The sequence below is a fragment of the Euleptes europaea genome, chromosome 2 (genome assembly GCF_029931775.1).
Source record: "Euleptes europaea isolate rEulEur1 chromosome 2, rEulEur1.hap1, whole genome shotgun sequence".
Lineage (NCBI taxonomy): Eukaryota > Metazoa > Chordata > Lepidosauria > Squamata > Sphaerodactylidae > Euleptes > Euleptes europaea.
The window spans coordinates 62,290,103-62,362,191 of NC_079313.1; the positions used below are offsets into that span (position 1 = coordinate 62,290,103).

Below are 72,089 nucleotides of genomic sequence, written 5' to 3' on the forward strand. Positions count from 1 at the left end.
GGAAGGCACTGGCTAACCACCCCCAAAACATAGTCTGCCTAGTAAAAGTTGGGATGTGAAGTCACCCCATGGGTCAGGAATGACCAGGTGCTTGCACAGGGGACTACCTTTACCTTTTTACTGTCTGGGTAACACCCTATACAGTTTGACCCCTTAGTTAATCACTCACATTAGTTCAAAGCAGAAACCCTACTCTGGTTTTTGTCTCCATCTGCCCAGTGATTCTTAAAAAATTGAAGGTCTATGCATACACACTTGGGAGCAATCACTAATGAACTTGAAACATACTCAGGACTAGGCTGCACTATGAAGAGAGGCAGGGCACTGTCTGTGCAAATGGGGGCTTGCTACTGATGGCTAAGTCCTACTATCAAGGGAGGTTTCTTGATAGCCTTCCTCTTGATAAGCGACTATTCCAAAAGCCAGTCAAATGCCACTGCATGACAAAGTAAAAAGCCAAATTATCGAAGGCATTAGAAACATCTATGGAAAATAAAATGTTGTCCTCAAGAGAGCTGAGGGGCAGAACAGTCATCACTGGGTAGCTATAGTGAACAAAAAAAAAAGCTGACGATGTTCTACCAAAAATGGTAAACACGCTGTTTCTGATTTGTTTTCCAATTCTCTCTTTTCTGCATTGCCAAATGTTTGTAAATCAAGTTAAACAAGAAACCAAAAATCCAAAAGCAAAGAACTGTACTGTTCTGGGATTACAAACCCTGGAGCTAATTGTTTAGCCTTGGCCTTTCTTCCGTATCTGCAAAACGGGAATATAACTAAACTGTTTTATGCAGCTGTATTAATGGATATTGCTCTTTTCACACTGGACGATAACCCTTCAGCATTTGATCTCATCTTTGGGTTTGTTCAGAGTTTGGAAATGTCACTATAGCGTATCTTAAATTGACGCACCTGACAATTTGAATTTATGACGATTTCATAATTTAGGGTGGTCCAGATAAATAGTTGCTGGACACAGTCTGATTGGAACTGTTTGTGCAAGTAATTTTGGGTGACGCTCCTAAATTTGTAGACAGATGTTGCTGAAACGATTTGCTAATCGTAAGTATAGTAATATAGCAAAAAACAAACGACACCCCCACTTTCTCTTGGTTTTAAAATAAAAGTGATCTTGTGGTCACTTGAAGGGTAACAGACGTATTGTAGCAGATACTTTTTTAATTATAATTTTATAGACTGGGATACGGGGTGGGGGGAAGGAAAAAAGAAAATACTTTTGTGGGCCTCTTTCTCCAGCGTTGTGTTTGAGCTAGCTTCTCACTCAGCCACACGACAGTCCCCATCAGCTAGAAGGGAAATAATTATCTTGGGAGATTGCAGCCGGAGAGGAAAAGGCTGCTTTTCTGAACACCCTCATTTTAATTGCAACTTTGTTAATCAGATCTGCCCGGCCGCCTTCCATTTCCTCCCCTAATCTGGCGAACCTTCGAGCCGTCGGTCCCGGGAACCCGCGACGCTCTCCTCGGCGTCGGGCTGGCGGGGCGGGGGGGGGGTCGTCCTCCCCCCTCGGAGCGCCGAGGCGCCTCTCAATTAAAGCAAGCGACCTTCTCCCGGCTTCCCCCCGCGGCTGCGTGAGACTGACACCAATTGCCGCTGAATGGCTGGGGGAGCGCGAGGGGAGGGGAGGGGAGGGGAGGGGAGGGGAGGCGGGCGGGGGTCACGTGACTCGCCTCCCCTGCTCCCGCGAGGCGGCCGCATGCAGCCGAGCGCCGGCCACAATCACAGCTCCCAGCAGAGGGGGAGCCAGACCGGGGCTCGCCTGGGCAATCAGTGCTGCCTCCCTCCTCCTCCTCCTCCCGCGTCGCTGTGAAGTTTTGCAGCCGCCGTTGGAAGCGCAAGAAACGCTCGGGGGAAATGGCCGGGGCAATAATCGAGAACATGAGCACCAAAAAGCTCTGCATCGTCGGAGGGATCTTGCTGGTTTTCCAAGTCGTCGCCTTTCTAGTGGGAGGTCTGATCGGTAAGTGCCGGGGAGGGGAGGGGAGGGGAGGGGATGGGGGGCAAACTTTCTCCTTCTCCCTTCCCTGTTTGGCTTCTTGTGACTGACCTTGGCTTCCTCAGACGACCCGATTCGGCCGGTCGCCGCAGTTAAGGAAAACCCCTCGCCGCGGGCCCCTTGGTGCCCACCGCAACTCTGGCGGCGGGGCAGGGGGAAAGTTTCTTTGGCCTGGGCTCAGGCTCGACTTGGCCGGCGGCCGGCAGGCTGAGCCTCGAACGGGCATGGCGACGCGTTCCGCGAAAGGCGGTTGGGGAGGAAGGGGGGGGGGCTGCAAAGTTGGTCGCTCTCCCGCGGTCTCTCTTCTTCCTCCCCAACCGCGGGAGGAAACCGAATCTCTTTCCGTTGAGACAGCAACGAACCCCCGTTTACCACATCACCGTTAAAAAACCACCACCCCCACCCCCCCATGCCCCGCTGGGAGTCGCTTCCCGCCGAGGGGAGGCCCCGTCTTGTGCGTTGCGCCTCCCTGGCGGTGTTTGGTTTTGCCTGGGCGTTGCGTGGCGAGCCGTGAGGGCGGCGGAGGAGGGGGGGGGGAGAAAGGAGGCGGGCTTTTCTTCCTCGCGGAGGGAAAGAGGGACGAAGAGTTTTGCTGCTGTGGGTCTTCGCCTTTGTTCCGCGCTTCTCCCTCCCGAAGTCTCGAGCTGCGAAAAAAGCCTGGCCTCGGTTACCTGAGGGGGGCCTGGCCTCCCTCCGCGTGTCTGGCGGGCAGGCCGCTTCTCCTGCTCGGGGCTTTGTCCAGCCTGCCTGCCTGCCTTCCCGCCGAGAGTGTGAACGCTCACCGGCAGCCCCCGACACCTGTCTCGCCAACAGTCCTTCCTCAGGTGTGGGAAGACTGCCTCCAGGGACCCCCTTTGAAATGGGTGCAGCTTGTACGCTTGCTGGGTTGCGGGGGCACAGTTTCTCTTCTAAATTCCTTGTTGGGGGGGGGTGCCAAGATGGGAGTGGATACTTAGGCTGTTACCGCACTAGGTGTTCCCACCGATGTATTAAGAGTTTGAAAATAGGTTCGTCAACACGGACCTAGGGGGTTACCGCACTTTGTATTCCCAGCGATGTATTAAGAGTTTGAAAATGTTGTAAAAAAACATCGCTTTAAAAGGGTTTTGGGATACCACGGCTTATAAATGGTTGGAAGACGTCTTCACAGCTAAAGGGGCCAAACAAAGTGCGAACAGTATTTTTTTCATAACGTTTTCAAACTCTTAATACATCGGTGGGAATACGTAGAAAGTGCAAACAGTATTTTTTTATAACATTTTCAAACTCTTAATACATCGCTGGGAATACAAGTGCGGTAACCCCTATGTTCCCAAAGCTTTTGGCAAAGGGACTTATCCACATTGTGTTTGCCTTTTCTCTCCAAATCCCTGACTTGGGTATTCAGGGTCTAGGTCAGCCAGTTTATTCTGTATTCTTTCCAGAGTGGATACCTGGTTGACTGTGGCCCACTTGTAGTACTTCACGGTCGGTCGCCCATCCTTTCAGAATCTTTGCTGTAAGATTTGTGACTTTCATTTTGATACTTCCTTGTCCGTTGTATACAAGGTTTTAGCAATCAAATGGAATAACCAGTGGTCTAGCTGAGGGAAAGTCCTTCCTTAATGTGGCAAAGAGCTTTGGTTGGATCGGAAGATGTTTAAATCACCACTTACCTGTGCAATCGTTACTATATCAGTTCAATAAATTCACACATGGGGAAAAAATCCTTTCCAAGGAAAATCTCCTTGGGTCTTAAAGTAAATGACTATAGCATGATATTAGCAGAGCACGTACCTAAAAGGAAGAAGTAACAGAAAACTCTCTGAAAATCTAGCCCTCTTGAAGTGTGATGAGTTCTTTGAAAAATATGGCTTCTGTGTGTACTCATACGTCAGGAAAGCAGGACTTTCCAATCATTCTGATTCCCAGAAACACTTTAGATATCTTGATGACCTGTAACTGACCCATTAAAAAAAAAGCTTTGTGGCATAACCTTTACAGCTGTATCTCTTTAGACACCCAGGTCCCGTTCCAGATGTTTTGAATTGTTCTCCTTTTGAAGGTAATTCTTATAGCTGTTAAGGCTTTGCCAGGCTCTTCTTCCAGTAATGGGAAATCACCACTTTTTCTGGCACATCTAAGATGCAAGTTACTTCAAACTTGCACAGGTTATTCAAAGATACCAGTCTGTTTGTGTTCTACCTTACCATATCTAGCCACACGTTGGGGGGGGGGGGGCTTCTGCTAGATTTAGGTTTTTGAAAGTAGATTTATTGTATCCTCATGCCCAGATTTGGTTTGCTAAAATCGTTTCCACCTGCATGTTTGAAAGCTCATCAAATATTTAAAGTGCCTTGCTGGATCATTTAGACCAGAGTGAAATGTAGCAGCTAAGTGTTTTATTTGGTATGAGTATAAACTGGGTTCCTGATTCAGCATGTCTGAGCTATGAATATATTCATCAGAAGTATGTCTTCTAGCTGAATCAGAAGTTATTGGTTGGTTTAGGTGCTGAATTTTTCCAGCTGGAATGAACGTGTTTATAACATTTGCATCCCACCTTCCTTCCATCACAAAACATGAGGTGGCTTTACTTAGGATTTCCATCCAAATACCAACAAGGGCCAAACCTGCTTTGCTTAGCATGATTGCTTCATTTTGTACCTTAAACCAAATCCTGAGATCATAAGTATTCCATGGGCTAGTACGTTGTGAGCTACTTGGAGTGCCCTTCAGTCTGGATGAGTGAATTAAGAGAGCCGGATCGAATGACTTGTACTCACGTACGTAGGTATATTCTTCTGTGTTGAGTACTTTTGCAAGAATTTTCAGCAGAATTGTCTGTATTCCTTAGTTTTAAAAAAGTGCAGGAACACATGCTTTTAGTGTAGAAGGCTGCATGTGAAAAGTCTTGAGTAGCACCTGTGCTGTTTTCTAATTTATTCCTTACAAGTTTGTACTAGCAATATAGAGTTACACTCTGGACAAGAAACCACCACCTCTTCAGTAGATAGAAATACCAGAGAAGTTGTTGAGGGGACTCTCCCTGTTAAGCATACTCATGTTTAGTTTCTTTCTCTCTAAGCAAGAAGAAAATCTTATTGCTATTAAGCCTTTTAAATACATTTAAGTACGCTCTTTGCTGCCTATGACTAAACTGGTTTTTGAGACAGCTTTCAAAAATCCAGGTAGCACAAATAAAGGCGAACAATGCTAATAAAACTCATACAACCAACAATGAAAGTACAGCAGTTGGCAGATGATAAATTAAAAACCCTTTTGACTAAACTGAGGCTATCACACTTTGATCATATTATGAGAAGACAAGAGTCACTGGAAAAGACAATAATGCTAGGAAAAGTAGAAGGCATCAGGAAAAGAGGAAGACCCAACATGAGATGGATTGACAAAATAAAGGAAGCTGTGGCCCTCAGTCTGCAAGACCTGAGCAAGGCTACAATAGGATATTCTGGAGAACATTAATTCATAGGGTCGCCATAAGTCGGAAGTGACTTGGCAGTATTCAACACACAAAGAGGTACCACTGTGCCCAGGTCCAATTGAAACAGAAATGGGGACAGCTGATGAGCCAGCATATATAGAAAAAGTCCAACCCCACCACTGAAGACACCAGTTTCTCCGCCATTCAAAGAGGCATCCAGCCAAACCCCCAGGCTCTTCATGGTCTCCACCAATAATAGCTGGACTCCATCAAGAGCCAGGAGCTGCAGCCCCCCTAATGACCAGCCCTTCCCAGCCACTTACCTTCTGTTTTCACTGGATTTAACTTCAGCCAGCTCTGTCTCAACCATCTAACCACAGCATCCAGGCACTGGGATAGGGTTGAGAGATCCATTGGGCTGTTTATCCAGCTGGGTGTCATCAGCATATTAGTGGCACCCAACTGCAAACCTGATGAGCTCCACAAGAGGATACATATCAATATCACCGTATTGTAGGTGTGGAGCTGAGACACAGTGGCTTGCCTGCGAGACCACCCTGTGAGTTCTTGGCTAAGGTGGGATTTGAAGTTCATTCTGTCTAGTGCTCTGCCGTACCAGCTCAACAAGAACAAAATCTGGATATCCCTGGACCTTAACAAAGATCATGTCTTGGTGCAACATTGTACGTTCACCTGACAGAGTGCTGTTGCCAGTTTCTGCTGTTTTCACCACTGACTTTAACTAGAGAAGTTATTGCTAATACTATTGTGAGTTAAGTATTTGTTTTGTTCTGTTACACAAGGTTTTAAAATCTGGATTCCCTGACTGCTGTAGCCAGACTGTTTTGCTGAATAGGTGCATACTGTGTTCTGGGCTTGAATACTGATGGGTGTTCCTCTGTTTTGAAAGATTCCTTCAACTTGCAGTCTTGGCGTACATTCTTGAGCTGGGGGGAAATAGGCAAGTAAGGTCATGCCTGTGTATGTCAGGTCTTCTCAGTTCTTCTGTAAAGAACTGCAAGAGACTGTATCAGAAAAATGACATTTCTTATTTTATTTTATTAACCAGATTTTTAACCCACCTTTCTGCCCTCATAGGGCCACCAAGGCAGCACAATTTGTGTGGCTAGGATTTGAAGAATAGGCCATAAGGTCTAGGGCTTTCTGTGTAATTCTTTGTATCCCACTGATACTGCATCACCCCCAAACTTTACTGTTTTCAGTAAGTGGCTTTCAGTGCAGCCCTATGCAAAGTTACTCACGCCTAGTTAATTGTACGTATAGGTTTGTACTGTTTATTGTATAGTTTTATAGCATAAAACAATGATTTGTGCAGTCATTTTACGAAACTTTTTAAGACTGCTAAAACTATTTCTGAACTGGAAATCAGCCAGCACAAGGCTAGGCAATCCTGGCATGCATGCCAAAAAGTGGCACACAAGCCAGTTACAAGTCTTGTGTGATGAAGAAGTTAGTGCATTTTGCTGGGGTGTTGTGGGTTTGGACATGTGGGACCTGGATTAAAAGCTTTCAGCACCCATGAGGTGGCATTTGATATTACTTTTTAGACATAACTCGACTCCTAGAGATGGTTGTGAAGATAAAGCACTACATTTGTAAAGTGTACGCTAGCAAGTGTGTTGGTAACTGTAGCCAAGGTAAAAAGCTAATAAGGCTGTCCAGAATACTTTGTTTTAAAGTTTTTGCCTGTCTTAAGTATCTTGGAAAGTTTGGAACAAGAAATGGATCTTCCCCTGCTAAAGAAAACCGTCTTTCTTGAAATAAAATTGTAACTCTTCTGCAAGCCAGGAATGCTTCCCTTGAGGTAAAGAGGTGACGTGCACATTCCACGGTTGCTTTAGCACTTGTTCTGGCATGTATGTGATGGGTGCATAAAAGGAAATGTTTGCTGTCTAAATATACTTTTTATGAGGTACTGATAGTTGCCTGCTGATCAGATCTTGTAAAATTGAAAACTTGCAACTTGAAAGAGAGAGGTGTTTTTTCCCCCCCTAGCTCTGCTCCTCTGTGAATAACATTGGATCCTCTCTGCTATTGAGACCTGCATTATGAGGGATTTAATAGCCTGGCTGGAGTAGCAGGAAGTGTGTTTTATCTCGAGTGAAAATCAACAAAAGAGAGGCTTGGACAAGGCCCAGATGTGTTTTGCTGCCATTAGCAAATGTTCTCCCATTTTTTGAACTGAAACCCAAATATAGCAAAAGTGGGTATGATAATTCAGAACAATTTTTTCTTTTGTTAGTTGCAAATGGTAAACAATAGTGCCTATACCTGGTTTGGTATTGAGTGGCAACCCCTCACTAAATAATTCTTTATGTCCTCCTTCCTCCCAGGTCCTTTAGGCAGCAGACATAGTTCTCTCTTTCCCTGTTTCTGCTTACAATAACCTTGTTAGAGAGAGGCTAGGCAAACCCTAGCTGTCCTAGCCCAGCACTCTGTTGTGCTACATTAGATGTACAGTGGGAGTACTTTTTGTCAAAAATAGATGTAAAAATGAGCTGAGACTCATTTCCTGATTTATCCGTGACCTGTTACCATAGTGTTAAAAAGTGAGCAGAAGTCTAAAACTGTTATTTTTTAGTGGCAATGTGATGTTGCAACTGAGGCGCTGGGATCAAATACCTGGGTTCTGTTGCCAGCTCTAGTACAAATGGCCATTGTAGCCTTTGGCAAGTCTTTTTATCTACCTGTGAAACTCCACAAAATGAAGAGAGCCTTTTGTTTCTTTTGAAGGTAGGTAAGCCTTCAGTGTGATTCCCCAAAGACCCCCTTCATGTCAGTATATGCCTGGTTAAATGGAAATTGAGTAGATTTGCATATCAGGTCATCTTTCTGTAGTTTCTTGGCTACCCAGTAGGCTTAATTCCTATCTAGTATCTATCTCAGCACACTTTTAAGCCTGAAAACTCAGTTTTGTAAAGAGCATTCTGCATAAAGGATAACCAATTGCATTTCTCCTCTTAAGATTCTTGGTTACATCTTTGTTTCTTTTCATAGGGCAGGTTATCTCAAAGTCTTGAAAGTGTCCACCCCACAAATTAAAACTCCATAAGAGATTTCCTACTTGTTTATATTTATTAAGATAGGCTGGGCCTTTCTGAAAGTTAACCAGAGAAATTGTTTCTTTTCTGGGCAGCTTTATGGCCACAATGAGGGTGGTAGTGATCATTCTAAAGCAGGTAATAGGGAGGATTGTATGATGATTGCTATGAACCTTTTCATTTGTGTAAATAATCAACTGTTTATACTGTTGGCTCTGCTCAGTAGAAATATCTCTGTTGGCATTGACAGACTTTTGTCTGCATTGCCTCCAAGAATGAAATGCTAGGCTTCTTCTGACAAAAATGTGTCAGTACAATATGTTAATTTGATGGCACCCTAATTTTAGATTCTACTTCTAAAAACATTTATAGACCACTTTTCCATAAGGGCAATATCCTATTAAATAAAAACAAGGTGTGATAAAAATAAAACGATGAGATAAAAACCACTGGAAAAACATTTGACTTCCAACTCGCTAGCTCAGCATTTCGCCATGGCAGCATTTCCCCAAAAAACAAGAGTCAGGGAGAGAAGCTTGAGATCTGGGCTAGTGATGAGGCTGATAAATTGGCTTGTTTATTCCTACCCTGCTGTTGGTTAGGTTAATGAAGCAGAAGTCCATTGTATGTGCTCATTTGGTAGTGCTAGCTCTGCACAGAAGGGGGTAATTGGACAGAAAAGCAGAATGATCTTGGAGCCTGGGAGCAGTTAACCTTGTGGGGTGTCACTAGGCTTCAGGTTTTAATCAGGGTAGACAAAGTGCAATTCAGTTTCTCTTCAGGGCCCATTGGTGTGAGAAACAAGGGTCAGTAATTAATCTGAAATACCATAAGGGCTGTGAAAAGTGAGGGACAGGATGCCTCGAGGCAACTTTTAATCCCAGTATGATGTATATATGCAGCTGGCTGAACACATAAACACCAGTGTTTCATATAGCCACTTGGCTTGTGTGTAAAAATACTGGTACTGATGACATAAAAAAAGGCTGAATGGGAAGGGTTAGTGCCTACCTGCACAAGCTAGCTTCCATCCAGGCACAGCAGACCTCTGGGTTACGGGGTTCAGCAGGATGAAAGGAATACTTAATTGCTTCAGGACCACCCTTAGGACTATATCTAGGGTGGAGCAGGGGGCTGAGTCAGCCGTGGCTACTCATGCAAGCTGTCTGCAGGATACTCTTGGCAACTGGGCATGGAATGTCTAGTTTTTTTTCCATTTTTTTTCCATTTTCCATTTCTAATTTTTCTTCCATTGGAGACATCTACAAACAGACACTGTAAATGAGTTTGGGAAGCAGCTATTCCAGGAAGTGCTTTCTCAGGGAAAACCTCCTCCTTCAAGAACCATTGCCTAGGGCAGTGGTGGCAAACCTATGGCACTCGTGCCAGAGGGAGCACTCAGAGCCCTCTCTGTGGGCATGCGAGCCGTCGCCCCAGCACAAGTTCGCTTGAGTTCATTACTCGAAAGCCAGAGGGATGCTGGGCGGGGCTGCTCCCCTCCCCCTCTCCACGTGCGCCTGAGGGCATTTCTCACATCACCCGCCCCTCTGCCCAGCAGCCCAATGGGAGCACTTCCTCCCTCCCCTGTCACATACAGCAGGGCGGCTCACATGCCGGGTGGCTCACATGCGGATATGAGGGTGCGGCGCGGACAGCAGCCTGTTCAGTCTGTGGCGAAGGTGATTCCCATGGCGGGGTTAGAGAGGAGCTAGGTTGGAGGGGAGCATAGCTCACAGCGTGGCATAGCTGGAGGGGAGCAGAGTGCTCGGGCCACAGTGCGGGCTTTGCAGCACCTCCCACCTTTCTGTGAAATCTGCTACTAAAAGAGGAACACCCACTTACCCAGCATGTAATTAACCTGTGGAACTCCTTGCCACGTTGTTAAAGAAACAAAATATCAGTTCATTCAGTTCCATTGTATTATACATCAAGAAGCTCTTTGGGCCAGGAAAAGCAGCAAAAAAATTGACGATGTCACAAAAATGATGAATTACATCATGGCTCATGCTCTGAATTTTCGACAGTTTCAAGCACTTCTTGAGGAGGTTCAGGCACAGTATAATTGTTTACTTATGTACAATAATGTTTGGTGGCTGAGCAGAGGACGAGTCCTGGAGAGATTTGTAGCCTGCTTGGATGAAATTAGGCTGTTTATGAATGAAAAAGGGCAGGAATATCCACAGCTCACTGATATGGCCTGGCTTACCAGCCTCATGTTTTTTTACAGATTTTACACTACACTTCATTGTACTGAACAAACAACTACAAAGTGTAGGGAAAACAGCAGAAAGGATGTTTTGTGATATCAAAACATTTGAGAGAAAACTGCAGGTTTTTGAAAGAGACCTTGAAAGTAGGCAACTGAAATATTTTCCAAATCTAAAAATGCATTTAGAAAATTCTACAACATTTGCAGACAATCCTACAAGCCATCAGGAAATCTACAGGGAATTTTCTAGCATTGTAGCAGCTGCAAAGGTGAATTTTAGTAACAGATTTCTCTGCCAAATAATTTTAAGTCAATGAAAGCACTTGGGATTGCTTTCCTTACTTTGTTTGGATCATCTTATGCTTGTGAACAGCTGTTTTCAACTTTGAATTATTTCAAATCTGACACCAGAAACAGACTAACAGATGACCTGAGTGCTGCATGTGTTGCTCTCAAACTTACAAAGTGTGAGCCAAGGTTAGACAAATTATCAGCATGCATACAACAGCAAAGATCACATTAATTGTTCAAAAGTATGCCAAATGCAAACTTTTACCTTTTAATAAAAAGTTGTTTGTATCATTGAAAGCTCTGTTGTTGTGTTTTTCTTTTAAGACAAAAGATATTAATGTATGAGTTGTTTTTTCTAAACTAAAACTTCAGTATTCAGGTTAAATTGCCGTGTTGACACTTTGCGATAAATAAGTGGGTTTTGGGCACTTGGTCTCTAAAAGGTTCACCATCACTGGCCAAGGGGCTATGAATCACGAAGAAGAAGAAAATGCTTTCTCTTTCCATGGGTGATTTTGGAGGAGCTGCCTGAAATATCCTAGATACGTGGCTACAGGGAAACTTGTTCTTTATGGTCACAGTCCATGGTGACTCTGTTTGGAAAGCATGGTCAAGACTGTTACTGCAACACAGGAATTCTGTTTCCCATGTTTATGAGTGACACTGATAGCCATTGTGAGTATTCCCACAATTGGGCAAGTAAAACGAGTCTTGAATGTTATTCTTGGGGCAGATCTTAAGAGTAGACAGACTCTGCGAAAGATGATGCTGGAGACTTTTAACATTGTGTGAGTGGAGATTTGAATCTGGGTTTCCCAGGTCCCAGTCTGACACTTAACCACTGCACAGCACTGGCTCTCCACAACCCTTTACATCTACTTTAAAAAACAGCCTCAACCTCCCACCTCGATAATCCAAATAGGCCTCCATGTACCCCACCCAGCCCTAGAGCTTTGCAAGTAATTTGGGCAGTTGAGCTGGGTAACCACACTTCTTCCAGGTAACAAACTCCTGTGAACATTTAAATTGAAAATACCAATGGGGGAAAGCAACTTGGCCTAGACTGAATACCCAAACAGTCTAGGAGGGCCTGGTCAGGGAAAAGGGATCACGAGGTACTAGGCGTGTGTTGCGAGCCAGGTCAATCAGAGGAACTGGAAAATCCCTATCAGGGCTGTCCACAAAGTTGATGCTTTTAGTATCGCAACCGTCTGTGTCTAACAAGGTTAGTGAATTCGATATGGGGAAAATGATCAATATTTGATCAAATATTGTCAAATAATAGTAATGTTTTAAAGCATTATTTAGAGCAACAAAACTACTAAATTTGTTTTTGTAATTTAAATAACTGTTGTGAAACATTGCAATTAATTTAATGATATGAAATTGTAATTTTTAACAATATTAACATTTCTGTATGAACAGTTGACTGTACCGCTCTTGATTTTTATCTTGGAATACTACAGTTGGCTTAAAGTTCTGAAACTTAAACAAACCATTAAAAAGAAAAATAATAGCAACTTACAAAAACAAGAGATGTCTCCAGTTACAGTAGATAGAAGCTTTACTATGCAACTAAGTTTGCCCCAGTGGTTATGAGGCTAGAGGCCAAGTAGCCCTTGCCAGCAAATAACTTTTTTGAGTTTCATCAGTGTGTCAAATTACCACGACAGTCTACATTGCCTTCATGGAATATCTGGTTGAATAGCCTCCTATTGATTGATTGCCGGGGATCGCCTGTTACTGGCCTGCTCTTCCATAAGTTTAGCTAAGCAGAAGGTAGTTCATTCCCTCTAACCCTCCTCTTTCTTCCCGTTATGCTGCTAGTCAGATTTTTACTATGCTCAAGAAACCTCAGGCCTTAATTACCAGCTATGCTATGTAACATCTTCAAGTATTTAGCTAGTCAGTTTTCTTGTTTTCTTGTTGCTTTGCCACAGAACTGTAACTTGTGTTTTTAAACTGTTTAACTTAAATTTTTATATTCAATGAAGCTTTCTTTGCTTATATTGGTGAGTTACTGGTCCAAACCCAGAACCGCTTGGTTGCATTACAGGGGAGAAGCAGGGTCTCTGTGGGGTAGAATAAAAATGGGGGGGGGGTGAGTATTCAGTATCAAAGACCCCCATGCAGAGGAGACAAAGTCAAAGAAAGAATAGTATATGGCAAAGGATGGGGTGTATTGGTTTTATATGCCAATGCTAGAAGCTGCCAAGCCACAATAAGGGACCAGGAGTGCGTAGTGCTAAAAGAAGGCATTGATGTAGTAGGGAAAAGTGTGTTCAAATGACAACAAAAAAAAGGATATTTCTAGATATGCTCAATGTTTATACCCTGGTCATGGATCTGATTAGAGTGGGTGTGACCTTGAATTGATCCTAAGTGGTTGCTCTGATCTGGAGCAGAAAGCGAAAGTGATTGAATCACTCATAACAGTGATTTACAGGGCCATGAATTCAGCACACACATGAACAGTAAGTTGCTGGAAAGTCAACACAGCCTCATTTAACTTCAAAAGAGGCAACTTGTCAAATATGAGGGGATTAATTAAATGGGAATTGAAAGAGAGGGCCAAATCTCTTCAGGATGCTTGGAGGTTATTTAAAATGCCTTCACTTTGGCCAGAGTCCATGTAATTTTGAATGTGTTGTCATAATTGAAAACTGTGATTAGCTTGTGTCCCATGGTATCATTCCAGGTAAAGTTCCAGCTGTGAAGAACGCATGAGTATATATGGTATTACTCATCTGGGATGGCACACTGGACAAGCATCACCACTTGGCTGACTTGGTTGGCTTTGATCCCGTTCAATAGGGAAGAATGCTGAACCATCTGTGTGTGTGTGTTGGGGGGTGAGAGTTCTGTAAAACGGCAAGCCAAGTCACCTCACAGAATTGCAAATTCTATGTAAAAGCAAGCCAGAAGGAGTGCTGTGTTGAACTGATTCCAAGCAGGACATAACTGCTTCTTTGCACATCATTTTTGCATTGTTATTGCTGTATAGGGTTGAACATGTAATGAGAAAAGCATGAACAACCCATCCCTTGTGTATTTGGGTCGTAAGTAATTGCTCTGTAATAAAATGGCTGATTTCTTACAGGTGGGAGGCTGAGAACTGGAATCTGATTTTGTTTACATTTTCTAGTTCTTATTTTATTCTTAAACAATTACTGGAAAGTCCCTCAAACCCTAATGTTCTTTGGACCTGGCAAATGTGGCTAGACAATTCAGCTGTGGAATTTTTGTGGCAAGTACAGGTTGGGGGAAATAATTTTTAATGTCTTCCATTCTTGCATATTGGAAAATTTAGCATAGAGGTGCTGGCATGTCCATGCACACTCAGTCAGGAATGGGAGAACTTTGTGAGAATACTCCGATGTTGAAGTTGACTTGTCTGTGACATGGTCTGTAGTCCTCAATGTGTGATTTATTTATTTTTTTGGGTGGGAGTGGGCATCCCAACAGCTTGTAAACTTCATATCCCTCCTGAACTAATTCAAGATTCCATAGTATTGTTTTAGATTTCGCTTCTCCCCTCCCGACTCATAATTCATTCACCTTTTGAACAAAGAAATAATATTCCAGTACCATTTTTTTTTTGGCCATCACGTCACAGTTGACTAATAGTGACTTCATAGGGCAAGAGATGTTCAGAGGAGGTTTGCCATTACCTGCAACTGCGTACCAACCCTAGACTTCTTTTGTGGTCTCCCATCCAAGCACTAAGCAGGGCTGACCTTGCGTAACTTCTGAGATATGACAAGATGGGGCTATGCAGGTCAGGAAAGGTACCGTATATAGGCCTCAGTAACTGGCTGCCAAGAATGGTGGGCATTGCCTTTCAGCAGATACCCCTCCCAAGTTTTCATTTGAGGAGAGGAGGACATCCTGATGTTTGGGTACTCCTTCCCCAGCATCCCTGGAGGCAGGCTACTAGATCATTTTCTTTATGACCTTCAGTTCTTTTCATACTCACTTTGCACATGCAGGACTCTGATGAGCTCTGATTCCCTTTTGGCCTTCTTTCTGCTGCGGAGTTCCTTTTAAGGTCATAATTTCTTTCCCTCGTGTGCCTTACTCAGTGTTTCCTTTAAGGTTGTCTTCCTTGGAGGGGAGAGGAGGAAAAAAAAACCTTGTTCTTCCTTCCCACCTCCAACTCTGCTCTGCTCAAGTGACTAGTTGCCACAAAACCCCATGGCTATGTCATTTGCATTTCAGTTACCTGAAGTTAACACTGCTGGCACATTAGAAGAAGATCCTCATGTTGGACATCAGAGAGCTGCAGAAGCAAAAGTGGAGGTGTAAATTAGCCACTTGCGCCAAAGCAGCATCAAGCTGAAACTGAAAGCAATTCAGCTGACTGCAAGGAGCTCCTCGGTGCCGCCACCCCACGTTGTCTTACAGCAGTTGTCAGCAGCCTGTGTCTGCTGCCACTTCCCCTGCAGCACAAATGGAAAGTGATCAAGAGGTGGTAAGTGTGCAGACCAATCCTGCACTCCTCAAGAGGAAATGGAGATGCCGTGGTTGTTTTCAGGAGCGGCAGACCAACTTTTAAAATAATGAGATTGTGAGAAGTGAGCAGTCTCAGGGCAGAAAGAGACATGGCTCTTCAGGTGACCCCCCCCCACCTCATCCGCTTACATTCCACCTAAAAGGCAGGCTATCCAGGGTGCCAGGGACTATGCTCAGATCACCAAAAAATCCTCTTGGCCTCCTAATGCAGCACAAAAAGCCTATGCCCCCCAATCCTCCCAGGCTTCATCTCCAAGGTCTCCCCATCTGGGGGAGGACATTTACAACCCTGATTCTGAGCACTCAGAGTCTGACTCAGTCAAGAGGAGGGTCAGATGAAGGCCCTCCTCAGTCTCACAGATTGTTTTCTCATGATGAGCTGCCACCATTATTCTACATGGTCCAAAGGTTTCTGCTGCTCCTCCCCCCCCCCGGGAGATCCAGAGTCTGATGAGGATGGTGCCACGGAGGTGTTCTGGACACGCCAAAATTTTATATTCCTTCCCAGCAAAGGTCTCTTAGCGCCTCAAAATTTCGATCGTAGACTCTCCACTGGCCAGTCTGTCTCCAGGAGTGGCCTTGCTTAAAGAAGGGGAAAGTTCCTTAAAGGATTCCACAGATTTAAAAGCAGCCTTATGCAGAGCTCATGAAGAAGTGGCCTGTGCCATTAGAGCTTCAGCTGCCACCTCCTTCGTGGCTAGAGCTTCTATCATGTGGCTTCGCAGACTCCTGAGGGAAACTCGTGATTTATCAAGGAAGCTCAAAGGATACCTCTCTAGACTAGAGAGAGCTTCAGCCTTCATGGCTGATGCCAGTTTCGATTTCATGAGATTTTCCTCAAAGGCTATGGCCTCCACTATAATGGCAAGGAGGAATGTATGGCTGAAGATTTGGACTGTGGACGCTACTTCCAAGTCTAATGTAACTTCATGGCCTTTCCTAGGGGTGATACTATTTGGTGATACCCTGAACAATATCCTTATAGAGACCAAGGATAAAAGAAAGCTATTCCCTTTTCCTCAAATGGAAGAAGATAGCAAGTCATTTGTCATTTCACAGCTATAGGACTATTCACAGATTCTGTCCAGACTCTAGAAGACTGACCTGGTCCAAACCAAAGTCTTCCTTCTGTTCCAGCTCTCAGTCCACCCAGGGCCAAAACTCGGGCAACAGAGGCAACAGACCTTGCCCGCAGCGCTCCTGACGCCAGGCCTCCAACAGTGGGGGGCAGACTTCAACTTCTGCTAGAACTTCTGCTAGAACAGCCCACATTTTTCTGTTGTGAATCAAAAAATTGCTATGCACCAGCAGTCCCCAGGCTCAAGTCAAGAAGCATTTGAGTCCCTGCCTCTTGAAACGCTGCTTTGTAATTGGCTGTAGTGCTTACTGTGAGAAAAATGTCCAGTTCCCCTCCTCCTCCACCTCAAATAGAAGGAACCTTCACAGTAAGTCCAAAGTTCCTTTCTCCACATATTACAGTTTTCTTGAGAGAAGTCTCTCATGTTGTTCTGAGCCTTGGTTTCGTGCCTCTTCTGTCCAGCTCATAGCTTGGCACAACATGGGGCACACTGCCTCTGACACATACACACCATAGCTGACTGAGTCTTTGGGGAGTTGATGGAAGCCACAAAACAATGCCTGGTTACTGAGCCAAGTTATGCAAACCCTTAATTGTGTAGATCTTTGTGTTTATCATAAATCAGTGACATGTTCCAAATGGGTTGTTTCAGATGCTTCCTGTATGAAATGTACAGGATCTGGTAGTAATGTGGGAATAAATGTGCTTGGGCTGGAGACACAACAACATTCTTTGGTTCATCAGAGCAGGACATTGCTTGATGTTCAGGATCAGGCAACTCATGAATAGCTAAGTGATTAGGATTGATACAAAACAAAAAGCAAGATGTGCAAAGCCTATCACTGCCTTTGACTTTCAGCATCTACACCACTGCTTTGTGTACTCAACTATAGTAGAATCTTTTTCTTCCTTTAATCCTGTTCTAATCATACTCTTTTTGTGTGTGTGTGTGTGTGCTAACTCAAGTCACAGCTAACTCATTGTGACCCCTTAGGGTTTTCAAGCAAGAGACCTTTGGAGGTGGTTTGCCTGCCTCTGCGTCGCAGCCCTGGTATTCCTTGGAGGTCTGCCATCCAAGTACTAGCCAGGGTCAGGGCTGAGAGTGTGTGACTGGCCCAGGGTCACCCAGCAAGCTTCCATGGCAGGAGTGGGAATTTGAACCGGGGTTTCCCAGGTCCTAGCCCGACACCTTAACCACTACACCACACTGGCTGACACAAATTCAGCACGGTAAACTTCCTGGATTCAGGGTTTCTGAGAACATCTTTCCATATATGAATTCCCTCAAGCATGTATTTGTTTCATTTATTATTTATTTGCTTCATTTATGCCCCACTTTTTTCCCCAGTGTGGACTTAGTGTGGACTTTCTGTTGCCTTTACCTTCTTCAGTTTTTCTTAGAACCATTTACTGGTTGGTGGCTGGTATTTTGGGTACTTCTTCATAGCTGTTGTTATGCTCTTGTGCTGCTTCGCTGTTTTAAGATAAAATTGTAATGTTAGAATCCTTTTTTACAAAAGAGTAAATAATTTAACAATAAGATGGAGGGAGAGGGAGGGGAAGTAATAATATTTTATCTTAAGTTAATAAGATATTTTCAGCAGTTTAAAATGAATTATGTTGGTTGACAATTTATCAAATGTTGAAACTTTGGATGATGATTTTGAAAAATAATAAAACTATTAAAAAAAGATAAAATTGTAATGTGTTGGTTTGTGTTTCCTGTTACATTACTAGAACATGGTGGGTTATGAATCCTAAACTAGGGATGTCACTCGAACTTTAGTTTCTTAATCATATGGGTTAGCTGATGTAATAAAATCTCTCCCCTCTGCCCCCCCTCTCCAAACCAGTTAATAACCTATTCATACTGCATTATATGCTTACCCCACTTTTGACCTTTTATTGTTTGTTCAGGGAACTCAGGGCAATGTATACGAACACTTCCCTCTTGTTTTACCTTGACAAATAGCCCTGGCAGGTTAGGCTAAGAGTGGCTGTCCCAAGGTAACACTTCTTTCGCTTCTGCCAAAATAAAAAGGCCACTGAATTTATAGCCAAGCGTCAATGGTGCTGTGATCAGGGCCCCAGGAATAGAACACACACCTCCCCCCCCCACACACACACACTCTCAGCATCCCTGGACAGATCAGCTTTTATGTGCAGGTTTTGTAACCTGATTGTATGCCTGCATGACTTCTTGTCAGTAAGTGCCAATAACCATGTATGTTGGTGTTCTTGTTCTCAGCTCCGAGTCCCACCACGGCCGTGTCCTATCTGGCAAACAAATGTGTAGATGGGAGAAAGAACCATCCGAAGTCCAAATGGTATTTGCCCTGGGGGTCCAATTCGTGTAACAAAATCAGAGACTTTGATGAAGCAGTGAGCAAGCAGATCGAAGCCAACGACATTGTGTTTTCTGTTCATGCTCCTCATCCTCCCAATGAGATGAGCCCTTGGTTCCAGTTCATGCTCTACGTTTTGCAAGTGGACATTGCCTTCAAGATGGACAACCAAATTAGTAAGTAACTTGGTCATTTTTTCATGTAGTGTATTAAGTGTAAGAAAACAAGAGTGTAAATGAAAACCAAAATTTCTCAGGTTATGTCTGCCATTCTGTTGCAGCAATCCGTATGCCATATCATAAAACCTGGTGCCATAAATCTTCAGCCTGATCTGTTGATTTTTAAGCTTTGTGAAGATGTGGGAAGTTGCTAGAAACACACCCTCTAATCCAGTTATTCAGCCACATATTTCTTCTAGTCAGAAGTCTCATTCCATTCAACAAATGAAGGATCGACCACAGTGGGGTTGAAAGTCTTGCTTCTGGTGTTTGCAGGAAATATATGGAGGATGGGGAGATGAGTCTTTGCACTCACTGGCTTTTAAAAAAAACTGATTGCTAATACACACACATACACACACACACATATAGATTATTCACGTTTTTCTGACTTAACAAATCACAAACAGCTCTTTCTTTTTTGTCTTGAGAACAAAAAGAATGTGAATGGGTTTTTTTCCTGTGTAGGAGACATGTGAAGGGGAAAGTCATTTTGAGATTATTCCTGGCTTGATTATCCTTTCTTTGCCATTTCTGGGCAGCCAATGAGAGTATAAACTGGCCCGACTCCAGACCAGAATTAGTTCTGGCAGATGTCCCAATTTCTGTAGGCTTTGTTAAACATCCTACTACTTTTTATTTTCTTTTATCTATAGCCATTAATTAAATTTATAGTAGCATTAGGTAATGGTTGGCAGTCATCTTACTTCAGTTGCATTCATATTCATTTAGAGTTGTTCTTCATAGCCATTGAAACGTGCAACGATTAGCATCCAACAATGGCCAAGATTTTATTGGTAGATCTTAAAATATTTATACCTCACCTTTCCTCATAGTTCAAGGTGGCTTACAATTCATAATGAAAAACATTTAAGTGACAGCAAAGCCCCATTCTCCCCCACCTAAGCTTTCAGTTTACACTTCATTAAAAGCTCTAGTGAATAAAATAGCCTTACAGAGCCTCCAGTTTTGTTCAGCACTTGATCAACTAATAGTTTTTATATTTTCAATGGGGGGAGGCCACTCTGCTGCCTTTTTGCACAGGATGCAAATAGGCCTAAAAATAAGAACCTGCACCCCCCCCCCCCAATTTTAGCATCTAATTTGATGAAGTGTTTTTGAGAACTCAAAAACTTGCACACTTTTTTATTACGACCAATCAGAAAACCACAAAAAGTTCTGCATGGCTTTTGTTTTAGGTAACACCTGTCTTTTGGCCTCTCAAAAATTGTGTGAGGTAGTGTTCTCAATGACTCTAGTCAGCCATGATTCAGATATAGTCGTGAACTTAAGAAAACCTAGGCGTCTAGTTAGCTTTCCTATATCAGATCATTTAATTCCTGGCTGGAGGTACACCTCAAGAACATGTCAGGTTTGTAAAGGGTATAGTACATAAGTAATACTGTTAAAGAATCTCTGCTTCCACTTTAAGCTTTTATTAAAATATAGCTATTCAGCATTATTAACATTGGCTCAATCAACAGTAAATTACACCATCCACAATTGTTACATAGATAATTCAAGGAGAGCAATTACATGAGTCCATAAACGTTTCTTATCCCCCAAATATGCAGGTCATAGGCAAGGAGCCCCTTCTGAGAAGAAGCTCTTAATCAATTCAACTTCCCACATTGATGAGATTTTAACATCATCTCCTAACAATAGTTAACTGTCCCGTTTGATAAGGGCACACATTCTTGGCTCACTGATTGTCTTCTAACGTCAAACACCTTACAAGGTTATCAATACTTGTAATGTTAACTTAGAATATATAAAAACTGTTAATTCTTGCCATCTCAACACATATCTGTTGATAATGAGTTAGTTGGCTTCTAATCTACACAAGGCTATATAATTGTTGTGTTACTACTTCGTTTCTTCTCCCTCTCCAAGGCTATTCTATTCTGAGTCTTGAAAATCCATTTTTAGCATGTCCACCTGAGAAGCCAGGCTAGCTCTGTTTCTGTGCACATCCTCTATGATCTTTTTGGACAAGACCAGAAACCGTTCCCATATATTTCTGGCCATATCTATCACAGTAGGTGAAACTGAGAGATAGTGGATCCTACCCCTGTCCTACCACTCCACTGAGCAAAGTTTGAACACTTCCTCCAGCCTAGGAGCCTTCCTGCAACTTAAGCAGCTTGTCCATTGGAGGAAGAGCAACTGTTCTGCCCTCAGGCTTCGGGTAGTCTCCCCAAGAGTCAGGACTTACCCTGCAGGGTCTGGGCTTCAGGAACATAGCCAAGGCAGTTCTTGAAATGAGTGTTAACATAAGTAAACACATTGTGATTAATTATAGTGTCCACTGTTGTCCCTCCTCCTTTTAAATCCCCTCCCTTGTATTCCCCCCCCCCCAATAATGTTTAAATGCTGGTCCTTGTTTGGGTGGAAAGTCACCTATGCTTGAGATTTTTACAGGTGGCATGCTAAAAGTGTCAGCTATGGGCTTGGACCCCAGGGAAGAGCTCCATAGATATAAGGGGGATTTTTGCCAGCTCCTCCCAAGCTGTTCCCAGGTGTTCCATGTTCCCCAGGAGCAGCATTTTGCAGGTATTTGGGGAGTGACAGAAGGAAATCCTCTGCTGGATGCAACCCCTTGTCTGGAAGTATGCCATCTCTCCCTGCTACCCTCATTCAGATATCAGATAGTTGGGTGGCTTGAAGCAAGCCATTGTTTCTCACTGTCTCCTCATTTGTAGTATGGGAATAAGCTGTCCCACCTGCTATGTATAGGAGTGCCATATAAAATCAGTAGCTTGTAGAATAGCAGTGTAGGGGAGAGGGTCGATGATGGTTAAAATGTTTTTAATACTGCGTTGTGTGCAGGTGTCCTCAATCATAAAAGCGTCTGGTTACACAAGGCCTAAAGTGTCAGGCCTTCAGCAAATAATCACTCTTGTGACTTTGAGCATGTACCAGGGCTTGTGTACATTACATGCCTTTGCTGTATCAATGTGTGGCCCTTTGTTCTCCTTCTGAGGCTAAAGTGTCTTGATTTGTGGGTTATTTCCTTCCCTCATCAGGGTAGGCAGGACCAATTTCTCTGACTTCCGGTCTCCCTTTGGCAGGAAATAGCCTGCAAAACCTCAGTTCCGTCCTGCCTCGGAAGGGAAAGCAGGTCGTAAGCACAGCTCCGTGCTTGTTCGTTTGTGATTTAGCCGTTATCGCAGATTAGTTTAGCTGTTTGTGATCTTTGTCAGTAAGTGTGACCTTTTCCTTTGTATTTGTTCCCACCCACCCTCCCAATCGTCCTTGTCTGTGTTTTTCTCCAGAGTTACTCCCCGAAGGTTCCAAAATGGCGGACTCCATTTTAGATAGAGAGGACGACCTCCTTTAAGTCACAGACTATCAGTTAGGGCTGGTCCAGTCCGCCCCAAAGGAGTCTGATCCTCCCAATGCCCGTGATTGCGGTGCCTTAGGGAGCAAAAATCAGGAGGGCTCCTTACAGAGTGCAGACCAGGCGCCGAAAGGAAAAAAGGTGCGAAAAGCCGCGTCGTCTCTTCGAAAAGCCATGTCTACCCTACAGGGCATTAAAAAGAAGAAACACTGCTACAGAGTTCCGACTAGCGGGGATGAGAGCCGGGAAAAGAACTCCCGCCTTCTCAACGTGAGCGGACAAAGCGACCCACGCAGCCAGCACTGTTTTTCCCCTGGCGGCTGATTTTTCTCTCCAGTTGGGAGCTGGTAACTTTCCCTCTCAGGAAAGATGATAAATTCTCATGTTCACAGGTCACAGGAGATTAACCTACCATCCTTTTGTCCAAGACCCTCTTGCCCCAAGGAGCATTCTTGGCATACGCTGGATCTACGTAGAGCCATACGCATATTCATAGACAGAACGGCTGACATTCGACAGTCAGACTACATGTTTTTAGGGATCAACGATCTCAATAAGGGAAAGAGAATGTCAGTCGCAGCCATTAGCCGCACCCTCAAACTCTGCATTCTAGAAGCATATAAGGCCTCGGGTGTTGCTGCCCCTGAGGGTATCACCGCTCATTCCTTGCGCAGCACAGCCACCATAGCGGCCTTTGATAGACAGGCCCCGGTTGAGGAAATTTGCCGGGCTGCTACCTGGGCATCGGTTTCAACTTTTATAAAACACTACAGGGTGAATACGTGGGCATCGGCTCAAGCGGCCTTCGGTCGAAGAGTCCTACAGCAGGTTGTGGAATAAGGTGGTAACCCACCCACATGGGAGCTCTTGTAGGTAACACAAATCAGGACGCCTGAGCCTCAGAAGGAGAATGGAGCCTTGATTACTTACCGTGAAGGCTCCTCTCCTGAGGCGAAAGAGTCTTGCTCGCCCGACACACAGCGTAGATCGAACCTTTAGTCTAAATTAAGACACCTTGTTCGCCCAGGGCTACAAATACGCAAGCCCCAAGGGAAGTTTTATTAGATCCTTTGGTTATACATTTTTCCATTGTTGATGTTGTCAATGTGTTATTACATGTTTTCTTATCAAGTGAGCTTCATTCCTATTGTAGTAGCTAGGCAAGACTGTAACTGAGGTTTGGCAGGCTATTTCCCGCCAAAGGGAGACAGGAAGTCAGAAAAATTGGTCCTGCCTATCCTGATGATGGAAGGAAATAACCCTTTCTGAAACTGTCATGATGTCTGTAATGATTTGCAGACTTCACTTGCTTTGTGGCGTCTCCTATATTTCCCTGGTTTGGCATTTTGAGATCTGTCGTTTGAAACATTCATGTCTTTTTTCCTCTCAGGAAAGATGTGGTAAGCCCAGTACACAATCAGAAAGGTAGAGTCCCACTGTCTGCAGCAATTCTTCATTCCAGTTTTTCCTAGTGGGCAAAGTTATTTTGGTGTTTGACATTAGGAATCAGAGAAGGTGTGTGCAGGTGTGTATATATAGAATGCCCGGGTTGGGGAGCTCCAATAGAATAAAAATGGCCCAGTGACTCACTTGTGTGACTCAGGGCAGCCTCTGCCTTTGACCAGTAGCCATGAAGGTGATGTGAGGCTTAAGTCACCCTTTTACCACAATTTAATTACTGTTTCTCTCACAGTGCAGAAACTCAGGAGCTAGGAAACAATATTTTTGGTCCTGTACATTCATTATTTAATTAACAAAAGGGTTTCTGGTGGCGGAGTAAAAAAGCCTGGTCTTGCCAGAATGCCTCTGATAGATCTGTGTTGTGGGTTGTTGGGTTTTTTTACTCCAAGGTCATGCAGATTGATTATGATGCTCTAAAATGCATCTTGGAGAGGCTGCTGTTAGTGACCTTGAAGGGAGCTGTGCCGTTCTGTCTGAAGGATGTGTCTGTTAAGCATGCTTATGGAAATCAGGGCTTTCCACTGATTAAATTTCGCGTAGTCGATCAACTATTACAGTGACCTGTTCCATGTTGTCATACTTAAAGGTGTGAATAAATTATCTGGGTGCAAGTGACAGCCTGACTCGAGGAAAGAAATCTGATTTTTTTTTTGCCTTAACGCTAAATAAAGCCACCATAAAAAGAAAGGCGCTTCTTTTGTGATAACTTAACAATGGGGAAAAATATCAAAACTATGTGGTTTCCTAAATCAGAATGGAATAATGATGTGCCTGTTGTGTTAAGACCTACTGAAATTAAGTTCCCATGAATTGTATCCCTGTGGGTCAGAATCAGCTGCAAACAGCTTCTGCTGGCCTTGGCCACACAAATGTGATTGTGTGAAAGATGTAACTAGAATCTGTGAGATCCAGATTCAAATCCCCACTGTGCCATAAATTTCACTAGGCAACCTTGGGCCTGCCTCTCTCCCCTTCCCCCCCTCTCCCTAAACTACCTCACAAGGTTGTTGTGAGGATATAATGGAGGAGGGGAGAATGATATACACTGTCCTGCGGTCCTTGGATAGATGGATGGATGGGATAGAAATAAATAACTTGCAGGAGACTCTCCTGGGTCTCTGGAGTACATCCAAGGGCACCCAGTTGCGCATTACATCTGGGGACGGAGTGAGGCTGTGCCAAAACCATTTTGACCATGAGAACTAGCTCCAAAGTTTGTAGTTGTTCGTTTGTAGTTGGGTGGTAAACCGGATTAACAATCCACCTGATCAGAATAGAAAGATGTTGCCTTTCAAGTAGTAACTAATTTTAGTGCTTTTCTACCAGAAAACGTGCAGGTAATTCTGCACTAAAGAAAATTCAAAATCCTAATAAGCCATATTCTTTTGTAGTGAGTCCTGAAAACTGAACAGAGGTGTCTGTTCTCAGGACATACTGCACAGGAATAGGGCTTATTGGGAAATGCATCTGTAATAACCCTGTAATTACAAACAAACAATTCTGTGGCGTCCCTTTGAAGTGTCTAGCGATTCATCTGCTTTTAACTAGTGGGCTCTGTCAAATATTTTCTGCAGCAAATTACTTTTTGTCTCCAAACCAATCTCAAGTCTTGTCCTGATGTAGCAAGTCTTGTACCACATAAGCCTCATGAAACAAATGCTTTACGCAGATAACATTGACGGCCTTCCAGCAATAACACAGCTGTTGAAAGAGTGTGGTCACCCAGGCAATGGATGCAGTTCTGAAAGGGAATGTTTGTGTGCAGCAACCTGACATTTGGCTAGATGGGACCCTGAAGCAGAATTGAAGGGGGCAGAGCATAGAAAGAGTAAGTGTCAGCCAGAAGAGAGCTTTTATTTGGGGCTAGTACAAAAGGCTTACTCTGAAATCAGAAAGGGCACTCCAGCGTTTTGTAAGTAAGCTTATTCCTCTCAATGAGTCAGAATTCTCAAACAACTTCTTCCTCTCTCCACTTCCCATTCAGTGTTTCGTTCCTCACTTCCTTAGGCGTACTCTGGTTATTTCCTGAATAGCTTTTCCTGCAGTAAGTGCCTCAGGAATTTACCACTTGGTCCTGGTAACCGCATACCACTTCATTTAGCAGGAGGTCGGTTAGCATGGTGATAGTGCTATTCCTGTGTGGCTCGAGGGTGCTGGACACACTGAATCTGTATGACTGATATACCTTTGGACACCTGTTTTTGGAAGCATCCTTGATCTACTTTCCTAGGGTTTTTGTTTTTGCATGTGTGTGTGGGGGGGTGTCCTTCTAAATGTTTCAGTTCTCAAAAATGTAGTGAAGGCATAATCTGGTTTTCAACTAGTAGTGTGTTTTCATCTCATAGGTCTGAAAAAAGGGTAGGGTAGTAAATCAATGAAAAAATGAGAGCCATATAATTCATTTTGAGTGTGTACACACCTCACATTCATGTAAAACTCTGCTTCCCCATTGCAGCGATTTTGTGATTGGTTCCCCCCTCCCCAAAGCCAATTTGTTATGGCACTCTCTATCTGCTGTAAAAATTCCAGGAGTGCCTGTAGATTCAACAAGGTTGGAGACCTTTGCTCTAGGTGAGAAACCCAGATAATCATCAGTCCAAAGGTGAGGGACATGCAGCATTTTCCTCTGTCCTCCTTGATGATGTGGATTAATTCTTAGCACAAAAGTCGGAAAAGCTTTTATCTCATTTGCTCTGTAGGTACCAGCCATTTATATTTATAAGAGCTGCAGCTGCTTCTGTATTGTCAGGTTGGCTAGATCAACTGCTTGGCAACTCATCCATTGCTGATCAGTATGGGACCATATTTCCAATGACTGCTTCTTTAAAGTTAAAAATGGAGGCTGCTCACCCGGATATGTATTTTGAGAGCTCTCCAGTCCAAAAGAGCAGACTGGGACCATAGTACCTACAGGACCTCCTCTCCTGTGACACCCCTCAAAGAGCATTGCACTCATCCAGCAACTACGTATTAGTGGTCCCTGGCCCGAGAAGTATCTGTCTGTCCTCATCCAGAGCCAGAGCTTTCTCAGCCTGGTCGAACTGTTTAATGAGACCCAGGCCCTGCAGGATTTAACCCATTTCTGCAGGGCCTGCAAGACGGAGATGTTCCACCAGGCCTATAGTTGAGGGCAGTGATGGTTCCATCATAGCTGGCCCCCTACTCAATCCTTCTCTGGCCTGCCTTACCTTTCTCTCCTGGCTGTTTCACTATCAGCAGTGGTTGGAAGAGAGCTATCTGGACCAATTGGTTATAACTGTAAAATTTTGTGATATTTGGGTTTTAATTGTAATTATTGTTATTAATCTGAAAGACTTTGGATGTTGTTATATGATGTGAGCTGCCCTGAGCCCAACCTTCGTCGGGATAGGGCGGGATAAAAATCTAATAAAATAAATAATAAATACTATGCTGTGTGCCTGTTGGAGAACCAAAGAAGCAAGTGGAGGCAGTTGATGTTGTTGCTTCTGAAATGGGGGCAGTGCAACTGCTTTAAATTCCAAAGAGCTGCACAGAAGCCTTTGTTTAAGAATTGTGACAAACTTAAACTCATTAGACAGAAAGCATAATTACAAATTTGATATCATGGTCTGTGGTATGTAAGCACGAGGGTCAGCTCTGGTTAGTACTTGGATGGGAGACCACCAAGGAATACCCAGGTCTTTGTGCAGTGGAAGACAATGGCAAACCATCTCTGTAAGTCTCTTGCCTTGTAAACCCTACTAGGTTGCCATAAATCAGCTGCGACTTGACACTTTACACACATCTGGTTTTCCACTTACTGGGAACAAGAAATCATTCCTTCTCTTTGTTATCAACAGTGGTAAGTGTCCTCCCAGAGAAACACAGCAGTGCATTCAAAGGGAATTGCCTTCAGTTATGTAGATATATATTGGTAGCAAATCCATGTATGCAAGGTTACTTGAATTTCTGCATACTAAGCCATACAAAAACTACAGATAAGAGATAATGATGATTCCTGAGTCACTTCCTGGTGTGGAGCATTGGAGGGTGTGTGTGTGTGTGTGTGTGCACTTCAATAGCAGCCTTATCAGTCTGGGGAAGTTCTAAGCTTTAGTGATAAACATCAGACATCAGTGGTCAGATTTCAACAAGATATGGTCCTACTCAGATTCACCTTTGGGCCCCCTTTCCCTGGAAATATTTGTTAGATTCTGGTGGCTGCTGTGACATGACTTTCTCATATTTCCAGATTAGTCTATTACTATGCAGCTACTCCAAGTGTGGCGGTGGGGCGGAATGGCTTCTCTATATTTAGATCATTGTGGTGTGAACTAATGTCTTGGAACTAATAGAACTGCAAAAACAACCTGAGATGTTTAGGCTATATTCTCAAAACCTGCCAAGGTGACACAGCTATACTCTTCAGTAGAGGCATTTTGAATCTGGAGTGTGCAGTGTTTACATGCTGGGAAAGGGGGAGGGGCTGAGAAACTGAAAAAGTTGTTGCACCCACACAGAATAGAAACACCTCCAAGCAATATATAAATAGCAGGTCTGAACCACAAAGTCCTTCCACACCCGTTCCCAGCACTCTAGATGAGTGTCCCTCCACCTGGTTCCAAATGGAATTATAACTTTGAAACGAGCAACAGATGTGTCGGTCAGTAGAACTTCAAAGATGTTGTCTTGCTCAGCTACAGGCTGGAAATACACAGTGTCTTTGGCATTGACCTCTGGGATCCGAATCTCAGTGGTCTTCAGCATGTTGCACATAGAGCTTCTCAGGTTACATATAGCAAAACTGAACTTGCAGATGTATTATGTTTAGGCCACAGCGGCATTTGTGGTTTTGTATTGAAAACTACAACCAACACTGTAATTAACAAGCTACAATTAAAGCCAGGCACAGGTGTTTATGACCATAATACATATGCATCCCAGGATTCCTGAAAAAAAATCTAAAAAATGAGTTTTCACCTCCAAGGATGGTTTTCTGTCTTGTATGGGGAGATGGGGAATATGTAGGGTCTGATAGATCAGTATTGTGGACAGCAAAGGTACCTTGTGGTTCTACTTATGTCACAATGATTGGACTCAGCTGAAGGGTTCTGAGGGCCTACATTTGACATCCTGGATTTTTCCCTTCCAGCTTTAATAGCTAAGCTGTTATGTATAGGCTAAATCTCTGGCTAAACGAATGCACAAAGGCTCACATAAATTATCCTTGGATTGCTGTTCTGTTTTTCAGACTTCTAGTTATTTCTGTTAAATGTTTGATGCTTTGCTCCTACAGAAAACAATGCAGAGATTACATTTAATGTGTCCTTGGGATACCGTGATGACATGGTCAGTGACTGGCAAGCAATGGCCTATGCGGAAGAGACCCGGAAGCTCAAATGTGACTTTCACCATCTAAAAGTAGGTTCCTTACGGTTCTTGCCCAGATAATATTGCCGGAAGCTTTTTATCTTGGCATCTATTGACATATGCTTTCAGGTAGCTTTTGCTTTCCAATATATACCTTACTGTACTGGTTACTTAAAGGAAAGATATTGGCTAATCTGTATTTGCACACTGTGATTGTATCGACTGTAGGGGGAGGGTTAAATTGAGCCTTGGGGAGGGAGGGGCTTCCTTGAGGTCAAGATGCGGAATCGTGGTTTGGTAATTTGGTCATTTCTCTTTAGAAAAAGTTAGAGGTGAAATATTTCTAAGAAACAACGTGTAGCTTTTCAGAAAGATGTGTGTAGGTGTCCTAGCTGTAATTGCACCTTGTTTGGGGAGTGTCACGTGAGCACGAGGAATGAGAGTCAGTTGGTAAAGAGCTTGGTACATTTCAGTTTGAACTCTTGTGTTCTTATACGAAGCGTTTGAGGCTGTTGGCCATTAGACAAATTTGAAATAAACAGCTTCTTCCACAAGACACAGAACATTGGTGGCAATTGAAAAGGAACATTTTATCCATCTGTGCACTACATGTTCTGCATCCTCTGGCTCCTAGGCTCCTTTTAGTGTGGCTCTGCACCCCCATTGTTTTAATTTATTGCACTCCCAGACCTTTATGGATGTCTTCCCTCTGTGGAGACTGGCATTATGTGTTCTTAATTGTTGACCTGCTGATTAAAGTAGCAAATGTGATTCAGGTAGAGCATCAAGTAGGAAGCATTAACTGAATGTGTCTTGGAGTCTCACTTTTTCCTTCCGCGTTCCACACTTCCTATGACTGGCCTACTTTGTGCTGTAAGAGATTAGAATCTGTGTCTGACTACAATCTGGTAGACCCCCAAAATAAATGTTGACAGCAACCTGTTTCCCTTCCTCCTTGTTCCGATAGACTAAAGAGAATGAAGGTAGCTTCTACGAATGTGACGTGCTTCCATTCATGGAGATTGGAACTGTTGCCCACAAATTCTACCTTATCAATATTCGGCTCCCTGTGCATGAAAAGAAAGGTATTAATGTAGGAATTGGAGATATAAGAGATATTCGTCTAGTGGTAAGTGTGCAGTCATTTAACCTCTTCATTGATCTTTTTCTCCTTTGTAAACTGGCACTGTAGTTACTAACACAGCCAAGCCAAGTGAGTGAACAAGTTTATTTCATACTGGATATTACTTTGAATATGGAGTGACTTACTGATTGGTAGAACAGAATAAGAAAAACAGGGGGTATAACTTTGTCAAGCTCTAGAGCAGTTGTTCCCAAAGTGGCAGTACCACCCCCTGGGGAGATTACCTAGGGGGGCACTAAGAGGCAAGGGGGCAGCAGGGGGGCACTAGAGGTGGTCCCCTTCAACTGTGTTGTTGGGTAGGGTAGGGGGCACTGGGGTTGAGTTTGTGGAATTAAGGGGCGGTGGCCCAAAAAGTTTGGGAACCACTGCTCTAGAGCATGCATGCATATGCACACATTGACTGTATACCCCCAGGTGTGTGTGTTGGTTTGTCTTAAAATGTGTGCAACTTAACCCTGCATCCTGCCCTATTCCCAAGCTCTAGTGATAAGGACTTTAAAAGTTTTAAAGTTACCTTATTTAAAATAAGGCTGTTTGTTTTAACATCTCTTAAAACAAAACACATCCTGACTTCAGAGTGTGTTGTGTGGCAGTAAACTCTCTAGTAAGCATATGGGACAAACACAGTTTGACTCAGACTTCATAGAGGTATATTGGACATCTTCAGGCACCGGCAACTTGTTTGAAGATGTGTGCATAGGATTGGCTTTTAATTAGTCAGCTCTCAGTTGAGCAAGAAAAGTGGGGAATTAAACTTTCCTCAGTTTTAACCTCTGTAGGTGTGGTAGTTGTGCTGTTCCTCTGAAGCTTTGTCTGGCTTACAGTGTTTTATCACTTATAGCTGGCTGCACTTCGTGGGGACAGAAACAAACAAATTGGAGGTATCGATTGCTAGATTTTATTGCTTAGAGAAGTAACTTGATTAGCACAAAGGAATGTGACTGCAAGATATCAGAATCTTTCTACATTCTCTGCCAGGAATACATTCATTTAGGAATTCCTTAGAAAACGCATACCATAGTCATCAGACTGTTACTGGTGTGGAATGCTGCCCCCATGGAGAGCCCCTCCATTCCTTATGGATATTTTTCTTTTGAGGTGTCCTACTCTTCCCCTCCTCCACCACATTAACTAGCTTTTCACTTGCCCTGCCGGTAATCACTTCCTTGACTTCCTCCAAAAGCAAGAAGTTTTATTAATTCCTGACCACCAGCACTTGTCTGTCACCCACTGTCTGTTTTGAGGATTAAAGTTTGCTAAGTCAGATGGAAAATGAGAAGTGGGTTTTTAAGGTGTGATTTTTACTGAGACAGAAACATTTTTGTCTGGATTATAAGGTTTGGGTTTTTTTTTTAATTCCCATATCACTTTGATCCAGGCAGAGCAGATCTTAAGTGATCTCTTCCCAGTCAGTACCTTCTCATTAAGTAACTGATTACTTGGCACAAATATTCCTAGTGTCTGACACTAGCTGTAGAGTATAACTTCACCTGTAATGCAGGTCGTTTGTTCAGCTCTGACATACCACGTTACTGTAATTGACTCAAGGGTAAATCTGTGCAAAAAAGGTAAAGCGGTGGCTAGATCTGGTTGGATTTTGCTTATGTTCCAAATTTTGTAAAGATCTCCATTCCATGGCTCACCTTGTAAATAGAGATCTCTTTTGCCTTAAGATACTTTCATAGTTAAGTAACTATGCTATTGTGTGTGTAAAGTGCCTTCAAGTCGCAGCCGACTTATTGCGACCCCTTTTGGGGTTTTCATGGCAAGAGACTAACAGAGGTGGTTTGCCAGTGCCTTCCTCTGCACAGCAACACTGGTATTCCTTGGTGGTCTCCCACCCAAATACTAACCAGGGCTGACTCTGCTTAGCTTCTGAGATCTGACGAGATCAGGCTAGCCTGGGCCATCCAGGTCAGGGAACTATGCTGTTACTGTGTGCTTATTTGTGGGAGGGGAGAAATGGCTGTGAGGCTCAGATAGCAATGTTACTGTTGGGTATTATAGAAAATACAAAATGGATCTTGTGTTGAGAAAGCAGAGCAATGCAGTTGTGAAACTTGATTTTTTTCCAGGGCATCCATCAAAATGGAGGCTTTACAAAGGTGTGGTTTGCAATGAAAACCTTCCTTACACCTAGCATCTTCATCATCATGGTGTGGTATTGGAGACGGATCACAATGATGACACGGCCACCTGTCTTACTGGAAAAGTGCGTACAGATAACTTGGGGAATCTTATAAACCTGCAAAACTCATGCCAAGGTCATTGAATGTTCTGGAAAGAGGGGAAGAACCATTGTATCAGTTAGCTGGTTATGGGTTAGTCATGCGCAGTTGGTCATGCACACTAAGCTGGTTTTGATTGGCTTGCATTGCAATTTGTTCTGCACTTGGCACTCTCTTTGTACAAACAACTTTTTATAAAAGCCATTTTTAAAAATCACCGAATGAGCATGCCCTCTATCTCAGTTTCTCTTGGAGTTTTGTTGGCATTATTGGTAGTAGCTCCTTATTTGAAATGGAAAATGGTTTTGAATGTGTTGCTCTTTTTCCAGAGTTATCTTTGCTCTTGGGATCTCCATGACATTCATAAACATCCCAGTGGAATGGTTTTCTATTGGATTTGACTGGACCTGGATGTTGCTGTTTGGAGACATTCGCCAAGGAATCTTCTATGCTATGCTTCTGTCATTTTGGATCATCTTCTGTGGAGAGCATATGATGGTACGTAGGAACTTTTGGCTGCATATTGGGTTCAATTCTACTAAGTTTTCTGCTGGCGCAAGAGCAAAGGAATTAAATTTTACCAACTTTCTTCCCCCTTGCAGCAGCAGAAAAGCTGGTAGGACCCTCCTGTTACTGCTTTAGACTGGGGAAACAAGGATCTATACAGGGGTTTCCAGCCTATTTTATGAACTGTGGGTTTCTGTAGAGAAGAATGCTTTCTTAAGATTAGGAAGTGTCCGGATCTTACTGGCCATCTGCTTTCATGATTTCTAATGGTGATGGGGAGAGATAATGAAGTTTAGTTGCCTATCGTTAATATAGAGCAGGGATTCCCAACCTTTTTGAGCCTACAGGCACCGCTGGGATTCTGACACAGTGTGGTGGGTACAGCCATAAATTTGCTGCCACAAAATGGCTGACATAGGAGGTGGAGCCTGCTGTAGCTTACCTTCCACCACACCCCCTGTGTTGAGGAAGATGGCAATAGAAGAAAACTGGTTAGCACTTGATCACTATATAACAAAACTCTCTGTGGAACATCCTGGGGCACTAATGCTAGTGGCAGGAGATCTAAATGCATGAATTGGACTGAATGATTCTTCACAAAAATACTTTTGGATGAAATAGATCAAGCAGCAGTAAGGATGCCTTTTGAACGTGTCTCCAAGGACAGTACTTAAAATTATGCAGGTTTATGTTTAGTTAAATTATCGTGTAGATGAGCATTACATATTTTGAATGGTTCAGTTCATGGAGACTACCCAGGTTAATTTACTTACATGGTAGGAAACAGAGCTAGTGCAATTGATTATATGCTAGTGTGTAATTCTCTATTGCCAAGGGTTAATAGTTCCTCAGTTCTTCCTTATATAGAGGGCGATCATCTTCCCATATGCGCTCAGGTTTTCCTGATGCCAAAACAACTCCATCTGGCAACTGGCTGTTTGACCCAGCTAGAATGTACAGGTACCAGAGTTAGATGGTCAGGGGCCTTGATGTCGAGATAAAGGAATTTTTAAACTCTGAAAATTTGAAAAAGTATCGCTTAATGATTTTAGATACCGTATATACTCGCGTATAAGCCAAGTTTTTCAGCCCAAAAAAAGGGCTGAAAAAGCCGAACTCGGCTTATACGCGGGTCAATACGGTAGGAGGGGGGAACTTACCGCCGCCACCTTCTCCCGTCCGGGAGCGGCCTCCAGAGGCCCTCTGTGGCCGCAGGGAGGTTGCTCAGCCGCCCCCCGCTGCCTTCTCCCGGCCGGGAGCGGCCTCCAGAGGCCCCCTGCAGCCGCAGGGAGGCCACTCAGCTGCCCCCGCCACCTTCTTCCAGCCGGGAGCGGCCTCCAAAGGCCCCCTGCGGCCACAGGGAGGCCGCGCCGCCGCCCCCGCCGGGCCCGCACCACTTCCCACCGCCAGGAGCGGCCTGGGGGGGCTCCTGCAGCTGCAGGAAGGCCGCCCCCGCCGGATCCGCCGCTTCCCGCCGCCAGGAGCCTGGTCAGGTAAGCCTGCGGGGGGGGGGGGTTATAAGCCGACCCTCGGCTTATACGCAGGTGCCTAATTTTCCCCCAGCTTATACGCTGGTCGGCTTATACACGGGTATATACGGTAATCCAAGTGAGCAGGGTCCATTGATGGTAAACAATTCCTTATTACAGAAATTGCATTCTATTTTAGAGGAAACAAAGGTCAATAAATCACATAAAGCATTTAGGCCATCTAAACCATGGTTTGATAAAAACCGTGTTAATGCTAAAAGGATTCTCTCTAACCTGTACTTTTGCTCTTTAAACTGTGAACCAGAAAAGAGACAAGAGGTGCAATCAACTCTTATGGAACAAAAAAAAGTGTATAAGCATCTTAAACAACAGAAGAAAAAGGTGCATACTATAAAATCTTGGGACAGTCTTATACAGGCCATGAAACAAAATAACTCTGTCCTTTTTTGGAGGCTTATTTCATGGCGGGCTTATAAGCCCACTTCTCTACTAGATATGTGCATTCTCCCTGATAATTGGGTTAACTACTTTCAGAGTTTATATGAGGATTTTAGTCAGGATAATACAATACTGAGGATTGAAAACTTAAATCCATGGCCCAAGGTTAGCCCACTTGAGAGAAAATCTAATATTTCTAGGTTAAAAAATTGTAAAGCTCCTGGCCTAGATGGTATTCCGCCTGTACTGCTAAAAGAAAAAATAGACTGGTGGGATGTCATTTTTGGTTCCCCTGTTCACGTATATTGATTCAACTGGTCGTATCCCTAAAGATTGGGGGATGGCTATAGTAGTCCCAATTTATAAAAAAGGCAACAAAAGAGACCCAGCAGATTACAGGCGTATTAGCCTTTTAAACATCATAAGTAAATTATACTCTATCATTAGATAAATTTGCAAGCTGGCTAGAACAAGAAAATCACATTGCACTTGAGCAAGCAGGTTTTAGAGAGGGAAGGTATACAACAGAACACTGTCTGACGTTACAGCTTATGATTGAAAAGTATGCGGCAAAGGGCCTGACTTCCTTATACACTGCCTTTATTGATTTAAAGGCAGCTTTTGATTCTATTTCAAGGCCCATCCCCTGGCAGAAAATGGAAGCTTCTAATATAGACTGACGGCTTCTCTTTTTAATGCGAGCAGTATATGATCAGTCTTCACTTAGAGTGAGATGTTGCTCGAGAGGCCATCTTAACTGATCAAAAACTTCTAGAGGTGTTAGGCAAGGATGTCTTTTAGCACCCCTGTTGCTCAATTATTACATCTACGACTTAGTAAAGATCATGAGAGAGGCTAATTTACATCCACCTAAATTGGCTGGCCGTCATTTATCAATGGTATCTAGCTAGGTCCCTCTATATCACGTTTAGACTCTCTATAAAAGGTACAGTCTAAATTCCTTCACGCTATTCTGCAGGTCCCCCAATGTGTATCCAGCACCTTAACTGGACTGGAGACAGGAATAATGAAAATTGAGGCAAGAGTTTTTCTTCAGTCAGTCTATCAATGGCTTAAGATAAATAAAAATGGAAGAGGACTACTTCAGCTGTTAAGCCAAGAATCTTTCCAGCCTAAATGGATACAGGCGGTTAGAAATAACTCAGGGAGAGTGGGCCTTTCTGCAAGTGCGCTCCTGAAGTTAGATTATGAACAAGCAAAAAGCTTAGTCAAGCAAAGGGTTGAGGATGTAGAGCAATAACACGACCTTAACAAGGCACCAGGTTACAAGTCCCCTATGAAATCAACATATATCATGGCCCTGGCTCCTTATCTCTCACAACAATGCCCACCTAATTAGAAGAGCCTTCACTCTGGCAAGATGTGAGGCTATGCCCTTGGCAATACTGGAAGGCAAATATTAAAAAAAACTTATCTAGAGAGACTCTGTCCATGTGCTATGGGTGAGGTGGAGACGATTACATATGTTTTTTCCGATGCCCATATTACAGTGGATTCAGGGTCAGGGTGAATAACTAAATTCACATAAAGTTTGGAGCAGATGTGGCTGGAAAAGTTATTAATTGTTGAAAATCCCATGATCTCGAAACAAGTGGCCAAATTTTGTGGTTGTGTGGTAAAAGCCCGGAGCAAGAAAGGGGTTGCTGGAAAGGATAAGGAATTGTAATAAGTATAGAAATACTGCTCCAAGTTTTACATTGTAATATTCGGCTTAATTAGTATTCTATCTGTATTTTATATGTTTTGTTAGCAATTCTTGAAATGCAAAGTTTTAGTTTTTTGGAAATGTAGCATAGAAATGTAATATGATATTTTCTGGTCTATGACTGCAATAAATTATTATTATCATTATCATCTTCCATCACACAGTGAAGACCCTTGCACTGTGGTAGCATCTGTTAAAGCAATATTTTTAAAAATCTGCAGAGCCAGTCAAATCTCCGCTGACCAGTTAGAAGCCTTCCTGGACCAGTTAAACGTCTCACCTGGCCCTGCCTACTTTCTAAAAATACTTGGCAAGTGCCAAGAAAGGTGTCAGTGGAGACCCTGGTATAGAGAAATTGCTGATTCCCAATGTAAGTTCAAAGGGGCGAGGGTTATTTGTAAGAGCCATTAGGTTTAAATTGATTACTGAGTCTAATTTGCTAAGCTGAGATATAGTCATGTGTGATGGAAGTTACTGAAGTGTGTTTCAGTAAAACTATCTTTTTGGTTATATTATTCATGAAGATCATTTCAGTTCAGGTGAAATCATTAGCATTTGTTTGTTCTTTCATTAATCATTAGCAAATCATTCTATTTTGCATTTTTATTAGGATCAGAATGAACGGAATCGTTTCTCTAGCTACTGGAAACAAGTTGGGCCAATTGCTGTGGGCTCCTTCTGTCTGTTTGTCTTTGACATGTGTGAAAGGTAACGTAGAGAGATACCTCTGAGTTTTTTTAATGTTACTGCGGTAGTATCCTAGTACCTAATCGCCAAAGGCAGATTAAAAAATCCATGCACATCAAGAAAATCTACAAAATATGGTCTTCCCTGGCTGAAATTTAGCGATCTGCGACTCCAGGAGAAGCCCCAGGTTTGCAGAAAAATACTTTTAAAAAATCAATAGTGATCCTAATTTGAAGATGTCCTCTCGCTTTGATTTTTAAAAGCATGATTTTGTGGATGGGAAACACTTTCTTTAGAGCTTCTGGGAAGTTTAAAAGGAGGTTGAGGATAGGCCCATAATGGCTGTTCGCCACAATGACTAAATGGAATCTTCAGGTTCAGAGACAGTGATCCTTTGAGTGTTAGGGGGGCAATAGCAAGGGTGGCTTTGGCTTCCACGCCCTGCTTATAGGCCACCTTAGGGCATGTGCAATGGCCATTGTGTGAAACAGGATCATTAACTAGGGGACTATTGGTCTGATACAGCTTCAAAGGTTGCCATTGTGTTCTAACAAGATTTTAGACTTTGTTGTGATAAAAAAATTACAGCTGCCCATTTTCAGTTCTGTCTTGGACTTTTAAAAGTATGTTACCTATCTGATAAATTTGGTGCACAATACCCGTATAAACAATCCTTGACATATTCTTGGCCTTACTGTTTTTCCAAATAGGGAGGTCATTATACAGTTAGATTTTAAACACTTTGAATACGATGCAATTGAGTATATAGCCCAGCAGTGCCTCTAAATATTGTTCTTTGGCCTCTCCAAATTACAATGGGAAATGTTGCTTTTTTAATTAAGTTTTTATTTCTAAAGTTACACACAAAAAACGTTACACACACACTGCATACATACCTAACACTCAATACACATTACAATTCTCACAATACACACAACATACCTACATCTTCTGCCTTTAACGTTTCTCCGGGCAAAACTAAATCAATTTAAACCTTATTAGGATTATCATTTATTGTAGTAGACAAACACTTTACAAACAGTAAAGAGACCTTCATCCATGTTCTTTTAGCTCTTATCTTTCAAAACTATTAAATCTATTGCCTTATATAATGAATAGTAACATTTAATGTAAAAAAATCTCTAACAATTTATATCAAAATGTGAAAAATATAATGTAAGTAGGCTAACCCTTTTAGATGGTTAAAGCTATTTTGGCAAATGTTGCTTTGTGTGGTGTTTTTATTGTGTATAATCTCTTCCATGTGTAACATGATTTTCTTCCATTTCCAGAGGGGTACAATTAAAAAATCCATTCTATAGTATCTGGACCACAGACGTTGGTACAGAACTGGCTGTATCCTTTTCCTTCCATATAAAAATGGTACTGCATAGGAAAGGGGAATAAATATTTAAAATGTAGGCTGCATTTACCTTGGAGAGTTTGCCTAACCTGCAGAAAATCTTGTTAACTTTGGGAATGTGCCATCGATAAACTGGTTGGGGCCCTTTTTAATTTAAATATCGTGGTGCATCCTGGCATCCTTTGAACTAGTTTCATGAATTTGATGCTGCCCTGAAACTTTCATGTGCAGAGTTGACATTAGACCAAGAAATTATTTTGGTTTGTTTTGCCTCAGAAATCCGGTATGCATATTGATGTAAGTGGAGTTCAGAATAAATGTACAAGGATGATAAAGCGTGGGTCTCATTGAAGAACTTAGGTTTCCCTAGCTTAATGTTGAAACCTCCTTTGTGTTTGTACAGTCCTGCTCTAGAGTAGCGTAGCATAGTCACTGGAGCAGTGCTTTATATTTTGATAACCTGGCATATGCTCCTCAAATTACTGTTCCTCTTAAATTTTCTCTTTCAAAAAAAGCCTGCTTATATTGGGAGCGCTTTCAAACTGCTGTTAATTTTTACTATGAAGCTGAGATAAGCTAATAGGCTTACGTCACTCCTCCTGTATCATAAACCCCTGGCAAGCTTCTCCTTAAGATTATAGGATGGTGGCTGTTTCCCAGCTTCCTCTTATGTACCAGTGGAGCAGAAGTGACGTCTCACTGAGGTTTTTTAGCCTGCTGGCATTATGGTCATTCATCCCACATTAATGCTACCTTGAGCCTGCAGGAGCAGCAATAGCACATCAGGCCCTGGAACTGATCTAAAGAAAGGACTTTTTAGGTGCTCACCAAGTCAAATTTTCCCTCTGGCTTCAGGCTAAGCACAGAACTATAGCAACGATAGTTAGGTAAAGTTAAGTAAATTATTGCTATCTGAGTCTCTGTTGACTGTGTGTCAGTGTCAAGGTGCTGCTCCCTTAACTTTACTGCTCAGATGGCATTTATTATTGTTGCTGGGATCTGCCTCTGTCTCTACTTCTTGTTTCTGTGTTTTATGGTGTTTCAAGTGTTCCGAAACATCAGTGGCAAGCAATCCAGCCTCCCAGCAATGAGCAAAGCTCGCAGACTTCACTATGAGGTAAGGAACCCCAACAGCACTTTTGCTATGGTATTCCAGTCAGTGCTAGCGTACTGAAGACAAGAAACGAAGGTATTTTAACAGTAACATGGTTTTTGTAAGGAATAGTTGTGTAAGGGACAAGTAACACACAGTACAACCTTACTTATCTGGAAGGTCCAAGGGATGTGTAAAAATGTTATTTATAATCAAAGGTCTCCTGAGAAACAATTGGTATTTATAGTTACGAGACAGAAAACATTCTCCCTGATTTGATATACTGGTATACTGACTCGAAAAGTAGACAGAATTCCATAAGACTTTCTCCTAAGTGTGTGCGGAGCTACAGCTTATGTGATAGGCAATTATTGGGTTCACATAACAAAACAAAAAAACTTGAAGAAAAGAGTTTAGTTTGTCATCTTCTCCACTAACCGCTCCAGAATGCATGCAGATCTTTTCTCTGATTCAGTCCTCTTTTCTTGGTGTATTCCTTCTTTGTCTTGGACTTTCTTGTACAAGAACAGCTCAGCCTCAGCAGGCAGAAGTACAAATATAACAACCAGAGGTCCTTCAGTGGCCAGCTGGTAACACAACCAATCACTGCCTGAGACCTGATTACTGCCATTTCTGTCATAAATATTTGCGTGCACCACAATATAGATCTGCATAATTGACATCTTTGTAAAGGAGACTTTATGCACACAGTCCTACAAACAGCAAGTCTCATTTGTTTTATGTGGCCATCTCTTGGTGAGGACTGAAACTGTTTCAGACTTCTGTCTCTTTAAGAAGGTGTTTCTCCCATGTCCTTGCCCTCCTTATCTCTTCATGCTTTTACCTCAGTACATTCCTGCTGGTGACCTGTCAACTCATGCAACTTTGTCCTTTCTTTCCTGCCTGGAACGGCCTCACAGAACACCTATATGTAACACCTTCTTGTCCTTCAAATCCCTCCTCAAAACCCACCCACTTTGTGAAGTCCCTGTCCCCTACTGAAATGAAGCCTAAACAAGCACATCTAAAATGGATCCATGACCTTCTCCTGTTTATCCCTGTTTCCATATCCCTCTCTTTGTCTCCCCTGGAATGAATTTTATATTGTCAATGCATTTGAGACCAGGGCGCCTCTTACCTCATAAAACCCTGTGTACACTGGTGGCACGATGTAAGTGATAGCAGCTTGTCCCAGGGTAGGTTGAGCTCCTTTGTAACTTTTATAATCTGTCTTTTCTTCATCAGACTAACAGCTCTGAGGGATTCCTGGCTTACTGGTGCCACTGATTGTGTATCAAAGTACTAGTGTGTGCATGAATATACAGCTACCCCAACCACAAGGGCTTCCCCATTCATTGTATCCCTTTCTGGTATAGAGCTACCTCCTGTGGAGTGAATGGGCATACATACTGAATATTTTGTCTATCCATGACTTCGGAATTGAAATTAAATCTCTGCTTTCAACCACGGTCAGGATCACATCCTAGGTTAAAGGACACACACACACATTCTGTTCTTACAATTTATAGCTTGAGAACAACCTTGCTCTCAAGTGCATTTCGCCTTTGCATTTTCTGCTCTTGCTTTATAGTCAGCATGCTTACTTTTGGCACCATAAATTAGTTTCATGATCTCTTACCACATGCACGCATGCCATTTAAAAGCTGTCTCAGTTAATCCTAGGCAAAAGGGAAAATTGCCCCCTCAGCAGGGAGGCCGTATCTGTCTTTGTTTCCCAATGTCCACTCCCTCTGATTTTTCAGTGCATTGCCTACTTGGTATTTCAGCATTTTTGTCTAAGAAAATGTTTTCTAAACGTTTCCCCATGCTGCACTGACTTTTTTCTGTTTATCTCTAAGATAAGCAGTGCTATCCTAAGCACAATTACACCCTTCAGAGTCCATTGAAGTCAATGGGTTTATAAAGGTGTAACTTGTAGGATGGCACTGAAAGGCGTTTAAACCCTTTTAGACAATGTTCTGTTTTTTGTTATGCTTTCCAAGAACAAACTGAATAGAGAGAGCTGTTCAGAAATTGAAAAAGTAAATTTGGGAAAAGTAAATTTGGTACATGAATGGCATAATGAAGGGTAGATGCTACAATAACATATGACAAATGCCTGAATGAGGTTTGTCAACTATAAGCTGTTCCTTGGAGTAACTATATTTGTACACCTTTGCAACTGAGCAAACTCTGCCTTGTTCTGCCCAGCCTCTGGCTTGTTAAAAAAAATGCAGTGTCTGATCATCACGAGTAAGTCTTCCAGCATGGTGTAGTAGTTATGAGCGATGTTTTGGAGCGGTGGACTCTGATCTGGTTTGATTCCCAACCCTCCACATGAGCGGTGGACACTAATCTGGTGAAGTGGATTTGTTTCTGAAAGCAGCCTTCAGTAAAGGCCGAACCGTCTTGCCACTGCTACCGGTGTGTGTTCATTCAAGTCACAAGCTGGAAGACAAGGAACCATCATTTGAGATGGCTAGTTGGACAGTAACTCTTCCTCTCTGTAACAGAAGACTAGTAATGGAAAAGAAAGAATCCGCAGCTGTCTAGGGATTCAACCTGCTCCAGTTTGGCAAAGAGGAAATAGAAGGGGTGCTTGCACTCATGCTCTGGGCCTTTGCTCTAAGGCCTGCTTTTATGTGGGTGTGATTTGGGGAACTCAAAATCCAAGACACCGTCGATCTCCCATGTAATTGTGTTTAATTTTCATCTTACAGAAACTGCAGGTTAAAATATTTGAGTTTTTAAATAAAATGCCAAGTGCTATTTTTTCTGTGTCTTTCTAGGGGCTGATCTTTAGGTTCAAGTTCTTGATGCTGATCACATTGGCTTGTGCTGCCATGACTGTAATATTTTTCATCGTCAGCCAGGTGAGTGTCCTAAAACGACTTCATCTAGAATACTGGCATATATTTTTAAAACCTCTTAGAGAAATTTGGAGCTTTGAATAATGAATCTTGTCAGTAATGATCTGTTGTTCATAAAGGGCAACCTTTATGGACTTGGCTGTATATTCTTTAAACGTTTAGTCCAAGATTGCCTTCTTTCCTTGTGGTCATGAGGGGAGAGAACAGCCTGTCAGGCCATGCGTTGGAATAGGTAGGGTCCTTGCTCTTCTGGCTCTATCAATTCACTAGCTCATGACCTTTTGGGATGCCGCTTTTACGAGGAACTTCGATCACATTATATTTCCCCCCTTTTAACATACAAATCTAATGCCTCTGTGTCTGACATAATGCCTTTTCTACTAAGCGATAGGGATCCCAAGGCTATATTGTCAGTGGCAAGATTTGTTTCAGTCTTTATATCCCTCAAATACTAGATATATGCTGCTCAAGATCAATGGATCAAGGAGCTTCTAAGGGATAAAAGGAAAGGAATAGGTAGGGTGCCCTTGTGAGGAGGGTGCCCTTGAGCCTCTGTTGGACTTGTGATTCTCAGCTCCTTGTGGGTTTATGTTCCTGCCTCACATGCTTATACCTATTCTTTTTCCTGTCTTAGGTGACCGAAGGCCATTGGAAATGGGGTGGCTACATAGTTGAATTGAATAGTGCCTTTTTCACAGGGATTTATGGAATGTGGAACCTTTATGTCTTTGCCCTCATGTTCCTGTATGCGCCCTCACACAAAAACTATGGTGAAGATCAGTCAAATGGTGAGATTATATCTGATGCGGCTGCAAGCCAGGCTGGAGCTCTGTAACCAGTAATTAGGAGACTGGTGCAGCTTGCTTGTTTTAGGAGAGCCCTATGATTACCAGCCTGGCTGTATTAAACATGAAATTGTGAAATGACTGTGTTGAATGTAATGCAGGTAGCCTATGTTGTGTGGACAAGTGCTGTGTAGCTGGGATGGAGTAGAGAAACCTATATATAGTTCTGGTTAGAAGGATTTCCTGTTCGAATCATGCAGTTGTGTATAACCCATCTGTAGTAGTTGGATAGCTTGATCAGTTAGGGATAGTTCTGGTATGGGATCATAACATAAGAAAAGCCATGCTGGATCAGACCAAGGCCCATCAGATCCAGCAGTCTGTTCACACAGTGGCCAACCAGGTGCCTCTAGGAAGCCCACAAACAAGATGACTGCAGCAGCATTGTCCTGCCTGTGTTAAACAGCACCTAATATAATAGGCATGATGACTGCAGTGGCATCCTGCCTGGGTTCCACAGCACCTAATATAATAGGCATGCTCATCTGCTACTAGAGAGAATAGGTATGTATTCATTAGTACTCAATAGCATTAGTATTCAATAGCATTCATTCACTATAATTCATTTTGACTAGCAGCTATGTATAGCCCTATCCGCCATGGACATGTCCTCTTCCCTCTTAAAGTCATTCAAGTGAGCAGCCAACATCACATCCTGGGGCAGGGAGTTCCATAATTTAATTATGCACTGTGTGAAGAAATACTTCCTTTTATCTGTTTTGAATCTCTCACCCTCCAGCTTCAGCAGATGACTGAAGTTCTAGTATTATGAGAGAGGGAGAAAAGCTTGTCCCTGACCACTCTCTCCATACCATGTATAATTTTATAGACCTCTATCATATCTCCTCTTAACCACCTTCTTTCCAAACTAAACAGTCTTAGGCGTTTTAACCGCTCCTCGTAGGGCAGTTGCTCTAGCTCCCTGATCATTTTGGTTGCCCTTTTCTGCACCATCTCAAGCTCTGCAATATCCTTTTTTAGGTGTGGTGACCAGAACTGTACACAGTATTCCAAGTGTGGTCTCACCATAGATTTGTACAAGGGCAGTATGATTTCAGCAGTTTTATTCTCTATTCCTTGTCTAATTATGGCCAGCATGGAATTTCTCAGGTCCTGCTTGAACGTAGACATGGGGTGGGGGAGGGGTTACATGTCATTGAGATCTTTGAACACAGCATTCTTTAGAAACCTTTCCTTTTAAAAATATTTCTCTTTCTGTCTCTGTCTCTCTTGCTGTGTGTGTGTTTCTGTACAAAACTATATAAAATTCTACTGTCTTAGGTTCACAAAGCAAAAAATTTACAAGGTAAAAACCTTTATGCACATTCACAAAAAAACGTACAATTATAAAATTAGGTTCACATGATCTCCCATCCCTTCATCTAACTAATTCTGTTAGTTTGACAGGTTACAATTTGCCAGAGTTTATTAAGCCCATGCTTCTGTATATCAATATCACAAGCTCTACCAGCTCGGAGCTATGTTGATCTTTGGTCTTCTGTGTAGTCCCTCATTGGGACTGTGCACGTGCAGGCCTGCTGCCGGAGATATATTCAGCTAAAATTTCACTAGAGGGCACAGTGTGCCGAAGCCATTGCAAGCCATTCCTGCCAAAACTGTCATGTGCTCTGGAGCGGCTGCGTCCCCTTCCCTCAGTTTACTTCCTTAAAAATGGTTTAGAGTAGGGCCTCTAATAGGATGCAGGAGGGAATCCCTCATTACATTACTTTACCACATACCTTGAGAACATCTTGGCTAATACTTGAGGTATACTATGGTAAAGACAGCAATGGGATGTTCACACTGACTTGCTCTAAGAAAACCATGGCCCTTTTTTTCTCTGTGGAACCTACAAAGCAAGGTTTTTAGTCTGATAATATTTCATTATATTTTGATATTGTACACCTCCTTCCTTTTTCCAAAGGCAATCTTTGGTTTTTTACTTGCCCAAATAAACTGTTACTTCTTTTTGCCATTTTCACAAAGATGAAGGATCAAGGGTAAAATAATTCTTAAAGCTATTTTTCTGAACCAAGATGTTTGTATTCACTGCTGAAAGACTTAGAAGGTCATAGGGGATGGAGTACTGGGTTAATAGTTTGTTTATTAAACCTGATCGTGCTGGGTCCCTTGAGAGCATAATATCAAAGGACACTTACCAAGATGTTTGTAACAAAACCCTCTTAGTCAGGTCCTTTCTCTTACATAGTTATTTTCATATAAATCTGCAGGTTTAGAAAATAGCCTAATTCTTAAACAATGAGGAGGAAAGGTAGACCAAGAGTTTCCACACAATGCCCGATTATGCACCTGCGACGCTGGAGTCCCCGACTCGGTGGATCATATTCTATTGGACCGCTCATTCCACAGCGGATCTCGCCAGTTAATGTTTAGCCACCTGCCAGATTCTCGAAGTACAAGACCAAGAAGTGATCTAACTCACTTCCTCCTAGCAGACCAGGACAGGAATCTCACTGCTTCAGTAGCCTCCTTTTTAGCTCCAGCCCTCATTGAGAGAATCTCCAAAGATAATTCGATTCAAGAGAGCTCAAACACACCACAAACTTTTAACTCCAATTGATAAACCATCTTTTTTAATGAATAATAATAATGATTTTATCCTATTCTTTTATGCTGGCTGTACGGTGTGTTTTACTATTTTAAGATGCCATTAAAGGTATTGTATTGTATTGACCAAGAGTTTTGTTCTGCATATTCAAATTTAAACAATGAGGAGGAACTGTAGGCCAAGAGTTTTCATCCTTAATCTACATATTCAGATTTAATGTCAACAGTTCTGTTTTCCTTTTGTTGACACAATAACCTGATAATTTTGCTTGTAGGTCAAAGCAGCACATTACTGCTAAAACTGAGGGTGAACATGTTATTAGCATAAAAATTAATTTGAACTCTTTGATTACAAGGGGTAAAAGTAAATAAAGTATCAATCTCCATCTTTATGCTAAAGGTTCAGTACTGATGGCAAAAAGCAATGCAGGTAAAGGACACATATGTCCTGCCTCTCTTTCCTTTTGTCTGTGTGTGGGGGGTGTTGGTGTTAAAATCTCTTTGAGACCTTGCAGGAACAGGTTGTAACTGTTGCTCCTCCAAGGCTATGTCTTCATCTGAAACATGGCTTTATTTTCCAGATGACCTGGGAGTAAGCAGCGGAGAAGAACTTCAGCTCACGACCACCATCACCCATGTTGATGGACCAACAGAGGTTTACAAACTGGCTCGCAAGGACGCCCAGGAGTAACCAAGAAAGCATAGCTTATCAAGCACAGAAAGCAACACATGCAACAATAGCAGTATTTTCCCGTGAGGGTGCATGCCGGAAATCATCCTTAAAATGTTTGTGTATTTTCACAGAATGGTGGCAAAAAACGTGGGAAATGCTCCTTGATAATCATGTCCTTTGGGAGGAGGAACGTGCGTCAGATTTGACCCCCTCCCCCCTTCGTTACACTCCTAGTTTTGCTTGAGGTGTTAACCCAGGGCGAAAAGGGGCGGGGGGGGGCCTTCATGAAAGGACAGGTGCCTGTTTCCCTGGTCTGACCTTTAGGTCACTCTCAGATTAATACGTCTGCTGCTCTCCTTGCTATAGAAAATCTTGGGAAACAAATCAATATTCTATGTGTTTCCTAATTCAAGGTTTTGTTCTGTATTTCCAATGCCTACATTTAGAACCATTTTTGTTCTTTATTTATATTGCATATGTAGCCAGTGTGGTTAAATATTTATGTATTTTGATAAACTCATCTATGACTTTATAGTCTAGTGTAATACTCACTCTCTTTGTAAAGTTTTGGTACAAAAAGCATTTTTGCTTTAAAGTTGAACCTCATTTGCTTGTGCATATGTGTGCCTTGAGCACTAATAATTCTTCCTGGTGTAGATAATCTTTTTTTATTTGCTCTCACTAAATATGCTTGTATGATGCATAATCCATGGAGCAGTGGGTGGGGAGGTGGGGTTCAGGGTCTTACTTTTAATGCTGCAAGTAGTCTTGGGAATATTGTAGATTTTTTTGTACTATGAATAAAATATACAATATTGTGGCTTTTCCTCCTTTTTAGAAATATATGTAGCTGTAGTTCAAGCTGTTAATTTTAACTGGCAGAAAGTGATTGTCCCAGCGGACACTGACCCATGCTGGTAGTCCAAGGCATTGCACTGGGCCATACCCACAATTGTAAACCTCCTTTAGGCAAAAGAATGACACACATTCAGAAATAGACTCTTATCAAACACTCAAGTTTTAATAAGGATTCTGACCACCTTTTAAATAAGTGGCGAGTTAAGCCCCACTTTTCAAGTCTGTTAAGGTGCAGGATTCTTTTCATCCACTTCTCTTTGCAATATGCAGCTTGAAAGATAACAGCCTTTATACAAGGTAATAAGAGCCCAGAAAATCTTTTGAAGCTTCCCAGCAATCACAGTCTTCTACTCTGGGGTCTGTCATTACCCTCTTAGAGCAGTTTATCTGGGCCCAGGGGCTGTCATTCCACTCGAGGCTGTCCCAGAGCAGTTTATATGGTCCCAGTAACTGTCACTCCATTCCCAGGGGCTGTCATTACAGCCCTAGAGCAGTTTATCTGGACTCAAGGACTGTCATTTGAGTCCCAGAACATCCTACTCCCAGGGTTGTCATTCCACTCTGGGGACCGTAATGCCAGTCCCAGAGCACTAATTCCTGTCCCAGGGATTGTTGCTCTACTCTGGAGGCTGTCATTCCCAGCCCAGGGCAGGTTTCTTGAAACCCATTCTGCATTTTCATTGCAACTGTTATATGCCGTTATATATTTCAATGAAGTCCATGCTAGTCAATTGGCATTCATTTCTCCTGTTATTCCCAATGGGCCTCTTCCATTGTTTCAAGTGAGTATTTCTGTCATTCTCGGCTCAGAGGGACAAAGGGCATCTTCAAGATGGGTGTTTCCTTTTCCTCTTAGCTCGGGAGGCAGGATTTAATATTTAAATTTTTCCTTGACTTCTGAGGGTAAACGCCCCCTAGAGCCAGTTCTATTTCCTGCCTTATCGGGAGAGCAGCCATTTGCAGCTCTCAGCTTCAAGGAAAAAGAAACCTCTATCCTTGCCTTTCTTAACTATTACTATTCTATATCTAAAATTCTTATCTATATTGCTATTTCTTTCTCTATTTCTCCTCTTCTTCTTCCCTTGTGGAAAGGGCAAATTAATTCAGGGAGATTTTTCCCGCCAAAACAAGATGGCGGATCGGCAAGAAGACGACTATATAGTGTCAGCCGATTTGGATCCTAGCCTTCTAAAGGCCACGCCGGATCCTAACGAACCCCCCACCAGTCAATCTATTGGCTCGAGGGTCAAAAATAAAAAGAAAACCAGCACAAGCGGCGGAGGCAGCGGCAAGCGCAAAAGGGTCGTCTTGGCCGGTGGTAAGCGCGCTAAACACCTCGTAGACGCCGCCCGACTTGCAGGCGCATCAAAAGGAACCGGACAGGCTCCCGCTACGGCTAGCGCCTCGGGGAATACAGCGGCTCCTGTCGCTACTTCCCCTCAACCAATGCAAAATGAAAGTCAGCAGGCTGGCGGCTCGCCTTTGCCTCTTAACGCTCCGTCCTTTGGCGGCTCACCTTTAGTTCATGGACGTGAAGCGTCGACGGAGACATCAGCTACCGGTAGGATTCCTCCCCCCCTTTTGCAAGATGGCGGATTAGCCTTCCTTAGAGCAGAGCTCTCGGCTCTTATTAAGGATGCCTTTACAGAGGGCTTGCGGGCAGTTCAACCCCCTCCTCCGGCATTATATCCCCCCCCTCCCCAGTCACACAAACCCAGGCCTTGCAGGACTATGCATCCTTGGGTGCACGCCCAAAGCAAACTAATGCTGGCAGTACTTACGCTGGGGATGGTAGATGGCCCACAAAGGCAGCCCTTAAAGACACCACAGGGCAACAAGTTATGCAAGGGGAGGAGGGAGACGACTCCATTTCTTCAAGTGACGAGAAAGCTGAAAGAGAGGAGGGCGAGTTCAGTTCAGACGGGGAGGACATAATTGAACAGCCAAAGCAGTCTACAGTTTTTAATGCTGAGGAATTTCCTCTACTACTCTCTAAGACTCTGGCAGCACTTGACCTTTCTGATGACACTGATACTTCAAACACTCAAAGAAAAAAGGGCATGAAAGAATTCTTTCATATGCATGACATTCCAGACAAAGTGATTCCTGTACCGGAATATTTTACTTCTCTCATTAAGTCAGAATGGGACAAGCCTATGGCTTCAAAGCAGTTCCCAATAACATCAAAGAAATTTTACAATTTAGATCAGGCCACTTCTGATATGCTCAAGGTCCCCCCGGTGGAGGCTCCAGTAACTACACTACACACTTCAGATACAGTCACAGAGGAAGGCCAGGCACTGATCAGAGATCCTGCCGACCGTAAGGCAGAGCTGGCCTGTAAAAAATCGCACGAGGCCTCCGCCTTGGCTATCAAAGCCTCAATTACATCCGCTCTGGTCTCCAGAGCAGCAATTATCTGGGCCAGAAAGTTAACCCAAATTATTCCACAGGAAGAAAGACAGGCCTGTGAAGGTGTATCTAGAATCCTAAGGGCCGTGTCCTTCCTGGCCGACTCTACCTTAGACACCATGGCTTATGCGGCTAGAGCCCTGGCCACGTCAGCAGCAGCCAGAAGAGCCCTATGGCTGCGACCCTGGCAAGTAGAGCACAGGTCAAAATCAGTCCTGATGGGTTACCCTTATCAGGGAAAGCGCTTATTTGGAGAAAAATTAGATACCATCTTAGTGGAGACTAAGGATAAAAAGCAGGCATTACCCAAGTCTCTTAACAAAGACTTTAAGAGCTCCTCCAACACCACCTCCTTTCGTTCTTACCATACCCTACAAAAATTTAGACCTGACCAACGTAGAAACCAATGGGGCCAAAATAACCAATGGCGCCAGAATCGTCATTCCTTTCGGAGAGGAGGTAGATTCAATAGAAATTCAAAGTTCCCCTCATTCCAAAGTGACAAAGGGAACAAAACTGGACAACAATCCAAACAGTGACGCCGACCTACAGCCTGTGGGGGGCAGGCTCAGTCTCTTTCTACCACAATGGTCAACCCCCCATGTAGACCTGTGGGTACAGAACATAATAGCTCAGGGGTATCAAATAGAGTTTTCTCACATACCCACAGACAGACTATTGACTTCCCCAACTCCCAAGAACAGGGACAAACTGCAAAGAACCTCAGAGGCGATTCAACACCTAATAGACATCAAAGCGATCGAGGTAGTCCCTCCATTGGAGCGCTCATTGGGAATCTATTCAGTATTCTTCACCGTTCCCAAAAGAGATGGGGGATGGCGAGCTATACTAGATCTGAAGTTTCTGAACAGATCTATCCCACTGAAGCGCTTCAGAATGGAGACACTAAAGTCAGTGTCAGAAGCATTGAGACCAATGGACTTTCTAACATCCATAGACCTCACAGAAGCCTACATGCATATTCTCATATGCCCACAACATCGACGCTTCCTGAGGTTCCTCTATCAAGGGACACACTATCAGTTCAGGGCCCTCCCCTTCGGGTTAACATCTGCCCCAAGGGTATTCACCAAAGTACTGGTCACTTTGGTGGCAGACTTACGCAAGGAGGGTGTACGCATACATCCATACTTAGACGACATTCTAGTATGTGCAGACACTATACAGCAAAGTCTTCAACTCACAAGACAAGTACTAGAAAAATTGACAAGTCACGGCTTCTTAGTAAATTACAAAAAGAGCAAGTTAAGCCCTTCACAACGCCTACAACACCTAGGAGTAGTCATAGACACACAACACAACAAACTATTCCTGACCGAGGAGAAGATCATTCTTATTTCTTCACTAGCCAAAAAGGCATACAAATCCCACCAATCCAAACTCATGTTCCTTGCCAAATTACAGGGACACATGGTAGCTTGTATCCCCACCATACAATGGGCTCGTCTTCATTCGAGACCCCTGCAGTGGCTACTCAGGCCCTATCAGAGGGACATTCAAAACAAGCGAGACCTAAACATTCTCCTCCCAAAGGAAGTCAAACACAGCCTCCTGTGGTGGTCACAAAAGGACAATCTCTCCAAAGGTCTCAGATTCATATTACCAATACCAGAACAAATTTTCACAGACGCATGCACAACAGGGTGGGGAGCAACCTTTCACGAACACATAGCGCAAGGCAATTGGACTCAACAGGAGCAAAGGTTACACATAAACGCACTAGAAATAAGGGCGATATTCAGAGCTCTCCACAGTTTTTCAGCCCTGATCCAAGGGAAAGACATCCTAATAAGGACAGACAATGTGGCCGCAAAGGCACATTTAAACAAACAAGGAGGATCACGATCATCAATTCTACACAAAGAAGCTCTGAAAATTCTAAACTGGGCCGAGTCCAATCTAGCCTCCCTTCAAGCGGAACACATTCAGGGAATCACGAATGTACAAGCAGACTGGCTCAGCAGGGAGACCATCAACGAAGCGGAGTGGTCTCTTCACCCAGACATATTTCAGAACATCACTCAACGATTCGGAACACCACAAGTAGACCTATTTGCCTCCAACCTGAACCACCAACTGCCTCGGTACTACTCCAGGTATGCTCAGCGAGGGGCGGAGCAGACGGATGCCCTAACGGCTCCATGGCCCAAGGGGATGCTATATGCCTTCCCCCCTCTTCCCCTCATACCGAGAGTGTTGAGGAGAATAAAAACACTGAACGCACATGTCATATTCGTAGCCCCATATTGGCCCAGAAGACCCTGGTTCCCCACATTAGTACAAATGTCACACAACAACATTTGGAGGATCCCCGACAGACAGGACCTCCTGATACAGGGTCCAGTATGCCATCCCAATCCAGGATGGTACAAAATGACCGTATGGGTATTGAACGGAGAAGACTCTGCAATTTAGGGTATAGTGAGGACATAATCAATACTATTCAGGCTGCACGCAAACCTTCCACCCAGAGAATCTACAATTCAACTTGGAAGGCTTTCACTAGGTGGTGCAGACGAAAAGGCTTCAATCCACTCAAACCTACTACACTTGGTATATTATCCTTTTTACAGGAAGGTCAAAGGATGGGTTTAGCCACATCTACATTACAGCGACAACTAGCTTCTGTAGCCACCATCGTTCCAAGAGTGGCAGGCTACAAGTTGTCCAAACACCCTCACATCAAATTATTTTTTAGAGGACTAAACATTATCAACCCACCGATAAGACACAGGTTCCCTACCTGGAGCCTACACACAGTCCTAACCGCACTCACCAAACCTCCATTTGAGCCACTTACCAAAGTTGGGTTTAAATGGCTTAGGATGAAGGTCCTCTTTTTGACGGCCATAACATCGGCACGCAGAGTATCCGAAATAGGCGCATTATCGATTCGCCCCGGTCTCATCACCTTTCATAAGGACAAGGTAGTGCTCAGACATGATAATTCCTTTTTACCTAAGTGTAATACAAGATTCCACAGGGAACAGGATATAGTTCTCCCCTCCTTTTGTCCCAATCCTAAGACGCCAAAGGAAAAGACTTGGCACTCCCTAGACGTAAGGAGGGCCATTCACATTTACATATCCAGAACAGAGAGTATCAGGACATCTGAAGCCCTATTCATTAACATCTCACAACCAAGACGAGGTAAACCCATGTCAAGGGCGTCGATCAGTCGCACAATTTCCTTGTGCATTAAAACAGCTTACACGGAAAGCAAATTGCCTGTGCCAGGTGGCATAACTGCACACTCAGTCAGGAGTGCGGCCACTTCTACCGCTTTCGATAGACAGGCTCCCATAGATGAAATTTGTAAGGCAGCCACATGGTCGTCAGTGTCGACCTTTGTGCGACACTACAAATTAAACCTGTACTCTTCAGCAGATGCAGCATTCGGTAGAAGAGTGCTGCAAAGCATATTAAAGGACGTCTAACCCACCCTGGGCGGGGACTGCTCTTGTATGTCCCATCTTGAAGATGCCCTTTGTTCCTCTGAGCCGAGAAAGAGCCTTGGCTACTTACCGTGAAGGCTTCTTCTGCTCAGAGGGACGAAGGGCATCTTGCCCTCCCAGACGTCCAATCTATCCTTAGTGTTTAATTGTTCCATAATTTTCTGTTATTAGATTCGTATAGATCTAGTAGTCTCATTAAGGATTACTCTTCTGCAAGCTTTCATGTTCTTTCCTGATAACTGTTCACAGTTTATTGTTAACTATGTATTACAAGTTTTTTCTCATATAACTCTATAAGGCTTGGAAAGTTTTTTAACTGGCTCTAGGGGGCGTTTACCCTCAGAAGTCAAGGAAAATTTTAAATATTAAATCCTGCCTCCCAAGCTAAGAGGAAAAGGAAACACCCATCTTGAAGATGCCCTTCGTCCGTCTGAGCAGAAGAAGCCTTCACGGTAAGTAGCCAAGGCTCTTTCGTTTTAGTATATCCTGCAAGAAGCACCCTTCTTAGTACTAAAGTTCAAAGACTGGAAACATTTCTCTTTGATTTTTGTCCACCTCCATTTAGAAATGTAAGGCCCATCCAATATGTTGAAGCTATTTGCTGCCCTCCACTGGCAGCAAGAGGAAGTAACCTGGACTTTAAAATTAAACCTGAATAAAGATTTAGAACTTTGTTGGGCCTCTTGGGCAAAAAATATCTGTGGGTATGCGAGAGAATGGAGCACATACTAATGCTTCTGTAGTAGGTTTAAATAAGAAGAGTTGGTTTTTATACCTCACTTTTCTCTACCATTAGGAATCTCAAAGACAATTGCCTCCCCCACCCTACCCCCACACACAACAAGCACCTTGTGAGGTAGGTGAGGCTGAGAGAGTTCTAAGAGAACTGACTGGCCCAGGGTCACCCATCAGGCTGCATGTGGAGAAGTGGGGAATCATATCTGGTTCTCCAGATTACAGTCCACCACTTATCTGGAGGAGTGGGGAATCAAACTTGGTTCTCCAGATTAAAGTCCACCACTCTTAATCACTACACCACACTGGCAAAGAGGGTATGCTAATGTATTCTATAGAAAAAACAAACTCTAAAAAACTTCCATAGTTGAGTCTCAATACTGCATAGGCTTCAGTGTGTTAAGTGCAGTCAAGTCGCTTCTGACTCATGGCAACCCTATGAATCAATGTACTCCAAAACGTCCTCTATCATTAACAGCCTTGCTCAGGTCTTGCAGACTGAGGGCTGTGGCTTCCTTTATAGAGTTAATCCATCTCATGTTGGGTCTTCCTCTTTTCCCTCTGCCTTCAACTTGTTCCTAGCATTATTGTCTTTTCCAGTTACTCTTGTCTTCTCACAATGTGACCAAAGTACAATAGTCTCAGTTTAGTCATTCTGGCTTCTAGAGGGAGTTTGGCCTTGATTTGGTCCAGAAATCACTGATTTTGTCTTTTTGGCAGAGCATGGTATCTGTAAAAACTTCCCTCCAACCTCACAGGATGACCATATTTCAAATAGGAGATACAGCATGTGACTACATCACTCTAGCATCAAATTGGGCAAACCTGGAGCCCTTGGAGTTTTAGAGAAAACTAAAATGATGTGAACCATGGAGAACAGGCATTTTGCACAAAAAACCTGATAATGAGTACTACTAAAATGTGTGCACTCAGAACTCGTACGCCCCACCACCTCAGAACCCCAGACTCAAACACCTAAAAAGAACCATTATTTTACTCCTCCAGCTAAGGATGCAAGAAGAAAGCACCTTGTACAAGTAAGCAAGAGAAATACCATGTCCCAAAGTATGACACCCCACCACCACAATGTGGCTACTCTAATATGAAAGGCAACATCAAAGTGGTGGAGGGGGAAGCATAGGAAACACAAGATCCTTCATTTACCGCCATTCTCCCTGACGGGGACCCAAAGTGGCTTACATTGCTCTCCATTTTATCTCCAAAACAATCCTCTGAGGTAGGTTAGGCTGAGAAAGTGTGACTGGGCTGAAGTCACCCAGCATGCTTCCATGACAAAGCAGAGATCTGAATATGGGTCTCTCAGATCCTAATCCGACACTAATCACTACACCATCACACCGGGCATGTCATTCACTGAACTGACTTCCCTTGGTAATGGGAGATTTACAGCAGACCTTGACAAATATTCTTTTACTGTGTAAGTCAGCCCAAAATATTAGTCACCAGACTCATTTTTCAGGCTGCAGGATTTTGTATTTTAATTACCATATTTTCTAATTATTGCTACCACAGAAAGCTAACAACACTTCCTGGTTTCTCAGAATACTGTTCAAGCTATGACAAAAGTGTTGAGGTATGGGGGTAACCCTGGCTATTGTCATAATAAAATCATTGCTGAAAATACCAGGTTCTGCAATTAAATTCCTAGGTATATTAAAAGTGAGTAAAAAAATATCTGTCTACTTAAAATACCAAAACAAATCAGAAACGCACGACCAACAAAATATCCCTGTATACATAAAACATTTTACAAAATCAGACAAATCAGAAACGCACGACCAACAAAATATCCCTGTATACATAAAACATTTTACAAAATCAGACAAATCAGAAACGCACGACCAACAAAATATCCCTGTATACATAAAACATTTTACAAAATCAGAAGTACGTGACCAGATGCATTTCAACCATGTCTTCTTCAGGGGTGATCAAATATAAACAATGTACCACAACAAATCATTACTAGGATATAAGAAATATGTACCGAGCAAAGAGAAATAAACAATTAAAAATATATTTTAAAAATTATTACCAGCTAAATACACTTCTAAAATATAAATAAGAATTTAATCAATTACCTCATCGTGGAAGCAATGTTAATGTAGCAATTTGATTCCACAGGAAAGCCTCTGCTTTAGGAGCCTTCCTCCCATTTAAGTGGTTCTTCCTCTTACTTGAAGGAAGGCTCCTAAAGCGGAGGAAGGCTTCAAGTTTTGCTGAATGTGCTTGAACCGCCTACTTCATCTGGACATTTAAAAGTAAAGCACCAGTCTCCAGGTTGTAACCTAGCAACCCAATCCAAGGAAGTAAGCAGTGGGTGCAGAGTTTATTGACAAACCTAATGCATTTTGAGTTAAAATATAGTCAACGGGATATTTAATTCAAAGAAAACCTGTTCCAAATAGGATTGCCAGGTACCCTCCAGCAACCAGTGGGGGAGGGGGTGAGTGGGGGTCTTACCAGCTGCAAATTGAGGCCTGGGCCTTTGGCCCATTGGCATGATGATGACCAGAAGTGACATCATGTCGTCTACGACATGGGAGATGCTCTGGTATTTGGGTAAAAACTCTATGGTAAAAGCTGTTTCCAGAAGTGCACCAGAGGGAGAGGGCCTAAAGTGGGGGATCCCCTGCCCCAGTTGCCCTGCCTCGCAACCTTAGTTCCAAAACAGGACTGCATAGCTTCTGCATTAAAAAAAATAATTTTAAGGCTATTTTCCAATTCTAAAGCTATGATGCAATTATATGAAAATCCTTAGTAGCAGATATGATTGTGTTCCATGTTGCAACGTTTTAATAAAATGAATCCAACGGCGTCCTCGGATTCCTGGCATTGGCACTCTGCCACCCACGAAATTGATGCAGATTAGTTTCCTTGGAGGCAATCCAACCATTATACAGAATGGATATCGTTAATTGATGATGTCACAGGACTTTACCATTCTGAAAAGAAGAGGGGAATCTATTGCTGCCTTGTCTGAGCTTCTAGTTACATACAGCAAGGCAGTACTTGTATGGAGAAAAAGAGTTAACTGCTGTCTCCGTAACTGATGGGATGTTGATGCACATGAGTGTGCATCAAAAGGCTGGAATTAGCCTGCAGCCCCCTGCCTATGAATGGAAAAGAACCCTGTTCAAAGGGCAGGCAAGAGAGGCTTTCAGTCACCATGGTTATGTACTCCTGTTCTCTGGGGACAATGCCAGCGGGAGCATTAATCAGTGTTGATCGTGACCAGACTTACAGAGCCCACACACTTCTTATGCTAGCTGATCACAGGCTTTCCATCACAGTCAAAAGAATGGGTGAGCTGAGGATAGTTGAGAAGGTTCACACCACAGGCAACTCTGAGAATTTGCCCTGCCCTTACACCCTTTAAAAAAAAAAAAAGTGGACAACACAGAGGTCCATGCCTCATCTCTGTTAGTAAAGGTTACGGAAACTTCCCTGAGTGCAGATGGCTGGTCTACTGAAAATATCTTCCAAAATCACTGTGATCCAGTGGATGAGGTGTGGGCAAAGCCCAATTTATTTGTGTATTTACTGAAAGGTATCGGGGATGTCCAGGGGTATAGACAGAGGTAAAGCTTGAGAAGCAGCTCCTCACTTAACTTTTTCCGGAGCTAACATGGATGTGGGAAGCACTTGGATGGTGGTGCCCTTCCTAGGAAGCAGTGAGATTTTCACTCCCTCACCTCCTTTCCCTTCCCTTGCTTCCTCCTGCCCCAATTAAAGTGCAGTAGACCAGGGATTGTGCTTTGCTTCTACCAACCTACCTGGCTGTGAGATTTTCTTATAACTTGGGGGAGGGACTAGGTTACCCTCCTTCCTCTTTAATTCCCTGGGCAGTGCCATGCTTGGCCAGGATAGAGCGGGATATAAATCCAAAAATAAATAAATAACAAATAAATAATATTGGTTCTTGTAGGTTATCCAGGCTGTGTGACCGTGGTCTTGGTATTTTCTTTCCTGATGTTTCGCCCGCAGCTGTGTCAGGCATCTTCAGAGGAGTAACACTGACTGACAGTGTCTCTCAGTGTCAAGTGTGTAGGAAGAGTAATATATAGTCAGAAAGGGGTTGGGTTTTGGCTGAATCATTGTCCTGCAAAAAGTATCAAAGGTAATGTGCTAATCATTGTCCTGTAAGTATCAAGATAATGTGCTAATGAGGGTGCGGTATGTTAATATGGAACCATTGTATCCTGAAGTGATCTGTTAATGTGTGAAATCCAAAGCTAATCTGCATGGCTATTGTGGACTGTAGTCTTTGTTAGTCTGAAGGTTTTCAGGACAGGAAGCCAAGCCTTATTCATTCTTAAACTCTCTTCTTTTCTGTTAAAGTTGTGCTGATGTTTATGAATTTCAATGACTTCTCTGTGCAATCTGACAAAATAGTTGGTAGAATTGTCCAGTCTTTCAGTGTTTTGGAATAAGACCCTGTGTCCTGTTTGGGTCAGTCCATGTTCAGCCACTGCTGATTTCTCAGGTTGGCCAAGTCTGCAGTATCTTTCATGTTCTTTTATCCTTGTTTGTATGCTGCGTTTTTAATATTTCACCCTCCATATCTCCAGGGTTGGCAACTCTAACCAAGCCTGAGACGTAAGAACTCCAGCAGAACTGATTTTTTTAAAATTAAAGGATTAAATTTAACAGAAAATAAAATGTGCAATAGTGGTTAATAACTTGCAGTTCTCTTGAGCTTTGCCTGAATTTTGGTCCCAGAAAATACCCCCAGGGTAATGGAGTACAGGGAAGCTAGGTAAGAAAAATAACAAATAATTCCCGAACGCAACTACCTTAAACTGGTCCCTAGTTCACCTACTTGCCTTGGTCCAGACCCTGGATCAAACCATCACATACAGCAGTCTGCAAGTCACCCATTTTGTCTCTACTTTAGAGCCCAGCACAGGCAGGAGTTGGAAGGGGCCATACAGGCCATCTAGTCCAACCCCCTGCTCAATGCAGGATAAGCCTAGAGCAACTCTGACAAGTGTTCATCCAGCCGCTGCTTGAAGACTGCCAATGAAGAAGAAGAAAAAGAGTTGGTTTTTATATGCCGACTCTCTCTACCATTTAAGGCAGAATCAAACTGGCTTACAATCACCTTCCCTTCCCCTCCCCACAACAAACACCCTGTGAGGTAGGTGAGGCTGAGAAAGCATGACTTGCCCAAGGTCACCCAGCTGGCTTCGTGTGTAGGAGTGGGGAAACGAATCCAGTTCACCAGATTAGCATCCGCCGCTCATGTGGAGGAGTGGGGAATCAAACCCGGTTCTCCAGATCAGACTCCACCACTCCAAACCACTGCTCTTAACCACTACACCACGCTGGCTTACCAAAATGACTGCCAGTTGAGCACTGGGAGGGGAAAGGAAGCATGTAGTAATGATTATTGTGTTCATGCTAATGAGGTGGAACTGGGGAAGAGGTTCCAGCATGGAGGATGAGTCCAGGAGAGTGTGGCAGGAAGGAATAGGGTTGACAACTCCAGCTCAGGACATTCTTGATGTGTGGGTGGTAGCTGGGAAGGGAGAGTATGGGGAGAGGAGGGAACTCAGCCAGGATGTGATGCCATAGAATCCATGCTCCAAAACCAGGCACAGAGCTGAGGAAAGGAGCGCCCAGGGCGGGGGGAAGGGAGGGGGGTGCTGCTGTGTTGGTGGCCCCAGGGGCAGCAAGAAACGTGCCAAATGAGGCACACGACGGCCGCCCCTAAAGAAAGAAAGAAAAAGAAAGGGAGAGCAGCGGCTGGTATGAGCTGAGGGTAGGCAGGCGGTGCGCCCACCAGCTGGGCCGTGGGCAGGCAGCTGCTCTCTTGCCTACCCTGGAATACGGCAGTATTCCTTCTCCCCATGCCCTGTCCAAATCTGCCATTTCCTCCATGGAACTGATCTCTGCAGTCTGAAGGCCAATTATAATTAGGGTTGCCAGGTCTCTTCGTCACTGGTGGGAGGTTTTTGGGGTGGAGTCTGAGGAGGGTGGGGTTTGGGGAGGGGAGGGACTTCAATGCCATAGTGTCCACTTGCCAAAGCGGCCATTTTCTCCTGGTGAACGGATATCTATCTGCTGTAGATCAGCTGTAATAGCAGGAGATCTCCAGCTAGTACCTGGAGGTTGTGTGTAGGAAATAGGCACCTCTATGCTAGTACTTAGGTTTGGAAATCAGCATAGATGCGAAAAAGATTAGGCAAAGTGCAAAGTTTATAAAGCTACACCAATATACAACCACAACTAGTCATACAAACAAATAACATAAATGTACACCCTAAAGCAGTGGTCGGCAAACCGTGGCTCGTGAGCTGCATGAGGCTCTTTGGCACCTTGAGTGCGGCTCTTGAGTGCGGGCTGTCGAGCCACTCCGCTCCTGCCCCGGCGCAGGGTAGCTTCTTGCCTCTCCGCACGACTGGGCGCCTCTCGCCGCGCCTGGGCTCCTCCCACCGCCGGGACCCACCTGCGCCCGGGCTGCACGTGGTGGGAGGCTCCGGAGCCCTCTCGCCCGCTCCCCATGCGTTCCAGCGGAGTGCGGGGCCGGCGGAAGGCCGCGGCGCTCGCCCATCGACTCGGCCTCGTCCCGAGCCGCGCCAGGTCTGCAGCGCCGCGTGGCGGAGGCAGGCAGCGGGGCTTCCCTTGCGCACACGCTCTCCTGGCCGCGCCCCCCGCCCCCTCCCGTGAAGCTGCTGGGCACGTTTGCCCGGCAGGAAGCGCTGTCTGTGTGCTTGGGGACTCAGGGCGCTTCCCCAGGCGCCACCACCCTGGGGGCTGGGGTGCGGAGCGGCGATTGTCCGCTCCCCTTTGCTGAGCTCCCGGCTGGACGAGACTGAGGCCCCCTCCCTGCCCTTCTCACCTGGCTCTCTCTCCCCCTGCCTCCAGCCCCGCCCCTCCTCCAGGGCTGGGTGAAGCTCGCGGCGGCGAAAGAAGAGTCCGGGGAAGGGAGCCCCGCACGCGCCTCTCCCTCTCTGCCCGAGCCGGCCCTGCTGCCTCCCCCTCGCCCTCCTTCCGCCCCTCCCTCCCCACCGGCGGCTGCAGAAGTAGTGGCTGCGCCGGGGAGCGTCGCCAAAGAGCTGCCCGGGCTAGGCAGGCGAGGAGCCGGGGCCGAAGGGGGCAGCCGAGCGGCGGCTGGGCGAAGGAAGGAGGCAGAGGAGAGAGGAGCACGCGCGGGCGGCAGCGGCGCGAGAGAGCCGAAAGGGACTTGTGGTGGCAGGACGCGCACAGCCTGTCCGCTGCCAAAGGCTGGGCAGAGGTCTCCCCTCCGCTCGCAGCGTCAATGCATTGCATTGACTCAAGAATTGTGAGAACCAGATAGCCGCTATCTGGTTCTCACAATTCTTGAGTCAATACTTGTGTGTTAAAGAGGAAGTAGGACATAATGAGAACCATTTCAAAGGTACCTTTTTATTTTTCCATGTTCTGAACAAGGTTACTGCCATGCAGTTTGCATAGCTTGAACTTGCCCTTAAATGGCTATGAGGTGTGGGGACACTGAAGGAAACAAGAGGTTAGCCAGGGTCAGATTAAGGCATGCTGGATTAAGATACCCATGACATGTCAAAGTTAAAATGCTCCATAGCATTATCCCCCCAAATGGTAATTTCATCTTTTTAGTCATTTTTTTGTATTTAGAGGCCCTCAAAATCTGCCACCCCAAACTATAGCTCACTTAATTTACATGTAAATCTGATGAAATCAAAACATGGAGCCCAAGGGTACCACACAAAGCCTTCTGTGGATTATATGTGTATGTTTACTGCATGCATGTATTCCAGGTTCAGATCAAAATGGGTGCATAAACACTCTGTACATAACACACCATGTAGCACAAAGCTGCTTCTAAAAATGGCACCCTCATGTTGACTCCAATGCCTCTGCCCCATAACAAGTAGGACTGTTTCCCCTTTTTTTTCCATGTTTCCCTAACCCCTGAATCGGCGGGGGCACGTTGCACCAGAATAAAAGACTCAGGCGCTTATGGATACCTTACCTACAATTTAATTTTTATCAATAAATAAGATCATTATTAAGTATGATATCAAGTTTTATTCAGTGTACCTATAGTTTAATTAAGACTTAAAACTTTAATTAAAGTTTATTAAGTTAATAAACAGTGTACCTACCTATATAGTTTAAGTTTAAGAAATTTGGCTCTCAAAAGAAATCTCAATCGTTGTACTGTTGATATTTGGCTCTGTTGACTAATGAGTTTGCCGACCACTGCCCTAAAGGAACATGAATGGTTAAGAGCAAACATATACAGTCCAAAAGCTAAGTGTTCATAAAAGACGGTGGAACCTTCGTGGGATCACTGTCTTATATGAACACTTACCTTTTGGACAGTACCTGGAGGTTGGCAACCCTAATTATAATTAAGGGAGAACTGCAGGCCCTACCTGGAAGTTGGCACCCCTAGGAAGGAAGGCTTGGTGACTCGACCTAACCAGGGCCACGAGGGTCGACAAAGGTGCACTTTACTGAGGTCTTGCGATCCAGAATTCAATGTCATTACCATGAGGAGAAAAACGAACCTAATTTGCAGATCGTCCTAGAGGATGTTTATGGAAACTTATTTCCCTGTACCTAGGACATGTACATACCTGTAAGGTATGTCCAGTACTTGTGAGATTTGCTGCAGCCAATGAGAAGCGGTGTTAGAGCAGAACAAGCAATATTCTGAACAGTGAGTCACTGACGTAGATCAGGCCCTTCTCCAGTGTGTGCATGTACAGTTAAACTAGAGCATTTGGAAAAGAACAGGTATGCTCTACACCTCTCCTATTAAGTAAAATTTACATAAACAATTGCAACCAATTTTCAGTGAAGTGTGCCTAGCCCTATGGCTATTTGTACACTGACAATGACTGTAAGAAAAACTGAAAGAGGTCTCAGCTGATTAGTCCTCATTGGCCATTTCCTTCCTCAACCAAAGGGCTTAAAAAACTGTCCTAGAGAGAATTAGAAATGATATAGTTGACCAGGTTGTGTCCTTATCCTATAATTTTTTAAAATTTCTTTTGAAGAAATATCCTTGTTAGTGGGTTGGGGTAGAGTAGGTAGTTGGCATAATGTGTTAAAATATCTTGGAAATACCCGGACAAATTTAATTTAAAATGATAGTTTATTATATCAGCCAACTCAAATACATTTTCAGGAAGCTGATTTTGTTGTCTAATTTTTTCCCCATTAGTACTACTTTTAAAAGTTTTTTTAAATGTTAAATAGTGTTCAAAATATTTTAAATAAATGAAAATCAAATTGCATAGGGCAGACACGGGAACTCATTGTGTGTGTGGTGGGGGGAGTGAATCTGTACCCTGGTTAAAAATCCCACAGGGTTTAGTGGATTTAGTGGATGGTATTTAGACATTTGGCACAGACTCCATGCTAAGTTGGACAACTGTGTCCTCTTCTTCCAATATTAACTGAGGATTGCCTTTGATTTCTATGTCCCCTTTGATAAACTGAGTCTCAGCTGCTGGGTTTCTGTGACATTATGAGATAAATATATTACTATGCTGCACATAAAATTAGTTTCCTCATACTGTTACACGGTTTATTTTTGAAAATACATTGGCCGGTGTAGTATTTTTGTGGGCAGAAGAATTTCTGCCTGCAGAGCTTTGACTTTTTCACTTCCCCACTCCTGTTGCTGTTTGAAATGCCCTCTGAATTTTTCCTCCAGAGGGTCCCCTCTCCCCCAGGAGCAGCATTTGGGGGGCATTTTGGGCTAGAGCAGGAGGCTGTAGATGAGAAGGTCATGCTGTATAGGTGGAAGCCCTTTTGTCAATGGAAAAACTGTGCTGGATCTATCCAAGCCATTAAAGATAGACTAACAACCTGTTCAGAAATATTTCTTAAGATGTTTGTTATCACCTTCTTCCTCCTTTTAAAAACCCGTATGTGCTCTAATTGTGCCAGAACATGCATTGGACTCTGTATCCCCACTTAAACCAATACAGTTTGGATAGACCATACCATCATCTGCTTGTGCATCTGATACATGCTGGCAGTCCCCACTCCTGCAAATTGTTTGCACACTATCTTTCACTGGATCACGGCAACTGTATGCCTGCTTGATTCCCAAATGTGAAAGTATCCTCCTTGGAAGCGGGCTGGTAAGTATATGTGATCCCTGATCCCACGAGTGAGATAGGAAGGCTACACAGTCTCCTGTTTCCATCTCACTTGACTCCAGTTTCAAGGAGAACAGGGTTTAAATGCATTAAGGACTTTAAGATGATGCCGTTTTGTGTATGAACATAGTTCTTAGGTTATCAGACAGTCCAACAGGCTGCCTAGTACTGTGCCTCACATCCTTTCTAGCCGGTGCTCCCGACCAAGCTTTGCAAGGCCATTTACAAATGTAATCTTCAGTATAAAATATGACCTTGAAGTTTGTTTCTCCTTAATGTCTGTCTCACTGCCAACATCATCATGAGGCTGCTGAACCTGCGAACATCACCATTACGGTAACTGACATTCTACCCGAACTGAAGGGAAGCTGCCTGTTGAATGCTTTTGGGAAACAGCCAAGAAAAGGAGGCAGTGGGAGAAGGTTATTGGAGAGATTTAATGCTTGTTCAGACTTGCGGCTTACCCCGAGCAGGAGGTTCTATCAGGCTCATGTACAGTATACAAATGAGAGCTGCAACACCAGTGGAAGTATCATGGTATATTGGTTCTTGTAGGTTATCCGGGCTGTGTGACCATGGTCTTGGTATTTTGTTTCCTGACGTTTCGCCAGCAGCTGTGGCAGACATCTTCAGAGGAGTAACACTGAAGGACAGATTTATATCATGGTATAAATCTTCAGAGTCAAGAAGGGGGCGAGAGAAGCATGCACAGACTCGATCAATAGTACTGAGGGCCACTAGAGTGAGAAGTTGCTTCTTTTCCATTGCAGGAGTCCTAGGCTATATCTCCACAGGGATGCAAAAATGCAGTCCTGCCACAGCAGCAGTAGCAAGGGGGAGGGGAGAATGCAGAGCTTAGCCTTGCCCCACAGTAGTGGTGGGTGGTGAATCCACATGGATGCTCCATCTGCAATCTCCCCTTTGAACTCCATCAAAGGAGGTTTTTCTTTGATCTGTTTTAAATGAGGGAAAGCCCAGGGATGTGGAGACTTCCTGCATTCTACCTCAGGAAAAATCCCCATGCGAGGTAAGTACAGATGGGTATTCCTGAAGATATGCATTGGGGATTGAACTGCCACCTTTTACAGCATCCCAGAAATGTCTGCCTGTTAAAGACACAGGGCATCTCTTGCAGGCTGGCTACCCTACGTTCACTTAGGCTCATTCAGTCTTCAGAGCTTGAAAGGAGGGTTGCCAAATGACCAGGGGGAAAAACGCAATCATCCTTGCCTGTTACTAAATTTTTAACAGCAGTTTGGTCGGTTGAAACCAGCATGATGATTTTTTCGTTGTTTTGATATGGATATTACCACGCACTAACGTCTGCAAATCAAGCCTCTATTGAAGAAGTACAATCAGTGTTTGAAAGGCTTGAGAATGAATATGCTCGCTCTGGCTAGTAAGAGCAAAAGGCAGTCAAGTAAATTATGGCACACTGTATTTGGTTTCTCCCTGACCACAAAAGAAAATTGTATGCATGATGGAAGCCTGGTTCCATTAACAGAGTGAAAATGAGTCTCTTCTTAATCACTCCATGAGTATCTTGCCATTCTTCAGTGCTACTTCTAGAAAGGCCACACTTTCCTGGAGACAACGTTGTAGATGCTCTAAACTATCAATTTCCCTCTGCAAGCAAGAAAATCCCATGAATTTAAAAACTATATGGTAACTTGAAAACATATCTATTTAAAAGATTATTAGATGTGAAGGAGGATAAGGTCCTTGTGCCTTCCAATACTTGTGTCGAAAAGTAAATTTCAGAAAGTATGTTTCCTGCCTCTCATCCCTAAATGACAGCCTGAATCTACCCAAAGTCTCTCTAGTTTACTACTCTAATGTGAGGCTGTTCTTTAAGACAACACAGAAGCAACGTTTGGTGCACACTGTGGCAGCTAGACCCTTGACAGAGTCTGAGAGCTTTGAACATATCCCAAGTTTAAGATCAGTATATTGTTAAGGATTAGATAGCGAGCTTCGTTACATGTCAGACAGACAAGGGTTAAAATTTATTGAATTGATGCTGACCAGTTCAAGAAGGTGATGTGATCTCCAATGTGTCAATTAGCTATTGGTCAGAGAGGATCAGTTGTAAACATGTTGTTTATCATGTAACCAGAATCTGCATATTACTGCTTTCTTCCTTTGTTTAGAAGAGAAAGCAGTACCCAGTTACTTTTTGACTCTCAACCAGAGAGGATGGAGCAACTCTGTATTTTAGAGATGCCATGTGCGTAATCTTAGAAACTGCCAGATCTTTTCTGGCACGTATAGGAAACTAGAGATGTAGTAAGGATTTCTTGTTTTAACCTCAAGTATACCCTACCCTATTTTATAGTGAGTAAAGTTTGTTTTTGCATAGACAAAGGACTTTGTCTATTCATTGTGTGTGTGTGCTTTATTTGACTTTAACCAGCCATGATTATACGATCCATAATCCTCTGATAAAAGAATTTTCCTAACCTATATTGGCTGCCAATTTGCTTCCACGTTTAGTTCGAGGTGCTGGTTATTAAAGTCTTTCACAACTCTCACATCTGTGGGACGGCCTCTGCTAATGTGTGTCTTCATAACAACTTTGATGATCAGACCAGGGATTATTAGTAATTCCTCCATTCAGGTCAATGAGAAGTGTTTCGACATAGGCTTTCTCAGTGGTTATGTCTTTTTCCCCGACTCCACATGAGCTGCAGAGGCTAATCTGGTTAACTCTATTTGTTTCCCCACTCCTACACATGAAGCCAGCTGGGTGACCTTGGGCTACTCACACTCAGCCCCATCTACCTCACAGGGTGTCTGTTGTGGGAAGGTGATTGTAAGCCGGTTTTATTCTTCCTTAAGTGGTAGAGAAAGTTGGCATATAAAAACCAACCCTTCTCCTCCTCCTCGGAATGGAGTTCTTGAGGATGGAGGAACTACTAATAATCCCTTTGTAGGGCCCTACAAGCTTGGGCCAGGGTAACTCAAGGATCATCTCTGTCCGCACTACCCAGCCATCAAGTAAAATCTATTTCTCAAGACCAGATGTCTGTGCCTCGCCTCTGTGAGGCAGGTGGTGACTAGAGACAGGGTATTTTTGTGGTGGCACCTTCCCTCTGGAACACACTCCCCTTTGGGGTTCACCTGGTGCCTGCTTTACTTTCTTTTAGGTGCCAAGCCAAAACACATCTTTTTACCCAGGTTTTCTATCTAACCAGCTTTAAAATGGTCTGCTTCTGTTTTACAGAAAGCCTTTTATGCGTTTATGTCCAATTGCTTGTTTTTAATGGCCTGTTTTTATATTGCTATGTTTTAATTGTAAATCGCCTTGAACAGGACCCTGAAGAGGTGACATAGAAATATCCAAAATAAATGACAAATAGTGCCAGCTATGGGTCTGGGACAAGCTACAGAAAGCCTACAAGCTGTAGGTCTTCATCTTGGGTCAGATGTTAAAGTTCTATATTTTTTTTTTAGTTTTTATTTTATGTTATTTATAGTCCATCTTTCTCACTTGGACTCTTTCTCCCAAGGCGGATTACACAGAGCAAGTCAATACAATCATCAGGATGGGACATTCAATAAAAGATGCAATAGAATTAGTGTTATAGAAACAATCTCAAGTCTAAAAACAGAACTGAAGCAAATCATAAGTATTAACATGATTCATTAAATGATGCAAACAGTAGGATCCTAGTTTCAGCAAGCTATACACAGTAGTTATAGACCACAGTCCCTAATAATTTATTCAAGTATCTTTGGGAATCATTTAGTACAGTGCTATCCTATTGCCTGTGTAGAAAAGTCCTCTTTAGTATTTCAGTTTTGCAAAGTTTGCGGAAAGTCAGGAGAGTGGGAAGCCATTCCATAAGATGGGGGCCACAATGGGGAAGGCACGTGTACAGGCAGTCGTTGATTTTGCCCATTTGCAGGTTGGCACCTGCAGAAGACCTTGCTCAGATGAGCAAAGCTTTCCTGGTGGAGCGGGGGGGGGGCATCACTCAGGCACACTAGGGTCCAAGGCCATGAAGGGCTCTGTATGTGACAAGCAATATTTAAATTGAGCCCGGTTACTGATGGGTGGCCAGTGGAGTGACTGCAGAATGGGAGTGACATGTTTGTCTAGCTCCTGATAATAGCGGAGCCACAGCAATCTGCACCACCTGGAGTTTCCAAATTGATTTTGGGGGAGACAAACTTACAGTGCATTACGGTAATCTAGTCTCAATGTTACTACAGCATGGATCCAGGTGGCTAGGTCAGCTGTATCACAGTAAGGGGCCATATTTCAGCCTAGGCTAGGCTGGAAGCCTTTTTTTTTTTTTTTTTGCAGCTGCATTAACTTCCTTCTCCAGCCATAAAATTGGGTCCAGTATAACAGAGTCAGCAGGGGCCAGCTGAACTCCATCAAAAGTGGGGAGCACAATACCTTTCAAGATCTCTGCCCTTCCAACCAGAATTACCTCTGTCTTTTCAGGGTTTGGTTTCATTTTGTTCACTCTTAGCCAATTTACCACAGTAGCCAAACAGTTATAAAAACAAGTATGTGCCAAGGCTTCTTCAGCGAATCACTTGCTCCTTTCACATATGATCCCATGTCAATCTGCCACAAGATCCCTCTCATCTAATGGTATGATCTTTGATAAATAAAATCTCGTGCAAATACCTTAATCTCATCCATCCTACTATACTTTCCCCTCTTTTAAAGGGACCTGTGGATGTTAATTGATGCTAGAGCAAGACTTAATCAGCAACGAGTTCTTATATTTTAAACTGGATATTTGCAATTCTTTCTTTTCCTTCCCACAAAATATACCAACCTCATTCAGTACCATCTAATTTGTTTAAATCCACAGGACAATGTACCATGGGCCTGAAATAATCTGACTTTTCTCCTCTCCTCCTTTAAAAATAAAACATCCAGCCTGACAAAGAGTTCTGGAAAACTTGAATACTTGTATACTGTTTTGTATTCTTTTTATTGGTCCTAATAAAACGTATTACGTGGCTATTATTTTTGGATCCATACATCTTGTGGCTGCTCTCGGCTTCTTCCTAAGAATTTATTTTCATTTTCACTTAACATTTATTTATTTATTTATTTACAAAATTTGTACTTACCATATGAGTGGTTGCGTAAGTCCTAATTTTTAACTCATGCCACTGAGAAAATCTTTCTCACAATATTAGTCTTAAAATAAGTTTGCTTTTAAATTAACATTCTTGACCTATCAATTGGGGAGGGGGGAAGGGAAGCCATATTCAGTAAATTCCATCTCCCCAGTTTTCTGAGGGAAAACTATTTCATGGTTTTCTCTCTAGTATATTGCCAGGAAAATCTTAACCTGCATACTTGCTGCCTGTCAGTCTACTACTAAAGGCATAGCAGGGTCATTAAGAAAGCTAGCAATCCCAACTACCAATGTAGGCTGCTATCAGGTTTGAAAATATGGTTACAGATGCATCTTTTAAAAATTGTCTATATTTTGACAGTCACTTTTAAAACACAAATATCTTCATATGAAAGTACAGGCAAAAATGACTCACGCTGTGACGGGGAAAGACGTATTTTCTATATTCAGCCCTCTCCTTCATGGGGGAAAAAACATAATTAAAATAACTGTTTTTTAACAAATGCAGTTGCTCGAAACAATAACGGCTGGAAAACATTTGAACATAAAGCCAAGATACAGATCTGTAATTAATTTGTTTGCTTTTTAGATGCAAATAAATAACCATGAGTCAAGGGGAAAGAAGCTGTTTGACAGTCACACTGGACTCCCACGTTTGAGACATTTTTTCCCCCTTCTGGCTTTGATTTGTAAAAAAATGAATAGAATCGCCATCTTTATTTCCTGAAAAAGTGGGCAGATACATGGCAAGCAGAAATTCCACAGGTGTAGCTCTCATCATGCTAGGAAAAGCTACATCTGGGATTTCTGCCTGTTAGGCTGCTGTCTCAATGATATAGTTATCTGCCAGATAAAAGATAACTTTAAATGGAATATAAAAAGTAGCATCTCCTTGGCTTTCATTATCAAGAGAAACAATCATTATTGCAGGGGAGAATCCACACTTTGTGCCAGTGGGTTAATGGGGGCTGAATGCAGGGGTGAAAGGGGAGGTGAATGCTTCTATTAGCCCTATATATTAAGGGGAAGGATGAAAATCATTGATTTGCAGTAGGTGGAATCATGGATCCAGATGGGATTAGTTCAATTAAAAATATGTACTGAAGCCTGAAATCAAGAAGACAAAAGTAACAACTATTGGGGAATTACTCAACTTTAAGGTGGACAATGAGGAAATTGAAATTGTTCAAGACTGCAACCAAGAAATCAGAATGAGGTTGAGATTGAGAAGGGCAGCCATGAAGGAGCTAGAAAAGATTCTTAAGGGTAAGGATGTGTCGCTGGTGGCCAAGACCAAGATAATTCTTACCATGGCATTCCCAATGAGTACGTATGGGTGTGAAAGTTGGACTATGAAGAAAGCTGACAGGAAGAAAGCTGATTTAGTTGAAATGTGGTGTTGAGGGTGAGTTTTACAGACCGCCAAAAAGACAAATAAGTGGGTTCTACATCAAATCAAGCCTGAACTGCCCCTAGAAGCTAAAATGACTAAACAGAGGCTATCATACTTTGATCACATTATGAGAAGACAAGACTCACTGGAAAAGACAATAACGCTAAGAAAAGTAGAAGGCAGCAGGAAAAGAGGAAGACCCAACATGAGATGGATTGACTCTATAAGGGAAGCAAGGCTGTTAACGATTGTTTTGAAGGAAATTGATTCATAGGGACGCCATGAGTCGGAAGTGACTTGACTGTGCTTAACACACATACACACAACTACTGAAGGTTTTTAAAGTTTGTTTTTGCTATCATTAGCATATCCTCTTTGCTGGCTTTCCACTGCAGGCTTTTTTTAAAAAGCAGTATGGAACTATTTTAAATCTGTATATGAGCTGCTTTTAAAATTACCAATAGTTGCACATTCTGGACAAGTTTTGGAACTCTCAAGGGTGCTGTGCCAATTTCCCCCCAACTACGGCTTTGCCCTTTGTTATCTGCATGTCAACAGATGCAGACAACCTAAGCACGGGGACATGGCGGTATGCTACCGTGCAGTGATGTTGCACTGATGGTTCCATGTGTTGACTGAAAAGGGAGACCCTATCTAAAATCTCAACTAGGGAATGCTTTCGTTTGTCTCAATACAGCTTCAGCGTGTGTTTTGCTCTTGCAAGTACGAGGCTTTGCTCTCTACTAGTATAGGCTGTTGGCCTGAGTTAGGCCAGTGCTTGGCTGAGGGTCAAGTTCTCATGCCTGTAATCTGTGTACAGTATCCCTGTCCTGTTTTCCCCAGCTCCACAGATGTTGGGCCACTGTTAAGTCTTTCTCTCTGGGAACTGCTTATCTCGGGATTGTTTGCTCATGTTTACTTCCCATGCCTGCAATGCTTTATACCATGTACCTGCCAATGTTTCCTCATTACAAGCCTCACCTGTTTGTAGACAGTCAGTTTCTCTTATCTGTCCTATTGCTCCTAATAAAGTATTACTGCT

The 72,089-nt window shown here is 43.3% G+C and overlaps 1 protein-coding gene across 1 annotated transcript; it reads left to right on the forward strand.

The window, feature by feature from the left end:
• Window positions 1-1,875: 1,875 nt before the first annotated feature.
• WLS (Wnt ligand secretion mediator) lies at window positions 1,876-46,998 on the forward strand. The gene is made up of 12 exons (XM_056845098.1): window positions 1,876-1,981; window positions 18,842-19,114; window positions 29,215-29,339; window positions 30,256-30,417; window positions 32,508-32,644; window positions 32,990-33,158; window positions 37,432-37,529; window positions 38,801-38,864; window positions 39,845-39,988; window positions 42,754-42,837; window positions 43,469-43,622; window positions 46,829-46,998. The coding sequence occupies exons 1-12, from the start codon at window positions 1,876-1,878 to the stop codon at window positions 46,936-46,938; spliced, it is 1,626 nt and encodes a 541-aa protein (XP_056701076.1). The 3' UTR covers window positions 46,939-46,998.
• The last annotated feature ends 25,091 nt before the right edge of the window (window positions 46,999-72,089 follow it).

Excerpts from the sequence above, each read along its gene's own strand:
- WLS (XM_056845098.1), top strand. The coding sequence starts at position 1,876 with ATGGCCGGGGCAATAATCGAGAACATGAGCACCAAAAAGCTCTGCATC. Across the intron at positions 1,982-18,841 it reads TCTAGTGGGAGGTCTGATCG|CTCCGAGTCCCACCACGGCC; the intron begins GTAAGTGCCGGG and ends TCTTGTTCTCAG. Across the intron at positions 29,340-30,255 it reads GTGACTTTCACCATCTAAAA|ACTAAAGAGAATGAAGGTAG; the intron begins GTAGGTTCCTTA and ends TTGTTCCGATAG.